Genomic DNA, 61,763 nt, shown 5'->3' with positions numbered 1-61,763 from the left:
CACTGAGAGAGGGAGGGGAGAAGCAGATCTTTGGTAGAACAGATAAAGGTAGCAAGTTTCAGGTGGGGCTTAAAAGCTGTGTAGAGCTTGGACCGTTTTAAAGACTATTTAAAACAATACAAGCTATTTTTATGATGTGCAACAGATGCAAGGGATATTGATGGCATTTCTGAAATCCTTCTGAAGAGATGGCCGAGAAATAATAATCATTTATTAAAAATAATAAATGATTAGTATTTTTTTAAATTCTATAATCACTGTAGCTATTGGGTAGGAAGGCGTTATTGTTGTGGAAACTCACTTCCAGTTGGAAGCGAGTTTTCGCTGGAACAAAGATTATAGGCTCTATTGTTTAGAGTTTTAATAATTTCATATTGTTGAAAGGGGTGATGGTGATGGGAGAGTTTGTGAATGCATCTGCCTGTGAGTTTTTTTCTATATATACATACAGCGAAGGAAACGTTACCATTAATAAGGCTTGTTACTAAGGTGCCTAGTAAGAGTAAACTATTGCTATTTTCCTTTTGCATCATAAACTGGATTCTTGGATGTAGACTAGGCCATGAGGCCAAATAGAGAACACCACGTATATATCTTAACCAGAGAGAAGGTTTGAGAGGGGTTGTCTATGGCTGGTTTTTCAAAATTTTCCATGTAAAAATTAGCAAGGGATGATAGGGTCAAATCAATATTAGGTTTATGGATTTTAGTTAAACCATATTCCAGGAGGTAAGCCCCACCAGAAATTTGCTACCCTTATTCATTATACCAAAGATCAGCTCCTTCCTCTTTCAGTGCCTGGAGCATATCAAGTACCCAAAATTTGAGTTATGTATTACCAATGTATAAGTTTATCTATAAGAATTCTCTTATGCTGCCTCCATAACGCTTTTTTCTCTGTCGCATACTTAATCTCTTTATTCATCCATTTCATGCCTACCTTATTTAACCTTCTGACCTTTGGAATACATTTAGACATTGGAAGTTTTTTAGAATTTGGAAGTCCCACTTGGTTAGACTATAATAAATTTAGTTTAATCCTTTATCCAAGTGTAAACAAACAAAGTTTGTGCCTGAAGTATCTTCAGGACTGAGGCAACTTGTGGTAAAGGTGGACCAAGCTCTCATCACTGCTTGTCTTAGTATCTCCCATAATTTAAAGCACATCTCCTTGCAGACATGTATAATGCTATGTATTAAGGAAAGGGCCACTATCCAGACCTTTTGACCTTTATTGAGGTCTCATCAGTGGGAGCCAGACCCAGAGGTGGTGATACTAAGGTGGAAGCAATGGAGAAGTCATATTTACTATACGAGTTGCCAAAAGGTGTTTCACCTTAATATTAAAATTACTCTGGATTTAGAGAAAGATGGAAGTTTTTTTTCCCACTTGGTTAGAGTATAATAAATTTAGTTTAATCCTTTATCCAAGTGTAAGCAAACAAAGTTTGCACCTGAAGTATCTTCAGGACAGGCAACTCATGGTAAGGAGTGATGAGAGCTTGGTTCACCTTTACCATGAGTTGCCTCAGTCCTGAAGATACTTCAGGTGCATTTATTATAGTCTAACCAAGTGGGAAAAAAACTTCTCTAAATCCAGAGTAATTTTAATAATAAGGTGAGACACCTTTTGGCAACTCGTATAGGTAAATGACTTCTCCATTGCCTCCACCTTAGTATCAGCACCTCTGGGTCTGGCTCCCACTGATGAAACCTCAATAAAGGTCAAAACCGGTTGGAAGCTTGGGTGATGAATGGCAATGCTGTAGCCCATGAAATTTTAACTGAGGCTCAGCTGTTGTTATCACCCAGGTCTTGGGGTGGGTGGGGGGTAATGAATGGCAATGCTGTAGCCTGTGAAGCTAATTGAGGCACAGCTGTTGCTGTTACCCCTCGAGATATGAGCGGCTCTGCTCGGTGGTGGGGTGAGCCTGCTGTAGAGCCAACCGGTTCTGAGAGTTCTATCTTAGTGGCAGGGTGAGTGTGTTACCGAGGGGAAACAATGCTGAGTTTTTGGAGTTTGACCTGTACTTGAACATTCAATAAAGGTCTAAACCAGAAAGGTAGCGGCCCTTCCCACTAAATGTCTGCAAGGAGATGTGTTTTGCATTATGGGAGATACTAAGACAAGGAGTGATGAGACGTTGGTCCAGCTTTACCACAAGTTGCCTCTGTTCTGAAGATACCTCGGGCACAAACTTTATTTGCTTACATTTGGATAAAGAATTAAACAAAATTTATTACATTTAGACATTGCTTCTACTAGATAGTTCTTGAATATCCAAGAATTATCTACAAGCTGCAGTGATCTCTTTTCTAGCTAACTCCTCATTCCATGCTACATCTGCAAGCTGTCTCCTGAGCTTTTCATAATCACCAGCCTTGTAGTTCCACATATACCCTTTTATCAGAGGTCCTCACACTGCTGGCAACCATCCACGTAATTACTTCATGAGCACTCTCACCAACTGGAAGGTGATTTGACACCTCATTTATAATAACTTCTGATGAAATGATCAAATCTAAGATCCTCAATCCTTCTGTGCCTCTGTTACATACTGCCTGAGGTAGTTGTCCCTCAACAATTCAAGTAACTCATTTTCCTTACTTTCAGTTGCTATCTCATCAGCCCAGTCTATAATTACTATAATTAAAATCACCCATAATGTGATGCTTTTGTTTGCTTGGCTAATTTGATTATACATTTCAGTCATTACCATCCACATTACCAGCTCTACAACAGCATCTAAGTATTTCATTCTCTTCACCTCTATTTCACACCATACTATCTCAAAACCAACCACTGCCACTACTATTCCCCCCCCCCCCCTTGCAGCTCTGCCTTGTATGGACAAAACTTTTTTTCTATCATCAATAGCACTCCATCTCCATCCTATTTTCACAAAAAACATCATACCTTTCATCTCTATTCCTATCAGAATGCCATCCTCATCCAACAATGTCTCACTTATTCCAACCATTTTTGTGCAAACAAAACCAATGCAACCATTTCATTTTGCTTTGTTTCTGATACTTCTAGCATTCATATACAAACACAACAGCTCATTCTTGGCTCTATAACAAGTTTAATTGATACCACTTATTAGTCATGACTTCTCCATACTTTCGAGCCATTTCTTTTTCACCTTATTCATCTCAGAACCTTCAAATCCAACTGTCTATATCCCAGGTCATCTTCCCTTTTTTTTTATCTACACACACATATTCTCTTGGAGCATCAGTCTTTCTCATGCTGTTTTCCCTTGTCTACCTTGAGTCTCCCTGTTTGTCTTGCACACTTACTTGTTCTCTGTCTCTACACACATGCTACCCACTTCTTCATTCATAATCAACACTTCAATCTCTCCTTCCTTACTCTACTGCTCTTTCACATTGTTTCTTACTTGCTCAGATTCATTCTCTGCACTCATTACTTTCCCTTGCAGGAGCAGCAGTTCTCCAAATGACTTGCACCAAAACCATTCAAATGATGCAGACATCATTCTTTTATATATATATATATAGTTCAACTCATCCTTCAAACTCATTCCACTCATTAGCAAACTACTTAACAATCTTCTCTCCACCTCATCTCATCACTGTCCTACCTGGGCTGGCATTTATTTACTAAAATTAATTATTTAAGCTGATGTTTTACCAGCATTATCAGAGGTACTTTAACAAGTCAGTGAAGATGGAAAACGAAATTTCCTTGGGAACAAGGATAGTCACATGGATAAAAGGCAACAGTGTCACTTTTTGTGGTAATATATATGTTATTAATGCTATGCAAGATCATGCCATCAGTTCTAGTACCTGGGTTCTTAGAACTTGTGCTGTTTCCACTCTCTGATTTAAACTGGGATTTGTGGAGTTGCCTAGCTTTCTTCCATCTGATAAAGTGGTCTTTTTTCAAGGCATGTTTGCTAGTGTCCTTTGCGGTTGTCCATTCCAGATGTTTTGTTGTTTCAGTCCATCCTGTCAGTCCAAAATATTGAGTTTTGCATTGGCACGAACCTGGTAAGGAGCGGATCGTGGTGATTCCTGATGTCTTAGGAAGGTAGAAACTTCATTTAAAAGTTTGTATATCATTTTAATCTATGATGTTTCAGGAGGAAGCTCAGTTTATCTGTTGCACCATTGATGTTGGATAAAGATATGGCATATGCATTGTTAGAGGTTTGTTATTCTTAAGTTTAGCAAGTCTCTAATTTTTTTTAAAATCCATTTTGTCAGAATCATGAAAATAGAGACTGTTGGTGCATGGGAAAAATTTGGGGAAAAAACTAGTGCACCATCTACTGGAACATTTGTAAAAAGGGACATGCACCACAACTTGCTAATCGATTGCTCTCCTCTAATTGGTTCTGCACAGTGGTTTAAAGTGTGTGCAGTTTATGTAAGATGATGTGTTATGTCTTGCTGAGTTTGGATGCCACATGTTTAGTCAGTTTTTAGGTGAGACAACTTATGACATCCACAATGAGGCTGTAATTGTGTGGAATTTAGGTAGCCCATACAGTCTTAATGTATGCGAATAAAAGTCTTTAATCTGGATGTAGTTTCAGTTGGCCAAGTAGTAATATTATCTAGCAGTTTTTTTCCTTGATACTGTAGGGTTATTCTTTACTATAAGCAAATAAGGTTGATGTATCCTTTCTTTACATTATGGAAAATTATAGACAACTACATGCAGAGCAAAACTTTAGTTTAATATAAACCAAAATGAACACTCGACGTTTTGACCTTCATATCAAGGTCATCATCTGGAGCATACACACATACAGAGGAAGAAGCTGCAATACAATCTACATGGTTTGCTCAAGTTACTGACCCAACCATTACAACAATTACTGGCCTGTCCTCTGGCGAAAGAAAAAAACCTTTACTACATCAAAGCTAGAGTCCTATTATTATTATCTATTAAGTTGATGTATCAGATATAACAATGCTTTCAATTTATTATAGTTGTCCATGTTTACAATAAGTATAGCACCGCTTTTGTCTGCATTCATGATTACCATGTTTTGATTTAGTTTAAAATTTTTCAGAACTGCTTTTTTCCCCACCTTAGAGATAACTGCTTCTTGGAGAGCTTGTATTTTAAAGTAAAGCAGCTGCTCCTAGATGTCTGCCTCAACTTGCAGTTTTTTGATAGTGAATTTAATGTTTGAAATTGCATGCATGGGACTTTTTTCCCTAGAGCAAAAGCAAAATTAAACCCTTTACTTAGAATTCATTGTTTAAAAGTCTATAATCCAACAAGTTATGGATCACTTTGTTTGCCTGAGATATTCCTTTTTGTAAGGTTTAACAACCTTGCAAAAAGGAATATCTCAAGAATATATCTTTGAACTTACTGATTAAACTTTGCTTCATTTTCAGCTGATAAACACTATATGAATACCCAAATATCATGCCTGAATCAGCTCAGAATGCTTAAAGTGAAAGTCATAACTTTGCACTGACCATAGGGCATTTTGTATTTGTCTCTTCAGCAGAAACAGGTTGGCTTTTATATTTTTATTGAGTGCTCAAGGGGAAGAGAAGTTCTATTCAGTCCTTACACAAGTAGGAATTAAGACTATTGTTCTAACAGTGTTTAAGAAGGTAAATTTATTAAGAAATTTAGCACATACCATGTTAAAGGCTTTCATTGCTTCCACTAACAGTTTTTTATATGTTGTATTTCCATGTTCAAATGCTTGTAGCTGTTATGACATGTTGAAGTTTCTAGAATAGAGAACTACACAGAACAGAAGCTGGAATGCAAATAAATAATTTACTGACTAAAAAGTAATTATTTACAAGCCAGCTAAGCATTCTGCTAGCTGAATGTTACCATTATCAGTCACCCAGGTAAAAAACTTTCTACACATATATATACTGTATATATATATATATATATATATATATATATATATATATATATATATATACACACACACACCAAGGAAGCAAGAAATTTGTTTTATTCTTTTATTATTCTGAGATTATACTATCTGAGACTTCCAGGGAGTCAAGGACTCATCGAGGGAGGCTATAAATCACCCAAACCAGCTGTCATACCTTCCCTTAAATTCATTCACACTAGATGCACTCACTATCCCAAATGGCAAATTATTCCACTCACTGGTCTATGAGAAGAAAGAAAAAACCTAGCTCTTACCCCTTTCTCGACTGTGTACAAACTTAACTTCCATGGATGCACCCCCACGTGTTCTTTTCCCCACCTTCCATATAACAAAAAATTTCATCACACAATATCCTATAACACTCATTTAAAAGTTTATAGATCTGTATCATATCACCCCTCTTTCTTCTGTTAACATACACATCTGTAATCCACACACATCTGTCCTCATAATTTAAATCCCATAATCTAGATATAAACTTTGTAACTCTTCTTTTGCACCCTTTCTACAGCTTTATTCCTTTGGTATCCAGGAGACCAAATCTGCACACAATAATGCAGGTGTGGTCTTATCAAAGTCTTATAAAGAGGCAAAATGATTTCCTTATCTTTAGATGTCAGGGTTCACTTCAACATTGCAATTATCCTCCGAGTTGTATTTGCAACTTTCGCTATGTGACCTTTGAACTTCAAATTCTTATTCACCAATACACCAAGATCCCCTGCCTTCTCAGTTTCTTGTAGCATAACCCTGCTAATATAATATGCCACTGGAAATCTCATCACTCCAAAGTGCATAACTTTACTCTTACTAACATTAAACTGACAGCCATTTTCGTTTGCTCAAATTTCTAGCCTATTGAAATCATTTTGTAAGTGCTGAATATCAGCAGTATCCCTGATTGCCCTGCCTATCTTTGCATCATCAGCAAACAATTGCACATCTGATGTTAGACTCTGTCAGCCATTCACATGACTGTCTTTGTTCTTCAGGTCATTATTTTGTTTCCTGCATTTACTGACTGTGTACTCCATAGCTCAGTTGGTATAGATTTTGGTCAGAAAGATCTGGGTTTGATTTTCTGTCCAAGACATGAGAAACCTTTATCTGGTCTCTTTGGACTAAAGGTGAGTTAACTGGTCTCATACGGAGGTAGAGGGTTTTTTTTTCACTTGGAACAAGCAAGATGGCCCCATGAATACAGAAGGATCTACAGTCATAAAATAAACCTCATTTGAAATAACAATTTATTAATTATTTATTAATTATAATGAAATACTAAGTTTAAATTGGTAACAATTCTTGTTACCAATTTAAACTTAGTATTTCATATGCTAAATAATACTGGTATGATAATCTTATTGTATGATGAGCAACAGACAGAACTATTTTTTTTGCATGTGTGCCTCAAAAACAGTATATAAGAAAACATTATTTTAACTCATGTTATCAGTATAGACACTTATATTTATTCATTGATTCTAGATACATCTTTTATATTTTCTTTATATCAGCAATGCATTTTTTTTAAAATAACGTCAGTTTTTTTTTTTTTTTGACCTGAGCTTGTTGGGCTTGATTAATTACTCTTGCAATTCTATAGTCTACAACGTTATAATTTCTGGTTGGATACAATTAAAATTGGATTTCTGAAGCTTCACAGTATAACATGCCCATTTAAATTAATGACTTTTAAAACTTAAAAAATTATATTCTGCTTTTCTTCTCACATAATTATTTGTCATTCATGAATTAAAATTTACACGAGCTGCCAGTAGTTAAAAAATTAAAAATAAAATAAATCATCAGATTTTCAAAAAAATAAAAAATAATACACATATATGAAAACTGTTATCACAAAAAAAAATACTTAAGATTTTCAAAACACTAACGTGGATGTAAGAAATACTTTCTGCTGTATATGTCACAGTTGGCTACTGAATGATATGATTACTGACTGATATTACATATACTGATTTTAAAATTTTAAAACAATATCAATTTAAAATTTTTTTTATCTAAGTTAAATTTGACATAGTTATAAGAAAACTGGTGTTGCTGACTTGTATATATCCTATTAAATGTTTTCATCTCTGTAAAAATGATAGCAAATTTACTTTAAGTCCTAATGATGGTGGTATTCCCCCCCCCTCCCAAAACCAATCAAAATTTCTCCCTCCCTGAAATATTACACATATATATCTAATATCAGGTTTGTATGCAACATTACACAAATCAATCTCAATTCAGTTATATCACTCTCTTATGGTCTAAGTTGAAAGCATAATGATAAAATATGATTTTTAAAAAAAAAATCATTGTGCTCATAAATTCAACCAAATAGCTGATAATTTGAGTACATACATACATATATATGTATGTACTCAAAAGAGAAAAATTAAGAAAATAATTTTATTTTAAAAATATTAATTGGTTTAATTTGGTGAATTGAATTATAATTATACTAGCAAAAAAGTTTAAAATGGATGGCTAAGTTTTACTTATCAGGAATTACAGTCCTCATATTTTATTGTCATCAAGAAATGATAGCAATAAAATCACATTAGCTACAACTATACTAGCTGTAGTTGTAACTACAACCTTTGGCAGTGATAACCTAAATAACTTATTTTCTTACAATGCTCAGCTACTTTTCTTTCATCCAGCTCTTTTGATATTACACTACTCAATCAGTAATTTATAATCTTTTATTTATAATTCATTCATTTAAGATAAAGAGATGAAAAGATTCTCTGCAATCATATGTTAAAATAATTTTCTTGACATTATTAACTGTACACATTCATGAGCACTATTTTAATTCCATAAACAAAATACATTTGAACATAACATAACTCTTCATTAAACTCCTTGAAAAAAAGTAGGGAAAGGGAAAACCAATTTCACAAAGCAGTTTATAAGTTCATAGGTCTGCGAGTTTACAAACGCACCAAATATGCAAGAGGATTATCACACAGCTGTACAATTTTTTTTTTAATCAAATATACTACTTATTAGGTAAAAACAAGAAAAAAAATATTTTTATCGTTTCAGGGAAAAGGAGTGGAAGGCTATGCATTGCTCTCTACCCTACAGTAACTAATCTAAAATAATGGACTTCTTTTTAAATGACAAAAGATGTATTCTTTTGTTCATGACGATATATTACAAAAATAAATGACTTCCAAATTAATGATTAATTAAATATCATTAACATGCAGACACTTTTAGACTTCCAGTGAAATCTAGATATTAATCTATAATTACACAATAATAATGAAATAAAGTAAATAGGAACTATACTGTTATATACATTTCTATACTGTACATAAGTTTTATACATATAATACATTTTATTACACAAAAAATTATTTAATACATGAGTATTAATGTTTCTGCACAAGACCAGCTTGCTAATATCTAATACCATTCATTACCTGTAAAAGAAAAAAGAATTCACAAATATGCAAGTGAAAAGGATTATTTATTTAAAAATTAAAATTAAATTAAAAAAAAAAAGATTGATAAAAAAAAAAGAGAGAAATTTTATATGAATTTAACTTTCAACCATAACCAAGTAATACAGTATCTGACATCAACACAAAATGCAAACTCATAACACATAACTGGAGAGTTAGTTCAGATGCTTATTTGCTTTATTTGTTCCTTTGACATTATATATACTCATGTTCATATAAAAAAAAACATGTTTTTTTGGTAATGAAATTTAAATGTCTCTTTAAAAAGGGATAATAACACGATAATTGTCACAAATAATGAAGAAGATAAAATAACATTTTTATTTTTGATTAATATTTAGCTCTTTTTAGTAGAAGATATGATATAATTAAGAAATGACAATAAACTTTAATTCTCCCCCCACCTCTCAAATGGAGTGGACAGTGATATTTTCACTGGGAAAACAAATACTTATCAAAATTTAAGTTCAGCTACATTCAAAGCTAAAAATTCGCTTTTTGCTGTTTAGTACTTCTTGGGTCCTGGTTTCAGCTCTCTTATCTTTATTACAGCTTGGCATTGACAAAATCAATTACCTGATGAATGCCACTGTCAATTCATAGTTCCATACCCTTATAATGGATTCTTGGAGCTCCCAAAGTGTTCATTGAGCCACTAATTAACCTGAAACAATAACTATAGCTTCTTTAAGTACTAAACTCAATTCATATGGTTCATTTTTTTTTTAGGGTTATAGCATTACTTACACCAGTGGTTCCGAAACGTTTTTGGTTCACAGCTCCCCTTAGTGTATCAGGATTTTCCCATGGCATCCAAAGTCAGATCATAGGCTTAGCTAACAGTTGCAGTGCACAATTGGTGCAGTTATTTCAGTGAAAATATTGGAATATTTTGCAGTGCCTCATGGCACTGCAGCGCACAGTTTGGGAACAACTGACCTACACTTTTTTCCCTATGACAAGGGACAGAATCATCCTGAAAGATGCACTTCATTGTTACAGTAAAGTGGTCTCTGATAGCAGACAGCAATTCTAAAATTTTCAAGTACACTTGTGCATTCATTGAACCCTTTGTGAAATGCAAGTGACCAACACCATGATATGATATGCAGATCATTTGACTAGCTGAAAATTTGACTGTTGACACCAGACAGTCAGGGTTAAATTTTTCCTGATTGTCTTTTCTTTGAACCATCAGTCTGCCATCAGCACCCTGCAGGTTAAACTTTTTCTCATTAGAAAAAAGTTACTCTTTTTCACTGATCAGGGGTCCATTTGGCATGCTCTTTGCACCAACTTAATCATGCCAATTTCATTTTTTTTTTTGGTTAAAAAGGGCTTCTTTTTTTAGGGCACCTGGTTATCAGTCTCATGAATGAGTCTTACGACAGTTACAGGGCTTGCTGCAACTTCCGTTTGTTCTTCCCAGTCCCATTGCAGCTCTCTAGATGATGCACAGCAATTTTTAAAGCAGAGCCACTTTAGAACTTGATCTTGACATGGCCTAGACCAGGGTTTCTCAAACTTTTTCTACAACGGGACACTTCACGAATCCTGAAATTTTCACAGAACACTTTGGTTATTTTGTAATGTATTAATTAATAGGTAATTTAGCTGATTTATTATTATTAATTAATAATTGATAATTAATTAAACAGTTTGGGAACAATAACTATAGCATCTAATTAATTCTAAAACTAATAATTAAACCATCATTAAATTAATTTGTGCTGATTTTCATTGATATATCCTATTCTGATTCGCCAAAAAGTTATATTATAAGTACAGACATACCCCGACTTACACGAATCCAGAGTTACGCGGTTTCTTATATGTACGTATTCCCGTTCCACTTCACCACTAGTCGTATGTTTCCTGCACCAACCTCATTTGGCAGTGTCGCACATGCTGTGAACAAGCACCAAAGTGTTTCGCACGTTTTCCATTCATACACGATTTTTATAGTCTACAAACCTTGCAACTGTTTAATGTTATGTTCTTGATACAAATTTTATCACATAAAAAATAATAATGTCGTCCAAAAGAAGCAAGTCCGATTCTGATATAGCTAGCAAGAAAAGAAAAACATCAACTTTGGAAACAAAACTCAACATTATTAAGGATTTTGAAGGCAGAATGAAAATTTGTGAGCTAGCAAAGAAGTTCGGTCTACACGAATCCACAGTAAGAACAATCATAAAAGGAAGGTTTATAGATTTTGGAGGACATAGATTCTAACGGGGAATGAATTGTAGCCACAAGGCAAGGAATAAAAAAATCATTGGCTTGCTATGAAGAAATTTTGTGTGACAAGAAAAAGACATTATGCTGTCAGACGAATCTATTAGATTTTATGAAACGATCGACATAAAAAAAAAAAAAAAAGTTATTTCTATGTACGAAAAACTACAATTATAATTATATTTCTATAAAAAAAAATAGGTGTTTTTGTAAACCTTTGGTCCCGTTTAACTAATATTTTGTATGTTTGTATGTATAAATTACATGCAAAATTATACCCCGAATTACACGAATTCGACTTACGCGCTTTTTGTAGGTCCCACTTACTGCGTAACTTCGGGGTATGACTGTACTTATGAGTGAATGCAGACTTTTTCTCCTGTGTGCTGGTAGTTTTCCCCTCCTTTTGTACATCCTGGAGATCTTTGTAGGCTTGAGGTGAATGACTCACTATCTGTTCCATCACAAACACCTTCAATAAGAGATTTCTTAATACCAAAAATAAACAAAGTGCCTTGTCTCCTATTCATATTAGAATTTAAATCTGTATTCCTATTACTTTTAAAAAAATCACGGCACTCTGGTTTCAAAACAAGCACTTACACACTGCAATATGAACTTGCGAAGAAAGTATTCAGTATTAATAGATTTGAGAACCGGATACAGACTAACTTGATCTGCAATTTCAGTGGAAAAATTTTCTTTATACTTCCTTGCTGATTGGTCACTGACATTTATAACACAGATGTTATTTCGTTCAGTTTTGAGAGCATGCTGTTCATTGTTGTAATCGGCTTGCAGGCAATTTTTATGATTGGTCATAAACGGCGGTATTCTCTTTCCCGATTGTTGAAAGATTTCGATGTGTGAAAATTAATGATAATTCATAAATAATTAAATGTTTAAAAATATGCCGCTTGGTCACTGACATTTGCTACACAGATGTCATTTCCTTCAGTTTTGAGAACAGAGGATATTGTTATAATCCGCTTGCAGGCAATTTTTATGACCCATCATAAACAGCGGTATTCCCTTTCCCAAATGTTGAAAGGTTGCGAAGTGTGAAAATTAACGATACACCAATGTTATTAAGCGTTCTGGGTCTGAGCTTTTTGACATATTCACGAATATTATTCTCCTGAGAATATTTCCACTATAAAATATTTATTCATGAAAAATGCTTAGAAAACTAAAATGACAAATTCCAGAATTTCTTGCGGAACACCTATTCACCTTCCGCGGAACACAGTTTGAGAAACCCTGGTCTAGACAGTGGCTTTCTACCTGTCTCCTTCTTCATTTCAGAGGATCCAGTTTTTACTTTAGACAGATGCCGTACCCATGTAGAACAACAATAAAATGGGAAAACATTTTAAATGAGAAAATTGCTTAATTATTTTTATATTATTATCATAATAAAATCAAAACATCTTTTAAGTGAAAGTTTAAGTTATTCCCGTATACGGGAATAAAAAGGCATTAGCTGATTTTTTTTTTTTTTTAATAAAAAAAATTCACAATACCCCTTCCTCAGAGAAAAAAAAATACATTTTCATCATTATAAAAAATGTTACTTTCTGTTAAAGAATTATCTAAAAAATAAAGAAAATAAATACCTTTATGCTGTGTATCAAGTAAAAGGAAGAATGATTATGGAAGAATAACTTATTGGTGCCAATGACAGAAGTAGAAGAAATAGTTACTAAGTGATCACTTTGCAAGGGTGTATCATCGTAGTGAAGATTTTGAATTTGTCAACGTAAAAATTGATGTGAGAACTGATGTAGATGAAATGGAGATGCTCAGCATCTTGAAATATATCAATATGAAAACAGCAATGGGATTGGAGATGGCATATTGGCCTGTGTGCTACAAAAATGTGAAAGAGAACTGGCAGTGCTTCTGACCAAGCTATTTAAGTCTTAGCTCTGAAAAGGTCCCAAGGGAGTGGAAAGAAGGTAAGATTACAAAATTTACTCTCATTTTATAACAGTGACAGCAGAATTAGATAAGGGATATGGCTACACCATGGTACTGGACTTTGCAAAGGCACTAGACAGAATACCAAATGGGAATGAATATGAAGCTGATGACAAAGGGTGGATGCTGACACACACACCAGAAAATAGTAGACGGTATGAAAGTGAAATGTAGAAGAATTAGGGTGAGTAGTAGCAGGCCTCAAGGGTCTGTACAACCACTGTTAATAAATAAATAATAAATCAATTTGTATATTAATAATATAGAGAATGATCCGAGAAGAGAGGATATTCAATTGTTTGCTGTTTCGATTGTTTACTTTTTCATTTTTTTCTGATTAAGGAGAAAGAGTGTGCAAGCACTTATTTCTCAAATGTGACATAAAGGAAATTGTAATGATAAAAATATTAAACATGTTGTATGCCATTCATATCTATTTAACCAAAACATTCACTTTCATTCAAATTTTATCAAAAAAAATTATAAAAACCATTAGTTTATCATCATCAACAAATTCCTGATATGTATCCTCAAGGGATGTACAGGACACGATAGTACTACATGAAAAATTTACATCATTACTAACTTCCTATCTATAATTTTCCTCTAAATCAATCTGTTAGCTGTCAAGACTCCAATATTATCTGATCTTATATTTCTGTCTTCTAAGGCACTTCTTACTGTATCAATCCACATATATCTTGGTCTTCCTCTGGGTCTTTTTCCTGCCAACCTGGCAGAGAACACTTGTTTTGCTAATCTTTCTTTGCCCATTCTGTTTAAGTGACCATACCACCTGAGATTAGCTCTGCTAATGCAGTCCTGGATGATGACAATGTCAAGTTCTTTCCTAATATCCTCGTTTTTAATATGATATTGCCACTGATGCCATCTGTTCATGCCTCTAATCTTTCTCAGGACTCTCATATCTGCAGTCTCTAGTCTTTGGTCAAGTGTTTTACTTCTGACCCAGCTCTCAGATCTATAAGTTAAAATTGGTCTGAACACTGTCTTGTATACAGTTAATTTAGTGTTTTCGTTAATTTCTCTCTTATTCCATATAACTTCCTACATACTAGCTTTGTTGATTCTGTAGTTTATTTCCATATTTAATTTACCATTTTCACTAACAGTCGTGCCTAAGTAGCTGAAATGTTTCATTTGTTCTAGAGGTTCTCCATTCACAATGGAGTTGATATTTTCAATGTTTCTGCCTATTTTCATTGCCTTTTTAATGCTGATCTTCATACCATATCTATTACAACAGTTATTCAATTTAGTCAAGGAATCTTGGAGACTTGTAGAAGTATACTATCTAAATACTGGAAATACTAGTGACCATGAAAGAATTTTAAGGAAAGTTTTAGGTGCACCACCCAAACATGTGAGCAGTATTCTAAACATGGCCAGATTTGGGATTTATATATATAGTTAAGAGTTGGTGGTGCAAAATAAGCTCTTGAATGAAAGAGAATGCCAAATTTCTTGGATGCTGAGGAGGCTATTGTTGTGATGTGTTTATGCTATGAAAGACTGGAGGTAAACGTTAGCCCAAGCAATGAGATCTGATCTTGTCTGGTGATTAGCGTATTACTAAGGATAAGTGGAGGTGAGCTGGAATCCTTTAGCATGAAAAAAGGCAAGACTGTGTTTTGGTGGCATTGAACATGACAAGGTTGTCCTCATCCCATTGAAGGATAGTATGTAAATCAATGTTTAGCATGATTTCTGGAATCCTTTAGCATGAGAAAAGGCAAGACTGTGTTTTGGTGGCATCGAACATGACAAGGTTGTCCTCATCCCATTGAAGGATAGTATGTAAATCAATGTTTAAGGCACTATTGTAAATGATCTTGTAGTCTGGGATGTCAGAGTACTGCATGGTTTATCAAATGAGTAGGAAGAGTGGAGAGTACTACTATCATCTGCAAAACTGTGGATAGAATTAGATGTTATCATAAGTAGGTCATTTATGTACAGGAGAAAAAGAGTAGGTGGTAGGTCAGTACCTTGAGGCATTCCAGCATTGGTGGTGAAGCTCGAAGAGAGCCATCTAACATAATTTACAGAGAATAACCAGAAAGACAGCTGGCTACCGAATTACAGAGGATGACATGGAGACTGAAGGATGGCAATTTGTTTAGTAGATCTCAATGCCACAAATAGTCGAAATGTTTGGAAATGTCAACAGTAATCACACTAGCACACTGCATACCCATTCATTGTTTTGACTAATTTCTCATTTACTGTTTCTCTTGTTCCATATAATTTCATTTAACTAGCTCCATGACCCATACTGAATTATTCTACTATCAATCTCCACATGGAGGAGATTCGGTGAAGATGATAATTCTGTCATATTTGACATATCAATTAATTGATATGTCAATCAGCTAATTTAACAGATATGACTTATCAGTTTTCTAAAACTTCATTACTTCTTTTTTTGGGATTGCTGCTACCATGAAATTCTTGCTTTTCTATACAAATGACTTCACCACATGCTTCTGTTACTGTTCACAAATGTCTTCGGATTTTGCCTTTTTCTCAAAAGTTTGGTTCTGTTTTCAAACCTCTTCACTTTTTTCCTCAATAACATTTCTATATATCAGCCTATAATTTACATCTTAAAATGGTTCAACTCTGATTTTTTTAAACAAATAAATTTGGTTATTTGTTGTGATATTTGTTTTTAATTGCTGCTGATTAGGTGGCCACTGGAAATACCAGTGACCATGAAAACAGAAACAAGTTCGGTGTGTTTGCAGTTGCACAGTAAAGGGATGTTGGGCAGCTGCTGCCCTTGTATTAATAGGTGCAACAAAAAAAAGTGAGGAATGATGGTTGTCGATTCCAGTGAATTGGCAACCATCATTCCTCCACTTTTTGTTGCTGTACTGGTATTAATAGGTGCAACAAAAAGTGGAAGAATGATGGTTGTCAATTCACTGGAATTGGCAATCATCATTCTTCCACTTCTTTGGCCTAGCATCCCTTTACTGTGATACTGCAAACACAATGAATCTGCTTCTATTTTTCCTCTTTTATTCTGCCAATCTCTGGAACAGCCTTCTTCATGAAGCACTGTTCAACAACTATAATCTGCAACTCTTCAAAAAAAACAGCAGCAATAAATTTCTGTCCTCATCTGCACCACACGCAAAACATTTATGTGCTTATAGGTCACTTGACTTCTTGTGTACAAGATTAATAAATAAAGAAAAAAAAAATAACATAGTATTAAAACCTGAAGGAGCATACATGGTTGGTTAGAAACATCGACCAATGAAAGCCACAGACATGAGAGCTTTTAAGAAAATCAGGAAGGGAACAGATGGTTTCAATGACAGAAATATATTAAAAATAAAAGATAAATAACATTGTAAGTATTGGTACAGTATGATATGGTCATTTAAAATGAAAGTGAGATGAAACACACAGAAATGAAATAAAATGTGTCAAATAAAATATTTTTCATGAGAATTCTATAACAGGAAATTAATAAAATATTATGATCTAAATGTTCTTTACGAAAAAAAAATGAACCAAAAAAATAACACTAGAATGGCACATATGAACATTCAACTGAAGAAGTTATAACTGGAGAGCTAGTTGTATCGAGATATATCAGAATACAATTTACCTGATTATCTCTCTACCGAACTATTTTCTGAATTCTGTGAAGTCATCTCTGCAGTATTTTTAGCCAGTACATCTGCTTCTAATAAGTGCTGTAGTTCTTCTAGTGTCAATGCATTTTTCTCTGGAAATAGTCTTCTCTGTAAACGGAACATTTTAATTTTATTAAATACATTAAATGTATTTAATGTGCATTAAATGATAAAATAAATGACAGAAATATGTAAAGGTTGGTCAATTGGTAGAGCCTCTGCTACTAATGGCTCATGCAAAAAGTTAAGCAAGTTTGAGTTCGGTTAGTACTTGGAAGGGAGTCAATCATTCGATGCTGTTGGCACACTCTCCCTCGATGAGTCTTTGGGCTCCCTGGAGTTGTCACATAATAATAATAACATAAAATAAACACCTATTGAAAGCATGGTGCCTAATTAATACTTTAGCAAACTATTTTTTTTTTTTATTGATCCCATACATGAGAGATCAAAGGATCTATAAGCACATCAATGTTGTGCCTGGAGTAATACACATACATGCATGCAGGCTCATCATACATATCATCCTAAAAATGCCCATCATCTCTATACATATGTGAAGTGATGGGCCTGTAAAAAAATTATAATGGAAAAAAAAAGTTCATATGAATATATTTCTAGGATGAATACAGATAATATTATACAAACTTATGAAAATAAACCACAGGATATTAAGGAGACAGTGTGTAGCATTCTTAGCATGAAGTTTTAAGGGGAACTTTCCAAAAACTATATAACTATGAAGACCACCAGAAAAAAGTTTAAAGTTTTTAAAGTTAAAGCTTCAGATCAGCATTTCTTAAATTTTACATAACTGGGAACTTTTTTTTTCCAGTATAATTTCTTTATACTGTATACTCCATATTAATCTATACTATTCGGTATAGATTAATATGGAGGAAAGCTGTTGAGAGGAGATTAGTAACAATGTAAACTTAATCATGCAATATTGTCAATGCATCCTGTACACATTATGAGGGTATATATTGGGAAATCAATGATAAATAAATTAGCACACAAGAGGACTTAACATTATTCAACAAAAAATTGTTCTACTTTCTCTATTTAGAGGGTCCTAATTTTCACACTTTTATCACTTTCATGATTCTGCCTGATGATTTATAGCAGGCAGAATCAGAAAAGTGTTACAAGTGTGAAAATAAGGAACCTCTAAAAATTAAAGATGCCAAGAAATTATATTCTTGGTTTCATCCTTTATCCAAGTGTAAGCAAACAAAGTTTGCATATGAAGTAAATTCACGACTGGGCTACTTGTATATAGAGGCTAATGACTTCACATCAATTGCCATAGTGTCCCATAATGCATTGCATTATGGGAAGGGCCACTACCCAGACTGGTTTATGTATTTCCACACTTACACATACCTTTATTGAGGTATGTGTAAGTGTGGGAATACATCTCCAAAAACTCATGCAATCCCTCAGATTACCAAACGAGTGACCCAAAGGATTATTTAACTCAGAGGTAGTTCCACTCAATGACAGACTCACCCCGCCATCAAGAGGAACCCTCAGCAGCAGTTCTGCCCAATGGGAACAACCACTTCAGCACAAAAGCACATCAGTGGGAGCCAGACCTTTATTGAGGTTTCATCAGAGAAAGCCAGAACCCAAAAGTGATACCAAGGCTGAAGTAATGCCAAAGTCATATTTCCATACGAGTAGTCAAAAGGTGTTACACCTGATTACTAATATACTCTGGATTAGAGATAGATGTTGAAAATTTTTTCACTTGGTTATACTATAAATTAAAGACACCAAGAAATTATATTCTTGGTTTCATCCTTTATCCAAGCGTAAGCAAGCAAAGAAAGAAATATGACTTCGGCATTACTTCAGCCTTGGTATCACTTTTGGGTCTGGCTCCCACTGATGAGACCACTAAAGGATGAAACCAGTCTGGGTGGTGGTCCTTCCCATAATGCATAGCATTATACTTGTCTGTAAGGATATGTGCTTTGCATTATGGGATGCTATAGCAATTGATGAAGTCATTAGCCTCTATATACAAGTATCCCAATCGTGAAGTTACTTCATGTACAAACTTTGTTTGCTTATTACACTTGAATAAAGGATGAAACTAAGAATATACTTTTTTGACATCTTTAATTTATAGTATAATCAAGTAGGAACCTCTAAATAGAAAAAAATGGAACAATTAAATATTTAGGAGTAATGATTAGAAGCCAACCAAATGAAGTGGTAGAAGTTCAGAACTGAATAAAGAAGAGTAATCAAGCCTTTTATTCTCTCTCTCTCTCATCTGTGTTCAGGTGAAAAGATATTCATTGGAAAACTAAGATACAAATATAAAAAAAAATCAGCTAATGCCTTTTTATTCCTGTATAGGGAGTAGGCAAGACCTGTTTTAGCCCTATCTAACCTACAAAAAGATACAAACATACAAATTGATACTTTATCCAACTGTTACCTATGGATGTGAAACCTAGTTATATGTGGCAAAGGTGGAAGAATTGAATTCGGTTTTTGAAAGGAAATCGTTAGAAAAATATTTACTCCAGTTAGTGATAATGGTCCGTGGAAGATACAACCATGAATAATATCAACCCAATAAAGAACCTCCAATACCTAGTGTAATGAGTTCAAAAAAAATTGTAATGGGCAGGACATGCTTTACAAATAGAAAATAAGATTATAAATGTTAAATTTTTGGCAAAAGACCAAAAGGAAAGATAGAATGGTATCCTTTAGTCAAGGCAGTAACACCATATTGTGAAGTCCAAACTGAGGAGTAAGGTGCTTTGAATAGGCAAGAGATGGAGGCAACAAAACAAGCCAGGAGGCCAAGGCTTGTTTTGGACTCTAGTCATATGAAGAAGAGTTTTTTTTAAAGTAGTATTCCTTTTGGACCACATTATGAATTAACTTGCTGTATTTTTTTTTTAAGTGATTATTTAAATCTCAATGTTTAAGTGACAGGATTCAAATTCATAAATATAACAAACTGAGAAACATTTCTGAAAACTTTACTCAGACTTTTTTATACATCACTGCTGATATTATAAATGACAACTCTAAGAAATAACATAGCATACTATGTGTAAACACACGTGTGCACGCGCACACATGCACACACACTCAACAGTATTCTGCTTACACCTGTGTGATCGAAAGCCAACAATTTGAATCTATAAATGAAAAGATAAACACATTTTCATACTTTTCATCAATAACAAAAGTTTTAATAGTAGTAATAGTAGTTGGCTTTTTCATCTTGAGATATCTGGTTTTTCATCCCACTGACCCAGTGGCATAGCTGGGGGGGAGGGGGATCCGCACCGGGTGGAACTTTGAACCTTTTTGAACTTTTGCAGTTAATTCTAAAATACAGTCTCGAGAACTCAGTTCCCAAATATTGTAAAAAAACTGTGAATTTTCCTCACAATTGCTGTAAGTGTTGCTAGTTATGAGAGGAGTTTTTCTAAATAAAACTGATTAAGAATTACCTATATTACTATGAAATAGATTTTGCCAATGTCATCAATGATTTTGCTAACAGAAGTAAGAAAAATAACATTTTAGATTATTTTTGAAGAAAAAGTTTTACTTCAAAAATAAACATAGTATTTTAATTTATTTCCTTATATGTCATTTTGACTTTTTGTAATATTTTTGGTGTGTATTGAGAGGGGCAGCAAACTCAGGGACTGCCCCGGGCAGCAAAAGCTCTAGCTACGCCACTGCACTGACCTCTACACTCCACACAAAGTGCATCTTAGTGAAGGATGCCTATATGCTAATCTAAACAATACAATTATAAACATCATAAAATTTTATCTAGCTAAGCTTACCTATGGTAAAATTAGAATTCCCATCATTTTATTCACAATTTTAAAACAGAATTGTGCAGGAATTACAACTGAAATACTGAAGATTATCATTATGAGTAAGGACTGGTAGGGAAAAAAAGTATTAAGTAAAATTTTTGTTGCACTTAAAAAAAAAAAAGTATACCTCAGTTTCAAAAAAAGTAACATTAAAGCTGCTTTTATTCTCTTTAATTTCTGATTGTTCAAAGCAATGGCAGAGAAAAGAATAATCTATCAGCTTGCTTCAATCATTTACTTTACTGTCTGAATTACATGGATTAATATAGCACAAAATACTTTTCAACTACTAAAATTTTCTTTCTGCCCTTAGCAGTCGTCTTGCTTTTTTCTTTTATATGTTGCATCCATGTACTTTTGCAAACGCCAAAGATAAAAGTGAACACAGATATTATCATTGAATAAATGACATGAATAAGAATGTCAAAAACTTACTTGCAACAAGCACTTACTTCAACATAAGAGGCTGATACTTCCTGATCTCCATTTTCTGCTTCTGGCAAGAAGGAACTTGGTTCTTGGGGAAGGTTGCCACTTCCATTTACCAAATAACTCATGTGACCTTCTCGAACCTGTTGTAAAGTTGATATTATGGAGTGTGGTGTTGGATCGCGTGCTTTTCCTTTTAATCGTGCAAGTTTAGATTCTTAAATAATAATAAAACAGCAATTAAAGTATGCAATAACATTAACAACAAAAACAAACAAATATATTTAAAAAATTAAAAATTACATTAAAATGGCAAACTAATTCATTTCAAACATCCATATCCTCTATAACTAGTCCTCTGACTTCGTACTTATTTAATAACATACATACCAGCCACTGAATTAGAAACTTTTAGCAGATGTACGTAAACATCACTTGCACAGTGTATATTCAAACTACTTCGTCATGTATGTCACCACGAGTTCTAGGCAACTATTTAAGAATGCTGCTGGTCAGTAATTGCAAACAGTGTTGATACCAATGGGAAAAACAAAGGATCTTTCGGAGTTCAACAAAGAGCTTATTGCAGGTGCCCGTTTGGCTGGAGCCATGATTTTGAAAACAGCAGAACTGACTGGTTTCTCGAAAGGTGAGATATCCCAGATGTTTAATTAGTGGAAAAATAATCCACATTGCTTGTCTAACACGTGTAACTGTGGTACTAAGAAAGTCTGTCAGGAAGGAAATCAGCATCGTCTGAGAAGGCTTGTGGACAAACAGAACTTTCAGTGTGCAGCAATTGACCCGAACATTTAACAATGGCTGTTCCCAACCCATATCTCACCGAACTATGTGCAGAGAACTGAAGAGGATCAGTATTGGCAGGCATGCCCATACGTAAAATAAGTTTTTAATTCAGTGGTCGGTATGTGTAGAAGAAGAAAATTCTAAATTCATAACGACAGAGTGGGACATGAATAAAAGTGTCAGTAAACTATATTTTCTGAGATAGCTAATTTGGAATGATAATATAAACATAACATAAATCTTACTGATATTTGCTACCTTACCATATTAAACAGGTTGATAAACATTTATAACGAATACCTACTTAATATATATCACAAGCAACACATGATCTGAAGGGTACTTGAATGGCCATTCCTTCAACATATTTTTCAGGGATAAGCAGTGCTCAAATTATAAATATGCCACTGACCATCCCTGGAAAAGAATTTCAGTTTTTTTAAAAACTATAATTGCATCTATTTTATTTTCTAGGCTGTCTAGAAGAACCGACCACAGTGATTTTAATGGTCTCAAGAAAATAATCAATATTACTATAACATTTTCTTTTAATTACAAAACAAGAGTGCAGAACTATCTAATAAGAATAACCTTAGCACTGTAGCAACATAATTAGAAAAAGCAGTAGTCTGCTGCCTACCACGTCACAGTTTTCAGCTGAACTATGCATATGACTGTTCACTAATTTATCATGTGGAAATCTCTCAAATGTCTATACAAAGTCTAAAAATATAACACAAGCTCCCCCCTCCCACACACATACCCCCATCGAACTAACATATTCATCCCTTTTCATAAAATGCAAATAGCATGCTGCCCTTTACAAGCCAATGCTGTCATAGACAATCCTATATTTATCAATCCGTCAGTTGTCCTATGTCTATCACCGTGCTATGGCTATCAATCCATCTATCAATCAGTTTAATGCAGCAAAAATGTAAGGTCTTGAGGTTTGGGACACACTGATGGGATGCTGCATACTCTATGGGAGGAGTTAAACTAGAGAAGTAGGAGAGACAAGAGATCTGGGTTTGATGATTGATAGAAACCTGAAATTTAGGGGACATATTGCAAAGGTAGTGAAGGAAACACAGAGGATTGCTGCAATAATGAGATGGATAAAATGGTTATCATTCCGTTGTATAAGACTCTGATCAGACCACACTTAGACTACTATTCTCAGATCTGGTCCCCAGGATTTGAAGGGGATAAATTAACTGTGGAAAGGGTACAAAGGCGAATAACAAAGATGGTGTCGGGACTGTACAATGTTAGTTATGAGGATCAGCTGAAGGAGTGTGGACTGCAGAGTTTGGTGGATAGGAGGAGGAGGGGTGATATGATTGAGACTTTTAAACTGTTGAGAGGTAGTTACAGGGTTGACACTGGGAAGTTCTTTCGCTTGGTTGAACAGCAGGAAGGAGTCATGACAAGGGGCCATCCCTGGAAGTTACAAAAGGAAACTGTGAGAAAGAGGGTGAGAAGTGGTTTCTTTGCATAGAGGGTGGTTGAGCCATGGAATGCATTGCCTGATGGAGTGGTGAGAGCGAGAACGGTCAATGCATTTAAGGAGTGTATGACAGACTTTGTGTTTCCAAGGAGGAACCTCCCTCGATGAGTCTTGATAGACCTGTGTTTCTTAGAAAGGACCTCCCACAATGAGTCTTTTGACTCCATGGAGGGCTGAATAATATTAATAATTCAATCTTTTATACTTTCCTAACAAATCTTTCGAATACTTTCAACCAAACTGCAAAATAAAGAGGGATCTACAGGTTCCGCTCTTCCATAAACTTTAAGATGTATCCCATGCTTCAAAACTTTTAGATGTATCCTTTAGATGTATCCCATGCTTCAAAACTAATGAAAAGGTCCCAACAAGAATCAAATACCATGCATTTCTGAGACAGTCTTTTGTAGTGACATCATAAATGTAAACAACTAGCAATATAAAATGCAAAATATCAAGAAATAAGCATAAATCAGTTGGGTAAATAGAAAAAGAAATACTGTAGGATCAGCGTACTTCACAGAAGGTATTTGAAATCAGGCATTTGAAATCTCATTATTGAGAGCCACACATGCTCAAAAGTCACTGGTTGATGTCTGATGCAGCTTCGTGTCCCTACAGTTCATTAACTTTACCCTAATGGGTAAAGTACATAAATGACCCCACAAATAAATATATACAGGATTTAAGTCACATGACCAAGATGGTTGTATAAGTGGTTTACATCAGCAATTCATCTTTCAGGAAAGATTTGATGAGGATACCCTTGGTCCTCACAACTGAAACTGCTGCCAAAATGCTAACCAGCATGATAATCATCTGATAAAAGTGTTTGAACCTGCTGGAAATGGCACAAGTAAATCAGAATTTCATGTAGGATCCTCAATACAACTACTTGGGAAACACCGTCTTTTAATGAAATCCTCCATGTGCTTGTGCACAGATTCCATGCCAATAGACAGCATGCTTTCCTTCATGCACTCAAGGTTTTTTCATTCCTTTTCCTTCATTTGTTACAGAAACTCTATGTTCAAACAGACAATAATGAAGATAAGTGAACATTCAAGAGCATGGAATCTGATGACAAGAGAAAATCTCTTGATAAATCTGTGCTCCATGTACATTTCTGTTGCCGCATCTGTAAGAAAAGTGAAAATCACTTAATTCAGTAAATGTGAACTTATCCTTCATTGCAAAATAATGTATGAGTTAGAAATGCTAAACAAACAGTAAATATCATTTGCTCAAGACAAACCTATTAGATGGAATGCAGCTTTTTTTTTGACAACTTGAATGCGATTCTGATTTTACAATCACAAGATTCATTGAGTCGTGACTATCTGTTTTGCATGATATCACCATTTCTGGTGCACACTCAACAGGCTCAGCTATGAGGATGTTTCCACTCATGTATAATTGGACTGTTTTTCTTAGTTCTGAGGTACAGAATACACCTTTGAAGTTTATAACAGGGTATTGAATCACCATGTATAATAAACACGCTTTAGCAGTGCTTTTGTGTGGTGGCACTAATTTGCCTTCTTTCCACTCTTCTGGGAAGATCGGCATTGCAAAACTCTATAAACAACTAGGTAAGTCACATAACTGACTCTTTTGCACATTCCTTAAAAATATAAATGAAAAGTCATTCAGTTTCTACCCCCCCCCCCTGCTCATACACACAAAAGGTCAGGTATGTTTCTAAATAAAATCTAAAAAAAAAAGTGTTTTCAAGAAAGCTTCCTCCATCTTATCTGTTAATTTCTATTATCTCTATATGTATTCATTTGAAGCAGTCTGGTATGAGATCAAGGCCAATAAGACAAAATATATGGTTGTTGGTTGCTGATTAGGTCAGGGAGTAATGTGTGCAGGTTGAGTGATTATTATGGGGGAGAACTAAAACTATGGAGATATAGATTGGAAGGAAGAAAGAACACACAGCACGAAAGAAATGGAATTTATTCATCTAGAAGGTTTATTACTTGAGACAGCATGTGATCAAGAAAGAATTGGGATGCAAAAGGTATTGGAGCTGATGAGAGGATCAGAAGATCATGTTGGGGGCTTAATGGATTGTATACAGCACTCAGAAAGGATTAAAAACAGAATTTAATTCTTCCTTTATTTCGTCTCAGTCAATGAGACATCTTCAGGGATTACAAAAAAAAACTAATGTAACATATATACAAATAACAAACAATACTAAGCCCAACCATGTGGGAGACACTAAAGTCCTATCTAGGTGGAGCGCCCTCTAAGAAAGGCTGTAGGTGGTCTGGAATGTAAAGTGGGACCTCTGGTGATAAGCGTTTCCCAAATCTTAGGAAGCTTAATAAAACCATATTTGTTAAGATTTGGTTGATTCCTGAGAGCTGCTGCTGATTCTAAGAATAGCCTTTCTTTTTGAACTTGCTGTGGTGGAAAATGGTGGGTTTTTTCCATGAGATCCTGTGGGTTGTATCCAAGACATGGTCAGCCAGGCCAGACTGACCACAGTCGTGCTTGCAGATGTATGACATATGTTCCTCCAGGTGGATAGTAGCTGATCTGCCTGTCTGTCCAAAGTATGCCAGTTTACAGGAACAGGGTATTTTATAGACTCCAGGCACTGAGAGAGCAGGGAGCTGATCTTTTGTAGAGCGGATGAGGGTAGCAAGTTTGCGTTGGGGCTTAAATGCTGTGTGTAAGTTGTATTTTTTTAAAATCTTGGCTATTTTTTCAGATGTGCCATGGATGTAGGGTATGGTGACAGCATTTCTAAATTCTTTTTGAAGAGAAGACCGAGGAATGGGGGAGGACCTGATTATTTTTCTAATGCTGTGATCACTGTAGTCATTGGAGAGGAAAGTGTTGTGTATGTGGTCAAGCTCAGTTGTAAGGACGGTTCCACTGGAACAAAGATTGTGGGCTCTCTTGGTAAGAGTTTTAATAATGCCATATTGTTGAGCAGGGTGGTGGTGGGAGCGTTTGTGGATGTATCTGCCTGTGTGGGTGAGTTTTCTATATACCGTGAAGGAAAGTGTACCATTGGGGAGGCGTGTAACTAAGGTGTCTAGGAATGGTAAGCGATTGTTCTTTTCCTTTTCTATCACGAACTGGATTCTTGGATGTAGGCTGTTGAGGTGACTGAGGAAGGCTTCTAATGTGTCTGGGCCATGAGGCCAAATAGAGAACACATCATCTACATATCTTAGCCAGATGGAAGGCTTGAGAGGGGCTGAGTTTATGGCTCATTTTTCAAAATCTTCCATATAAAAATTGGCAAGGGGGGTGAGAGGTGGGAACCCATGGTGGTTCCTTCTATCTGCTTAAAGATTTTGTTCTTCCAAGAAAAATAACCAGAATAGATGGCAAAGGAAAAGAGATCTAAGATGTCAGAAGGAAAAACGTTTTTTAAGAGTGTTAAGGTATCAATTAAGGGAATATTGGTGAACAATGAGGAGATGTCAAAGCTTACCAATATGTCTGTGTTATTTAAGGTTAAATTTTCTATGAGGGTTTAGAAATGGGTAGAGTTTTTTATATAGGATGTGGAAAGTCCAGTCAGGGGGGTCAGAGAGTTGGCCAGCTGTTTTGACAGTTTGTAGCAAGGTGAGTTAGTGACATCTACTGTAGGTCTTAGTGGAGAATTGGATTTGTAGATTTTTCATAAACCGGGGAACGGGAACAGAAAGGTTTGAGTTTTTTCGTGATTTTGGGGGACCAGGAAGCCACTTTTTAAAGTAAGTTTTTTAGTTTTTTAACTAAAAAACTTACTTAAAAAAGTAAGTTTTGTGGGGTCATGTTCTAGCGGGGTGTAGGTAGAGTAATCTCGGAGGATAACCTCCATTTTTCTATTGTATTCCGTGGCATTACCCTTATCAGCTCTGGTGATAACGATACTTTTTTCTTTTCGTAATTTCATGAGAGCAGTGCGTTGGGAGGATGATAAATTACTTTTAGGAGGCAAAGACTGGGCGAGGAGATAGCAAACAACATCAGACTTGACGTCACTAACATCCTAACAAACTAAAAAACTTACTTAAAAAAAGTGTCTCTCCCCCCCCCCCCCCCAATATCATGAAAAAACTCAAACCTTTCTGTTCCCATCTCCCCCAAATATACGGTTTACCAAAAATCCATAAATCCAATTCCCCACTAAGACCTATAGTAGATGCCACTAACTCACCTTGCTACAAACTGTCAAAACAGCTGGCCAACTCTCTGACCCCCCTCACTGGACTTTCCACATCCTATATAAAAAACTCTACCCATTTCAAAACCCTCATAGAAAATTTAACCTTAAATAACACAGACATATTGGTAAGCTTTGGCATCTCTTCATTGTTCACCAATATTCCCTTAATTGATACCTTAACACTCTTAAAAAAACGTTTTTCCTTCTGACATCTTAGATCTCTTTTCCTTTGCCATCTATTCTGGTTATTTTTCTTGGAAGAACAAAATCTTTAAGCAGATAGAAGGAACCACCATGGGTTCCCACCTCTCACCCCCCTTGCCAATTTTTATATGGAAGATTTTGAAAAACGAGCCATAAACTCAGCCCCTCTCAAGCCTTCCATCTGGCTAAGATATGTAGATGATGTGTTCTCTATTTGGCCTCATGGCCCAGACACATTAGAAGCCTTCCTCAGTCGCCTCAACAGCCTACATCCAAGAATCCAGTTCGTGATAGAAAAGGAAAAGAACAATCGCTTACCATTCTCTATATGGCCTCATGGCCCAGACACATTAGAAGCCTTCCTGTCTATGGTCAGTCAGGCCTGGCTGACCATGGCTTGGATACAACCCACATGATCTCATGGAAAATACCACCATGCTCCACCACAGCAAATTCAAAAGAGAAAGACTATTCTTAGAATCAACAGCAGTGCTCAGGAATCAACCAAATCTTAACAAATATGGTTGCATTAAGCTTCCTAAGATTTGGGAAACGCTTATTACCAGAGGTCCCACTTTACATTCCAGGTCACCTACAGCCTTTCTTAGAGGACGCTCCACCTAGATAGGACTTTAGTGTCTCCCACGTGGTTGGGCTTAGTATTGCTTGTTATTTGTATATATGTTACATTATTTTTTTTTATAATCCCTGAAGATGTCTCATTGACTGAGACGAAATATAGGAAGAATTAAATTCTGTTTTTAATCCTTCATGCAATCCATTAAGCCTCCAACATGATGTTCTCACAGCACTTAAGCCTCTACACAAGGATCAGAAGACTATGTAACTAAGGTGGTCACATTGCCTCCAATTTTGGAAAGTGACCATGCAGTCTTGAGATGAAAGATTGTAAAAAAATGAGGAATATTCTGTCAAGAAGGGGTATATGTGGAACTACAAAGCAGGTGATTATGACACGCTTAGGAGGAAACTCGAAGCTGTGTCATGGTATAAAACCATGCAAGGGAAGGATATTATAGCACATGGAGATAGTTAAGGGGCATCAAGAGGAAGCAATAATAAATTATATACCTAAGGTAAGGAGGGTTAATCAGGCAGGAGTTCGGTGGATGAGTAATATCATTAAACATAAACTGCACAAGAAGAAAATTACTGTAGAGGGTTATATAAGGAGAAAGGTGACCAGCAAACTCATGAACAAGTACAAGGCTCAAGCAGGAAAGGTGACCATCATGGTAAGAATGCAAAATCAGATTATGAGAAGAATCTAACCGAGCAGGCCAAAGGCAATCCCACAGAGGTCTTTTGTTATATGGCAAGTAAGAGAAAGAATGATCATAGAAGAATAACCTCAATGAGAGCTGATGGTCACAAGGTTATAGAAACAGATAAAATAGTTGAGTTACTGAGTAACCACTATGCAAGGGTATATCATACAAGCAAGGTTAATGTTGCGACATAAGTGACAGACTTATTTGGGAAGAGAGGTAGGTGAATTGAAGGTTCTTAGGAATTGCAGAATCTCAATGTAAATACGGCTGTGGAATAAGATGGGTTGTCAGCTTGTGTTTTGCGGGAACATGCAAGGGAACTGGAAATGCCTCTGACTACGCTCTTTAACTTAAGTGTCAGCTGTGGTAGAGTTCCAAGAGATTGAAAAGAGGACAAAATAATTCCCTTGCATGATGGAGGTTCTAAGACTGCAGTAGCAAATTATAGACCAATCAGTATTTCAGGAATGGTAGTAAAAGTATTGGAAAAATTGGTCAAAAAGAGAATTCAAGAATGGATGGATAAGAATATGGTACTGTATGAGGGACAACATGGCTTTGTTAAGGGTCAGTCAGTCAGTCATGCTTTAGTAATTTACTAACTTTTTATAATAGAGTGACAGCTGAGTTGGATAGAGGAAATTGCCACACAATGATTCTGCAAAGGCATTTGACCAAATACTACATGGAACTTTGTTATGCAAATTAGAGCAAACAGGGATGGATACAACACTGGTTATGTGAATAAGAGGGTGTCTGCTCGACAGATATCAGAAAGTAGTATATGGAGGAGCAGAATCCAGGCAAAAGCTGGTGACTAGTGGTGTGCCACAAGATTCAGTGATAGGACTACTATTGTTTAATTTGTACATAAATAATATAGGAAATAACCTGAAAGGAAATATTCAATTGTTTGTTAATGATGCAAAATTAGGTAGAGTAATAATGAATCAAAGTGACATGGATAACTTGCAGGATGATTTAAACAGACTGTCAGTATGGACAAAAGATAATGGGCATCAGTTTAATGTGGAGAAATGTAAAGTTATGCATTTTGGGATAAATAGATTACAAGCTGTGTACCACACTGATGGAACTGTTTTCCAGGAAATAGATGACACTAGGGATTTAGGGGTAATGGTATACAGAGATTTGAAACAGAGATTTTCTACTAATAAGTAAAGATAAGGAAGTTATTATTCTTCTTTATAAGGGCTAGATACATCTGCATCTGTACTCAGATCAGATCACCTGGGTTTCTTGGAGATGAGGAAGTGGGGTGAAGATTCAGAGGATGCAACTAAGATTAGTCAGTTGTTAGTGGTCTGTGGAATGTTCCCTATGAGGATAGATTGAGGGTGTGTGGACTGCAGAAGTTGGTGATAGGCGAAAAAGAGAGGATATGATAGAAACATTTAAGTAATTTAAACAGTTTTATAGGATTGATGCACGGGAAATGTTTTAGCACTTGGTTAGAGGAAACAGAATAAGAAGTCATCTCCGGAAGTTGAGTAAAAGTGTGGTTAGTTGGGGCATACGAGGACTGGTTTTTTTCACTTGCAGAGTTGTGAATGAATGGAATGAGTTGCCAGAGTCAGTTGTTAGTGCTTTATCTGTTAATGGGTTTAAGAAGAGGTATGATATATTGTGTGGATAGCTTGGGTCTCCTGCAATGAATCTTTGGACTCCATGGAAGTGCCCGTACAATAATAATAATAATAATCTTACCTAAAACATTTTAGTTATTCAACACCTTATACATTTTAGTTCTCTCATTTCTAGTCTCTGCAGCACTTGCTTCCCACTCAAGTAATAGAAGACATCACTCACATCATGAAATAATTAAAATATTTTCTCAATAAATAATTTCACTTCATCCTCAGCAATGCCACTATCCACTAGCATCACTCTTCTGTAATTACTTTTCTTGCTCATTACATATCATCTGATGTAAAAATGTGAAATCTCTTGTGTTATTTACTGGACTTATCCAACAGATTAATTCCTTCTAATCAGGCTTCAAAATATATCTATTAAGTCAGCTTAAAAATGACTTATTTGCATAGAATGTAGTATTCCACTGAATACTCTTTATATATTTGTTTATTAACCTAAATGAAACATTCTCTGAACGATAAAAGTTTCATTGATTGTCCCTGAAAAATGTTAGGCCAATAATGACCATTTATATACTGTAATAATACAAGGGTCTTTTTAAAAATTCATGCAACTAGATTTCCCTCTTTATAACATGAATGTTTAACGTGACCATAAAAGCAAGAAAGGCATTTTAATTATACAATGTCATAAAGGTAGGTACTCTCTCCAACTGAATATGTTCAATAATAAATCATAAGAAAAATACAATTTTCTTCTGATGAGAAAACATTTTAGTGGTCTTGTTGAAAATCCACTCAGTACTCAATCTAGTAACAGATGCATGCTGCAGCATGCAGTGGCATTATTTAGAATTTAATTCTCATTAAAGTCTTAAGAAAGATTCCACTTAGCCCTGGTCTATGTTAAATACCTACTGGTATCAATCATCTGAGTGCCTAGAGCTACCCAGCAATACAATATACACAGAATAAACTTATATAATGGAATTCATCCTATCAGAAGACCTATATTACATATGCATACTCTATTAATAATGGCAAAAGGAATATACTTCAAAAGGGGTTTATTCTTTTCTGAGGGCTATTTGTCGAATCCAAATTCACTTATTACTATTATTATTATTATTATTATGTAACATCTCCAGGGAGTCTAAAGCCTCATTGAGGGAGGGCATCCACTCCACAACTCTTCATCAACTGCAACCACACCAATGCCATCAACTGCTTACCACCACTAGTATTTCCACAGACAATCACAAATGTCCATGCCAGATTTGAACACGTAACCTTTTGGCTGGAGAGCAGATATGCTAACCACTTGGCCAACCAGGCCACAAAAAAAAAAGACTTAAGAAATGTTTCTCTAGACTTCGACCCAAATCTTACTTTGTATGGTCAAGTGGTTATATCTGCTATGCAGCAATTTCAATAAGTGTATGAACAAATATCCTAAATTATCAACTGTCTAGATTTCAAAAGAATATTATTGAAATTTCTTCTTATTTTTTTTTTTTTTTTTTTAATTCTCATAACTTTGTCTTCTTAAAAATAAAATCTTTTGGTACAATAATTATTCTAATGGAATGACAAAATTCTGGTATCCAAGTTATAATTCATCGAAAACAATGTCAGATGGCAAATGTCTTCTTGGCTTGGTACATTTTCTTTGCTGAATTTAGCTCTGGTTAAAGAATCAGATGAAATTAGGAAAACAATGCATGCACATAATTTTTATTTAAGAAACTATCATGCTAATCCATGTGTTTTATATATATGTTGTGGTTTCATCATAGATTTCTCTGGCATAGATAACTTTAAATAATAAAAATTAAAAAAAAAAAAATTGTTTTCAAAAATGTCTTAAATTCTTAATACAAGTATTTCAGGGGAAAAAAAAGAGATAGATAAGTAGAGTTTAAAAATAAAATATTTGCTGGAGAATTTTGAAGATCACTGCAGTTCTACTAGATATAACTGCTACATGCTATAAGGTATTAAGGACTAAATACTAAATCACTTCAGAATTCAATTAAAAACTACTCAATATTCCAGTGATAGAATTGTCAAATTTCTAGAATTTTAATCAGTGTAAATTAGCAATTAATATTATTCTTTTATTTCTAAATACTAACAGATAAGATACCAAACACTGGTTCTTAAAAAGAAATATAACCCTTCCATCTAGTTATTGTAATATGAATAATGTTATGCCCAAAGAACAGTAAATTAAGTATAATAAATAAGTTCCTGGATACACACACACTCTTCTTTTCCAACAGAATATGTTTCTGAATATCTTGCAATTAACAACATTGATATAACTCATCAGAACTGCTAGAACTGAACTCATATCAGAACTGTTATGCTGTTTGAGTACAAGATATGGAAGCCAAATCAAGTGTACATTATTACTACTCTTCTATTAACAATTTTCTGTATATAATAAATGTTATTATGACACAAGTTCCATTAAAATTTGTCTAAAATCCAAATATACCACCATCATCTTTCTTCATCCAATGTAGCTGTCATAGATTGCTCAAATATCTTTACCTAAAAAAAAAAAAAAAAAAAATTTCCGAGACTTCTTCAGCTGTCACTTTAATAGCATCTCCATCTAGCAAATTTACTCTTTCATACTGCCGTTTCTTCTATTGGCAATGACAAATGGACCCTAGGATTTTTCCCTTATTTCTACGAACTGATATTCATGGAATGTATTAGAGCTGCTAATTTCTATTCGTGATATTCATTATCCTTTCACGCAGTCAACAATTAAAGTACGCAATATGCGGGATATATTTTATGCGGCTTATTGCTTAATGTTAACTATGATTTGATTAGTTGAAGTATACCTGTTATTGACATAGCAATGCCATTTCCCCTTATGATAGATTAGTTATGACGGATAGATTATATTAATTTCCAATTATGTCAGAAACTTGCACCCATTGATTATGATTAATACTTATATTTATTTATGATTTCAATCTTATTTAAATAATCTTTCAAGACTACCAAATGAATAATGGAAAATACTCATTCCAATGAAGCAAAATACATAAAAATAATTTGTTCCGTTGGTATGTGTCACACAGCCTATGTTATATATATATACGCGCACATCTGATAGCTAATTACAAAAATAGCAATCATACCTAAATTTGATAAATATGCTTCAGAATCCGGTAGACGTTCAGAAACAAGGAAACTATCTTCAAATCTGTGTGAAGTTGTGGAAGAAGTTTCGCTAGATGATTCCTGTCCGTGAACATGCCATGGATCAACTTCCATTGATATTTGCTGTTTCACACAAACAAAATAATATTTTTTTTAATTTTGATCTTTTCGGAGGAAGAAATTAGAGTATTTTTGATTCAATAATTATATTTCAAGCCAGCTAAATAAGCCCTGCGTTATTTTCAAGAGTGAAACCTTAGCCACAAATGCGGATTTATAATCCCACATCGATGTAGAAATACCGGTTTGTGATTAGTACTACGTACTCCTCCAACGTGCGCGCTCGTCTAACTGTATGAGCAGTGCCGGTATAAATGATAAAAAAGCATCAAACAGCCGTATCGGATTGCGTTGGTTAACGTGTTTACGTTTATATATATATATTTATTATTAGTCTTGAGTTTTGATTGATCAGGGTAGCTAGAGTAAAAGCGATGATGTCTGACGTGCGGGATTTTGATATCAGAAAAAAAAAAAAAATCCGCTAACGCCTTTTTATTCCCGTATACGGGGATTAGGCGAGGCCATTTAGCCCTATTTGACTAGTAAATTTACTAGTAGTAAATAGTTTTACTACTATAATCAGTCGGTTTAATTTTCAAACAGTCCAAAGAATCAGCTAAGTAAGTAAGTCAACAAATTTCAAAACAAAGGCGATACGCTACGCCTACTGCCATTAGTATCGCCATTGTTTTCATTGCTTCATTTACTTCATTAGAAACTGTCTACTTATTATTGTGGAAAGGGAAAGTCATGTCCTACTCTACAGAATAAGGCTTGGGTCTAACCATGGATGCACCGTACGAAGAACTTAATTTTAAACAGCTTCTGGCAATATTTAAACACGTAGGCAATCTGCTTCACACAAAATGTCCAGGAAAAGTTGCAGTTCATGAAATAAAAGAAGTTGATACAGATGACTCTCAACTTTTAGAAGTTCTTCAAGACAGCGCTAGCGAAATAGCAACAACTGCTGAGGATAATCCCATTACTGACCACACCGATTATCAGGAGGTTCGCGCTCACAAAAAACGCAAAACTCCAGCCTCTTCCATTTCATACGGATGAAATGGAAGAAGATGACTTTGTCCCAGACTCTAGTACCACCTCAAGGGAAAAGATATCCCGGATTATTCTGCGTGAAAAGAATAAATGGATGTCGCTAAGGACTACGATGTACAACTTACAGATCTCATACAGCCAAGCAAAGAATGCCACAGACGGTATTAAAATCCAACCCACAGTGATGGATTATCGACGGTTAACCTCTGAATTAAATACGAGAGGTATCCCGAACCACACTTTTTCACTAGGATCAGATAAAAAACCTCAAGGTAGTGATTAGAGGTGTATCTGAAGATGTTTCCAAAGAAGAAATCACTGCAGATCTACACCAGCAAGATTTACCACCCGTAAAGGTCAGCAGAATGACTAGGAGAGACAGGACTCCAATGCCACTAGTATTAGTAGAGATCAGTTAAATTTACAAGCACATATATGATCTGACGTCCATCTGTAGACTGAAAATCACTATAGAACCATTAAGGAAAAGGGCTTCAACTGGGCAATGCCACAGATGTCAGAAGTTTGGTCACTCCCAGAAAATGTGCAAGGCTGAATTTAAATGCTTAAAATGCCCAACAAATACATGCTCTAATCCACCCCATGTGCCAACTATAGGCAGTCCTCACACTGCCAACTACAGAGGATGCACACACAATCCAAGAAACAGTAAACCAGAAGAAGAAACATACTCTTCCTCTCTTAGCACACCTACATCAATACTACTTCACAGCCTCCTAAAGATCAACATAAAGGGTCAGAAGCCCATCTGCTGAAGTCAGAGGCCCCAAAAAGAACAACTCAGAAACAACAATCTGAGACATATGCGGATGTAACTCGCCCTAAACAGACATCCCTGGAACAGCCAACATCACATCCAAATCTGACAGCTATCATTACCTCTTCCTTGGAAAATATGCTTGGATTTTAGCAGATCCAACCCCCTCACCATGCTATACAAATAGATTTCTGGTTTTATTTTATTTCAAATAGAAATAAAATAAAACCAAATTCTTTACAGATCATAGCACATGGAATGCGAACGGATTAAGAGGTGGAATCTTGGAGCTCTGGGAGTTTGCCCAAAGGCTTCAGTCAGATATACTCTTGATAAATGAAACCAATCTCCGACTATCAGATAATCCCAAAATAATTGGATACCAGATGTACAAAATTGATAGATTATCCTGAAGAGGAGGCGGCAGTGCTATTTACATTAAAAATTACAGCAATCATCACAGGCCTGTGTAGCTCAGTGGAAGTGGCACTTGCATCCTCTGCGCTTGGCCGCTCGAAGTTAGACCTAGGTTCTAGTCTAGTCGCTGACTGAAGGAACTTTTTCTAAGCCTATCTTCGACCAGTTCCCGAGTTAGTCGATCTCTGGCATGGGCAAGCGGGTTTTTCGTCCCGTAAACACAAGAAAATCGACCGTAGTACCCACATTAGTTCAGACAGTGACATATCTTGTTAGGGTTAGGTCCAAGAGATGGCAGCACTTGTTTGCCAGCCTCTTCATCGATGCTGCTATAATTAGTGATAGACATGGGCCTGCTATCTCTGATTGGCTACCGGTGGAGATTGAACTGCCCACTCAGTCTCCAAAAGCTAGATAGGGTATAAAGGCATCGCCTACTCCCTATAAGGGAATAAAAGGCGTTAGCTGATTTATTTATTTATCCCTCTATAAATATTCCTTCCACCATTAATCTTGAGATTACAGGCATAGAAATTCCCACGTGCATGGTGGGCAAACTAAAGATTTTCGCATCATATAATGCTCCGCAAAAAACGTTATTGTTTCAGATCTGAACGCCGTACTGACCAACAGAGAGCCTGTTATCATGGCTGGCGACTTAAACGCCAAGCATCCTATCTGGAATAGCCATTGTACAAATAAAAATGGTCACATCCTCGCAATGGGTCACTACCCATCACAATGTTGTGATGGGTCACTACCCATCACAACACATACAGTCGGGCTGATGTACTAGACATAACTATCCTGCAGAATATAAGACTCTACAGTATAGTGACTCTAAATGATCTTATTTATTTATTTATCCCTCTATAAATATTCCTTCCACCATTAATCTTGAGATTACAGGCATAGAAATTCCCACGTGCACGGTGGGCAAACTAAAGATTTTCGCATCATATAATGCTCCGCAAAAAACGTTATTGTTTCAGATCTGAACGCTGTACTGACCAACAGAGAGCTTGTTATCATGGCTGGCGACTTAAACGCCAAGCATCCTATCTGGAATAGCCATTGTACAAATAAAAATGGTCACATCCTCGCTACCTACTCTGGATCCAACAATGTGATTGTGGCAGGCCCCACAGGGCCTACCCATCACAACACATACAGTCGGGCTGATGTACTAGACATAACTATCCTGCAGAATATAAGACTCTACAGTATAGTGACTCTAAATGATCTTTCCTCTGACCACAGTCCCATTCTATTAAAACTGGGAAACCAGGAAAACCTGTCTCCTCCCCAACCCACTCATATATACCTTGGGATAAGCTATCCAAAGTATTCCCAAAATATATTGGTCCTGTACCATTGATTAAATCCACAGAGGAAATTGAAACAGCTATAAAGAATCTAACTAAACAAATCACCACTGCTGTTGCAGCAGTAACAATTTCCAGAACTACCCCCACATCTAATCACTTGCCAGAAGACATTATGAACTTGATCAGAGAAAAGAACAGAGCAAGAAAAAATATCACAACACCAAGCACCTCAAGATAAAAGAATCTTGAACAGATTCAACTCTGCAGTTAGAGATGCCCTCACAGCGCACAGAAATCAAATTTGGGAAGGAAAATTGAATTCTATCTCTCCTGACAATCACTCCATATGGAATCTTATCAAAAACATCAAGAATAAAAACAAACCTCTTCTTCCTCCCCAAACAGATACTGGCCTTATCCATACCGACGCAGACAAAGCCGAGGCAATAATAACATCTTTAGAAAAGCAACGCAAACCCTCATATGACCATCTCGACTTCAATCACATATACAAGGTTCATCGACATGTCAGATCATCGCTCAAACTTTCTGTCACATGCCTAGTCAAATTGTACCCATATCACCTGTAGAATTATAAGACGTAATCAAGAAGCTTAAAAACAAAAAGGCTTGATGGACTTGATGGAATCACAAACAGGGTGATAAAACTACCCCCACACAGCTATTGTGCATCTAACTAACATTATAAACTCCATCTTACACTACAAATATTTTCCTTCCCACTGGAAACTAGTAGATGTAATCCCAATCCATAAACCTGGAAAAGACCCACGATCACTTCAAAACTACAGAACCAATTAGCTTCAACTCCAATCTAGGCAAAGTTGACGAGAAAGTCATTCTCACTAGACTCCAAGAACTAGTGCACAAATTAAACATTCTTCCTGAGGAGCAATTTGGATCCCGACAATTTCACAGTACTACACAACAAGTATACAGATTGGTGGAATATGTTACCATGGGATTTAACTGGCGTCAATGCACTGGGGCTGTTTTCCTTGACATAGCCAGTGCATTCAACAAAGTCTGGTTGATCTTCATGTTATGCTATCCTCTGTTATCATTTTTTTTCATGTTATCATCTATATAAAATGATAACATCTGGAATACCATTGGAAGTGGTTTACCTGATCAGATCATACCTCTATGATAGGCACATGCAAGTTAAGTTAAATGGCACACTCTCCATACAAAAACGCATCTTGTATATGTGATTGAAGTCACATGATACATTTATATGTGTGATATTCCGCACAACCCACTGTCATCTATCAAAGATTTGTATGCGGATGATACAGCGATATTAGCCAGATCTTTAAAACCGCACCTGGCAATCAAAAGACTGCAGGAAAATCTACTGATAATTGAACAATATTTCACCAAATGGCGACACAAAATAAATCCTCAAATATCTTGGTATATTGTTGGACAGAAAATTCACTTTCAGCGCCCATATCGGCTCAATGTTTAAAGACATCAAAAATCAATGCACAGCTCTATTCTCTTATAAGCAGAAACAGCAAATTGAGCACCGGAATCCAACTACTTATATAAAAATTGATGATTCGTCCTATTCTCATCTATGCTTCTCCTGCTGAGAGTTATACTGCTAATACTAATATCCTCAAACTACAACGAGTGCAGAATAAATGTCTCAGAATAATCCTGAACGCACCATGGTTCATACGCACTGTGCAACTTCACCGGGACACAGAAGTCCCCTATATTTATACCTTCATGCAGACTATAACAAATAAGTTCTTTTCAATAGCATTTCTGCATCATAATAATCTAATTCAACTAGCTGCAAATTACGAGGAAACAGATTACACCAAATACAAAAGACCAAAAGCTATTTTAAACTGTAACCTGAATGATTAATCTTCAGGCCCACTCAGGGCGAGCAACAGACTCATTAATATTTTTCCTCTCACAGTTTTCCTCATCAGACAGCGGGGAATATGAAAAGAATCTGTTTCACCCTTTAAGCCAACAAAGTTGAAAGTTGAAAGTTTAACAGTCGTATCGAAGGGCATTCTACAGTTTAAAATTTGATTTCCCTATATATTTTATTCATTCATTTTCTTGTGCACAAAAGGCAAATGCTAATTTTCCCTACACTCCACAGAAAGGGTAATACTTCCTAGTGGAATATTGTTACGAACACTGCGGCATGCGAAAAAGGCAGTCAGTACTCAGCATTTCTATGTACAATGGTTTCTGCACGTGAAGATAAATATTTGATATTTCCTACAGTGGCGAATTTCAACTGTAGTTGTGACGTAATTCAGAAAGCATTATTGGGTTTTGTAACATGTCTTATTTTATTAATATAATTTACTTTAGTTTTCGCTAATAACAATTATTAATTACAAATGTTACTTTGTATTGCAATAAAATATATTTTTTGATTTAAAGTTTGCAAATTATTTTTTAATGATTATCCCACTCAAAACAGGGGCTGGAAGGAGTATAGCACATATTAGCCGTGGTTGGGCTAATGATCATTTAATCAGCACTCCACAGTTCAAATATGTAAGATTCAAGCCACTCCAATAAGCAGGGATAGTGGCTTCTCACTGGACAATGAAAAACTATCTACTACATCAAGATATTTGCAAACATTGCACGGTAAACAATTATTATTATTTTTTCGGGCTACTCCAGGGAGTCCTTAGACTTATCGAGGGAGGCCCTAAACATCATGTCCACACAACTTTCGACATTCTCACAGTATCTATCATACATTGCCTTGAACTTGCTCACTGTCATAGTACCCACAACAGACTCTGGCAGCTTATTCCACTCATTTACCACTCTAAAAGTAAAGAACCCAGCTCTAACACCCCTACTAACCACATTCTTGCCCAGCTTCCATAGGCGTCCCCTAGTTCTCCCATTACCAGTCCTGATCTCAAAAATATCCTCTGAATTAATCCTATAGAATCCTTTTAGAAATTTGAATGTCTCAATCATATCTCCCCTTTTCCGCCTATCAACTAGTTTCTGCAACCCACAAATCTTCAACCTGTTCTCATATGGTTCATTACATAGACCTGCTATCATCTTAGTCACTCACCTCTGGATCCTCTCCACCTCCTCCCCATCAAGAATGAACCGAGGTGACCAAATCTGGGCACAGTAGTCGAGATGAGGTCTTATCAGGGCTCGGTACAGAAGTACAATAACTTGCTTGTCTCTGTTGTCAAGGTGTTTTTCAACAACCAAGTGAGTTGATGAGCTGATTTAGCTACTTTTGCCATGTGCCCCCAAAACTTCATCTCCCTATCCACCAACACTCCCAAGTCCCTGGCCTCATCAATCTCTTGGATTACACAATTGCGTAGCCATGTAGAACCAGTGTTTACATCCCTAGCTCTGGGCCACCAGAAATAGATGTTAAGTTCGATTCTAGTCGCCTACTCCAGGAACTTTTTCTAAGCCTTTCTTGGGTTGGTTTTCGAGGTAGTCGATCTGTGGCACAAAAAGTAGGATTTCCCTTCCCCTAAAAAATCAAGATTTTAACTCTGTCGACTAAATCGACTGTGAAACTCATACTATTACAGACAATAATACAAGAGTTATGATTTAGGATCACGACATGGCGGTAGTTTACCCTACTCTCTCTCTCTCTCTCTCTCTCTGCTTCCCGAAAAGATTTGATTTATCGTGCTCACTATTAGTATATTTATTGACACATGGGCTCACGCACACGCGTGAGTGTGTGTCATCATACTGTCATAAAATTTTCTGCTCAGGCATTCAAGGTTACATCATCCTGCAAAGCAGACAACCTCTTGAGAAGAACACATTCAAGTTACACACATATTATACTGGCCTCATAGCCTCAATTGCTTCGTCATAAATCCTAAACAAACAACATCACAATGCAGCAATGGTTTAGACTGTGAGAAGTGGAAACGGGAGAGATAGAGATCAACTAGGTCTGAATTTTACATAATGAATTATCCAATATGTATTTATAATATTTTACTCTGATTTTAATTGTTTATTTATCATGAAATGAATGTGTGATAGGTACTAGATGATTTACACCACTCAACACCACCCATGCCCATGTCTCTTGAAAATCTGAAATGGCATAAACCAATCATGTATTCAGTCTGGTTTGCAATACAGCATTTCTACCAGAAACCCATCTTTCGAAAGCTAAAGCTAATTTGGCCAAAGCTAAAGCAATTTCGTAGGAAGCTTCCATCATTGCCAAACTTTCATAACTTCTTTTAACAAACATATATCGTCTTCTTTTGATTTCTTCCTTTTTTAAATCACATATTTTCTTGGTAACTCAGACCAAGCAGTTCAGTTATCTTTTTATTTCAGTCTGATGTTGTGTTTTATAGTGTCAATTGAAATATTATATATATATATATATATATTAAGACACTACTATGTATTTTATTTCGTGAGAAAGTGCTTTCGCAAACAATGCACAACGAGTTTCCTGATGGATTCACTAAAAACAAGAACTAATTTTTCCACTGTTCATTGAATTCACGCTTACTATCACCCTCCGTTTTTCTTTTGTACTGTGATTGGTAAAGCAATGTAAAACAAGGCTTAATTTTCGAAAAAGTGCAAAACTGCAAATGTTCACAAAAGACTTACAAAGCACAACTACGTTAGCGCACAAGTATCAATTGTAAACTGAATGATAAAAACCTGTGACGTAGCATTGTTGCTAACTCTTGGCGCTTCAGGATCAAACAAGTGAATGTGTAAAAGATGTGGATGAAACAATAAAATCGCTAAAAATAATGACTATGTTTTAACTTTTTTCTACAAATCGGTTTTTAGTTAATACTTTTTGCATATTTATTATTATCACTGGAGTCCAATACACCACTTCTAATCGTTCAATGTGGTCTCGTGAACATACACGGCTACAGTCATAAATACTGACTTCAAGGAAGGCAATGGGAAACCACTTCGCTTCATAATTATCTTCCTAGTAATCAGCTGCAACGCTTTCAAAGAGAGGAAGCTACAGGATTAGGATTAGGATGTCGCACAAGAGTCACGGCATATCACGACATGATACACTATCGTACTGAAAGAAAAGGTCTGATCTCGAAAAATGTCAAAATATAAGAAGAACCGCATTACCCAAAACCTGGAAATCTCAGAGATCCAGACCATTGCATCACTGCCATGATGTACTCAAGTATAAGACCTTCACCAGTTGTCTACTACACCTATACTGGTTCATACGATCAGAAACTTGTATATCGTAATTCGTCACTCCATATAAAAAACTTTCAATTCTCTATGGGACAGTCATAATATTTTTCACATCAGTATAGTATTATGCTGCTCAAATGCTCTGGTTGAGGTTTGATTTATGTAAATTCATGCTTTCAAAAAAAAAAAAACCTGTTCTCTGCTGATCCCAGGTACTTTTTCTAAACCTTTCTTTGATCGGTTCTCGAGTTAGTCGATCTCTACCAAAAATAGGGTTTCCTTTCCCTCATGAAAACTTGGGTTTATAACCTCGCATCACAAAAATCTACAATAGAATTTAAATTGTTATTATATTGTTATTACACTGAGTGATATATCGCCTAAATCAATGAATTTGTGTCTCCCTGGAGGTCTCTCATAATAATAATAATAATAATATAATAATAATAATAATAATAATAGTAATAATAATAATAATAATAATAATAATAATAATAATAATAATAATAATAATAATAATAATAATAATAATACAATTGTATTATGTACAATTATTAGGGTTTCTGGTCATAAGATGGCAAGAATTGTCTGCTGTACTCTCTCTCTCTCTCTTATGAAAATTTTTGATTGATAGCATAGCCTGAGGCCTGTGTAGCTCAGTGGAAGTAGCGCTTACGTCCTCTGCGCTTGGTCTCTCGAAATTAGACTTATATTCAAGTCTACTCGCCGACTGGAAGATCTTTTTCTAAGCCTATTTTCGACTGGTTCCAGAGTTAGTTGATCTCTGGCAGGAGCAAGCGAGCTTTTTTTTATCCCGGAAACAGAGTTTTTCCTTTCCGTAAATTCAAAAAAATCGACCATTTTTTTGGTCGATTTTTGCCCAGTGATGATTGAACTGATGATTGAAATTTGAAAAAAAAAAAAAATAATAAAGGCATTTATGTTTTTTTTAGCATAGCCTGAGCTCACTATCAGAGAAGACTGGAAGGATGGAGAAACCTTGTTTTCTCCTTCTTACGTTTTGAAGACACACAAACAGCCATCAAAATGTTAGTCAGGACAAAAGGAACACCACCTACTCTCTTTGGGAACAACTGGCATTACAGGATTTATTTACATGTTTTTCATTTCCCTTTTCAGAAACAATTCTGTAAATAAAGACTACTGGCTAGCTTTTACAAGCCTAGCCACCGGAAGGTACTATCAGGGACGCAAAGATACAGAAATAACACAAGGCACTAAGTAGTGTAAAGAAATTTATTAGGCATAACTGAACAGTTCAATAGTTGTTGGACACATAATATGGTTTCACATCAGGTGCTCAAAGTTACGACCATTAGCAGTGATGCATGTTTGACACCGACGACGCATTGATTGCCGTACATTTTTGAAAATACCTGGAGTTTCCCGGATATTAGCAGCGGCGATGGCGATTCTTGTCAGAAGCAACAGGCGTTTCATACACCATGGCTTTAAGGGTCCCCGACAGAAAGAAATCAATGCTCGATATATCAGGTGAGCGTGGGGACCAGGCAAATGGTCCATCACGCCCAATCCATCGAGCTCCCAAAGGACCTGTCCAAATACTAACGCACAGAAATGCCAAAATGGACTGGAACCACATCTGCCGACGCACAGTCATTGGAACATTGTTCACTAAATCCGGCAGAACGTGTCTTCCAGAAAAGTCTGATACTTCTGGGAGTCCAGTCAGGTGTGGTATCAGGTATGAGCCGACTAAACAGTCAGCGACGATACCTGCCATACATTAATGGCGAAGCGTTGATGTGAAAGGTTATGATCGCACAGCGTGTGGGTTCTCATGGCCTCACACATGAACATTGTGGTGATCGAAGATCCCTTCGCGGGTAAATGAAGCTTCATCCTTAAACAGAATACAAGTTGGAATATCCTGGTCTACAGCACTTTTCTGCAGAAACCACTGCGCGAATTCCACACCTCGAGGATAATCTTCGGCCATCAGTAACTGGACCTGTTGTAGATGAAATGGAAGTAAGTACTCAGTGCAAAACGCACAATACACTGGATCGAGATACACCTATAACATAGGCAACGGTACATGTGCTTGTCTCTGGATTATTGTCCATCGCATGCAAAACCTCCTCTTCCATGGCGGGGATTTCGAGTCGATCGTGGCCGCCCACTATCATGCCTGCGATCTCTGAATGATCCATAGTCACACAAATTCTGATGCAAATGCGCAAATATTTGGTGATGCGGTACAAGTCTGTTTGGGTACCTTCGGAACACATTCATACAGCAGCTCGTCCATTATCGTCAGCTAACCCATAAACGTGGTGCATGTCTGTCATCTCAGCGTTCATAAAACGAAAAATATTCTTCGTACGACGTCGAAAGCTTGAAGGAGGAAGCCCCAGTTGCTCACCTAGAGCACTGGCGAACAGCATCACCTATCACTTTCGGGTGGCGTTTCCGGTCATGCTTTCCTATGCGAATATTGTTGATTTTGATGTTCTCTATATCCCTCAAAGTTTGTACATGGAATTTTGAACCACCCTGTATATAAATGTTGATTCTTCTGCTACTGCTGCTGCTGGCTGTTCTTTACATCAGCCAAATTGGATCGATGATTTATATATATACAGGATGATCAAAATTAAAGTACTGTATGGTATTCCTGTTTAAGGTCTTGTGGAGCGTCATCCAATGGTCCAATTGCTGCAAAATTTTGCAGGAATACATTGTGCGTCATGCGGATGCGATATCTAAGAAGAAAAAAGTAGTTCCAAATGCCACAAGTTGCGTTGTAAGCACCAAATGCATGAAATTTGCTTGTCACGCTACTTGGCATGTGCCAGAAGGCTTAAAAATATGGACAAGGGATTTTTCACTTCATTCTGGTTGCTAATTTCCTTCCCACTGATGGCACTGACCTTGTCCAACATGCTTTGCTAGTAAAGTTGTACTACCTATACAGCAATGATGTTGCTGCACTCCGCGAATTTCGTCACCTGAACAAAGGCCGACGACGTTTACTAACTCCATGTGCTCTGCGACGAATGATTAGTCGTTTTGAAGAAATCGGATCGTTGGAAGTTAGACCTGGCATAGGTCACTAACCAATCAGTTCGCAAGAAGTGAATGAAATTGCTACTGCCGTTATGGAGCAGGCCATGAATAACTGCGTTACTTCCTGCAGTATGGGTGCAGTATCGAGACATGGATGTGCCTTACACAACTGCCGCAAAATTTTACGGAAGATTCTCTTTCTACCCATGCAAGATAACCCTGACCCAGGAGTTGGGCTCGCAGGATTTTGAAATTCGACTGACATTCGTTTTAACATTCTTTGCTCGAGTGGAGTTGGACGTTTCGTGTCAGTGGATGATTTTTGGGAGATTGGGCTCACTTTTACCTGAACGGAGCTGTGAATACCCACAATTGCCAGGTATCGGTTATGCAGAACCGCATGCAATCCAACAAATTCCTTTGCATTCAGCCAAAATTACTGTCTGGTGCGGGTTTACAGCTTGGTTTATCGTTAAACAACTCGATTGGTAAATTACTGCCTTATGGTTGATCATCGTACAAGCGTGTAAATATTTCGATTTCAATTGCATTGGTCGTAATTGCTACCAAAGGAATTAAGGCTATGAGGCATGGTGCTACTGTCTGTTAAGTTTGCGAATTCTCCAGGTTTTTCTATTTTGTGGAGATCATGAGCAGCGTTTACGTCAGAAAAATACTTTACCACATCCGAATGACATTTGATGTCTTACGTTCATTTTAGGATTCCACTGCATTTCTTCATTTATTGCGTCTCTGTATCGTTGTCAAAAGGAAGATACACCATTTGCCTGTTGGTTGGAAAGACCAAGGTGGAAAGAAAGATTCTTCCCACCTTGGTCTTTCCAACCAACAGGCAAATGGTGTATCTTCCTTTTGACAACGATACAGAGACGCAATAAATGAAGAAATGCAGTGGAATCCTAAAAGTCAGGAGTCGTGCAAAAGAACAGCAGTGTCTTTTGTGTGGAAAGACACCAATTCTAAATCTGCAAAGGACGCAGAAATACATCCTCCATATTTTCAAGTAAGCTTTCTTTTATTTTTATGTCATTATTATTATATTTTATGAGGAAAATTCATTTCCTACCATATAATAGTTCCAGCCAACCAGCTGAATACGCACAAATGACCAATGCACTCCTTTCATGACTTTGGTTGACTCTCATCATTCTACAACAGTCCAATCTAATATTCAGAAAAAGAAATGTCATGATTTGGCTTATCAGCTTCTGTCTAATCTCATATTTCTTGTTCATGTTTGTTTCAAGTGTTTACAAATTGTATTCTGCTTACACTTCCTTAGGTTGTCATGGATCTGATTTTACATAACTAGGCAGTTTAGCACCTTATATGATTGTTCTATAGAAGAATGAGATTGTATAGACTAGAAATCTGAAATGCAGGTAATTCCTTCACATCAAGGTTTCCCAAATTGTATTCCCCGGAAAGTGAATAAGTGTTCCATGATGTCAGTGACCAAGCCGTGTATTTTTAAATTATGGAAGTAATTCAGGAAAGAGAATACCGCTGTTTATGATCGGTCATAAACATTGCCTGCAAGCCGATTACGACAATGGGAGGCTTATCCTCTGTTCTCAAAACTGAACGAAATAACATCTGTGGTGCAAATGTTAGTGACCAATCAGCAAATTGAAATTGAAGATCAATGTAATCTATATTCGGCTTTCAAATCTAGTAATACTGTATACTTTTTTTCGTAAGTTCGTATTGTAGGGTGAAAATGCTTGTTTTGAAACTGTAGTGCCGTGATTTTTTAAAAGTCATAGGCTTACAGATTTAAATTTTAATATGAATAAGAGACAAGGGACTTTGTTTAATTTTGGCGTTAAGAAATCTCTTATTGAAGGTGTTTATAACGCAACAGAAAGTGATCCATCTACCTCTAGTCTACAAAGCGATCTCCGGGATGTACAAAAGGAGGGGAAAACCACCAACACATAGGAGAAAAAGTCTGCATTCACTCGTAAATATTTATAATAATACTAGGGGTGCTCTTCCCCCCTGGCGCCCCCCGTGTTCCGGGCAGGTAAGCCGGAGACAAAAAATGTGACATAAAAACCTTTCAAATTTTGGCCTATAAACTTTTGTGATCAGAATGGGATATGTCAATGAAAATCAGCACAAATTAATTTAATGATGTTGGCCTACTGCATAACTGATTTAAATGTAATTTTATATTTGTCAACATCTCCTAATTATACACCGTATCCATAACTGTACTAATACTCTTTATGATTATGCCATAATTAATTATTAATACATTACAAAATAACCAAGTTGTTCAGTGAAAATTTCAGGATTTGTGAAGTGTTCCGTTCGTAGGAAAAATCTGGGAAACGCTGTTTTACATAATACCAAAATCTTATAATGCATCGTTCTACATTCGAACTTTTGTACAACATTTAAAACCCGAGTCTCGTAAAAAGGATGAATTTTGCCGTTGGGATCCTTCGAAAGCACTCATGCGGTGTACGGGTGTCATAAAATATAATAAACGATTTAGAGGAGTTGCCTCCAGTTGGGAAGGAGTTGAAAATCGCAGCTCACGATAAAGAAATATTGCACGTATTTCGGTTAGCAAGTAATTCACTTTTGGGGTATATCTTTCATGACTGAATATAGTTCTGTGTCTTGTTACTGGGTCACTGGAAGCGACATTACTTCAAGCAATTCCTGGAAATTTATTATTTAACATATCATTATCACACACGGAAAATCCGCGAAAATGAGGGCAATGTCCGTGGTTAGGATTTGTTTATAATTTAGGCCACTTAGCCTTATTCTCGTTCTCTATCTATTCCTTAAAAATGATAATAATATTAAAATAAACAAAAAAAAAAAGAACGTTGAATAATATTGGACGTTTATAAGTTGTAAAGCTAAAGATGAAACTCTGGTTTTGCCAAGATCAATTGAACGATTACATACATAAAAGATTTTTTGAGTTTTTTTTTTTTTTTGTCTTACTTTTATAGCAGTGTCTAATTGTTGTTATACAATAATTAAATAAAGCACATAATTACAAAATTGAAAAAGAAATAGCAAAATATTATACAGTTTGTAATAAAGATTTATATATATATCTACTAAAATAGTGATAGTGAAATAGTAAAATAGTGATAGATAATAAAATACTAGAACAAGTAAACACTTTCAGATACTTGGGATGTGATCTATCATACGAAGAAGAAAAAGACATAGACACTAAAATATCAAACTTTGTCAAAGTAAATGGCATAATAAACAGTATATTTAAGCCATCCCTGGTACAAAAACACACTAGAATCAGACTATATAATGTCTTGTCAAAACCAACTCTACTATACGGAAGCGAAACATGGACCATGAAAAGGAAAGATGAAAAACGAATTCAAACAGCAGAAATGAAGTTCCTCAGAAAAACAGCTGGATATACCAAGTGGGACCACAAAGCAAATGAAGAAATCGTACAATCCCTAAAAATCAAACCAATTAATTACTACATAAGACAGTATAAACAAAAATGGCTAGAACATTTAAATCGAATGGACAACAGCAGACTACCAAAAATATTATACAGATACAAAATAAGTGGAAAAAGATGAATCGGAAGACTAAGAAAGAGATGGCATGAGACCGGAACAGGCCATGGCCTATATTCCATGTTAGGAAGGAGAAAAAGAAGAAGATATATATCTACTCTCTCTATATAAAAAGATAAGCCGAAAGTTGATAAGCCGTTTTTTGTCTCCAGCTTGCTGGCTTACCAGCTCGGAACTCGGGGGGGGGGGCGTAAGCGCCAGAGGAGCAGAGCCCCCCCTAGTATATATATATATATATATATATATATATATATATACCAAGAAATTTTATACTTGGTTTTAATCCTTTTCCCAAGTAAGCAAAACAAAGTTTTGCGCATCCAAGGTAAAAACTTTTCTACATCTTTCTCTCATCTAGAGATTTTTATTTCAAGTGATATGAAGTCATTAGCGTCCATATACAAGTAGCTGAGACGTGGATATATTTCACGCGCAAAACTTTGTTTGGCTTACTTGAGAAAAAGGATTAAAACCAAGTATAAAATTTCTTGGTATTTTTAATGTATATTACACCCAAGGTAAAAAAAAAAAAAAAAACTTTCTATATATATATATATATATATATATACTAGTGGGGAACAGTGTCATAAAAACGTTTCAAATTTCGTCTTAGCTTCTACTCGGTTGTTATGGTACATTTTAAAAAATAGATATTTAATGACTTTAAACCGAGATAAAATATTAAGTTTTAATGAAAATGATACAACTAGTTTCAGCTTTTTACAGCCTTCTTCAGGTATCCACTAAAGATGAAACACAATAATAAAAATTGAAGTTGCAAAAAACTGAGAATTACAGGCAAAAATGCAATACATAATTGACATAAAAACGTTGTATTTTTTTTTTTAAGTTGTTCTATCCAACGCGCCATTGTTTATAGAGTGCGTGCTTGTCAGTTCTCGTGAGCGCCAGTATTGAACAACTGCAGCATGGCTATCAGGGATGTTGTAATTTAAATTGCTGTTCAAATGTTCAGGATTAAGTAGGATTTCTTTGAATTCCATAATTTTCCTTTCAAACTCATCACTGCAGCAAAAAATGTCTTCGGATTTATCCCAGCAAACTGAACGACTTTGGAGATCATCATCTCAAGACCACTTTGCTATCGCTTAAACCACTCGTAAACTTGAGTACGGGATAAGAATTCATCACCGTATTCAATGCTTCTTCAATGATTTTCGGTAAAACTTTTACCAAGTTTTACACAAAAGTTTTCATTCTTTCATTTTTTTTTTTTTTTTTTTTGTCGTTCTCGGTTTGCGTATTTTCTTATTTATTACAAGAAAGAAAACATTAATAAAATATAAATAAATATTAGGATTCAGATTATGCTGCATACTAATAATATAGTGAAATAGTTATCGTGAAAGTTAAAGAAAAGAAAATATGAACTAAACAGATGTATTAACTAACTTAGAAGTAAAAAGATAATTAATAATACAACCAGGGACGACTCGTGCATAAGCACTGCGGAACTGCAACACCCCCCAATTTTTCTCGATATACAAATATATTTATGAATTTAGTTATATTTGCTTGTAATATTTAATTTTATCATCAACAATCCTATACAATTCTCTTATTTTGTATAAAAAATAATAAAAATCCATCTTATAGCACTTAGGAGGGCGAAGGACGCTAGCAGCACTGTGTTTACCACAGTGTCATGTTGCTACGCGTGTAAGCATATGCACGTCACAATGAGATGCGAGCTATTAGCGTAAGGCGGCACTGTCTGTCGCGCAGTTCCACTGTTGTTTATATGCACTTTGCGCCAGTAATAGAGTGTTCGTAGTGCTTATCGTGTTTACTCCGTGTCTTTAAATATTTGGAGATTACAATTAAAGACATAACATTTGTCATAGTAATTTTTAAATAATTTTGAATTATACCAAACTGTATAATTTTATCGATAATAAACAATATTTTTTCATGTTTAATTTTTTTTTAATTTTTTTACCATAATTTTGATATTTTATCCAAACACGTTTGCACTGTACTTATAGTGTGTATGTATATTTCGAAAGTTGCAGCACCCACCACGATTTCAAGCCACGAGCCGCCACTGATGGAGATTCTAAGCATATGAAGATAAGGCAATTCTGAGAAAAATTAAAACACAGCGTTAAACATTTATTTAAAAAATAGTTGCAAAGTATTTTAATACGATCTTGAAACCTACTCTTAATTTGGAAAACTTTTTTTTTTTTATTGTACCCGCTTTTTTTTTTTTTTAATAGCGGGTGTGACTAATTTATTGGTGGGTCTACAAGACCTTATGGTCAAACTCCAATGAAGCTAGAGATATTTTCAGGGATCTTTCAATTTTTGAATTGAAGTTTCGTTTTTGTTTTTTTTTCCCCTCCAAAACCAACAAACCTAGAGGTATTGATAAGTGACACAGACATAATACGAAGATTCACTTAAAACAGGAGTTTTGATAAGATTTCAAAATGAAATTTTTACTGATTGCTGTCGTTAACATAATTATATACACACTAAACAGCACGAGTGATCCTGAAGAGCGATATTATTCACATACAACTAAAAAGTCAATGTTTGTATGTTTTCTGTTATACTAATTTGCACAGTTGTAGCCATCAGCGCAAAATTGTTTTTCATAATCTCCTATATGACTAGAGAAAAATTATATGAACTACATTTACGCACAAAAAGTTTAATCTAAGAAGTTTTTCGCCTGATTAACGTAATGGTAAACTTCAGGCTTAGCATTACGTTTTTGTTTTTTGTTTTTTAATTTGAATCATTCACGCGAAAGATTGTAATCCTATAGCACATTAGTATAACGTGAATGAAATAGAACTCAGACAATTTGAGAACACTGTCCCAGAAACCAAACATGAAAATTTTCAAGTCACGTCAATTTCAATGATCTAAAGATATCCACAACCTTCCCTGTCACAGCCTGGAAGTTGATAAGGAAATACTATCCACCTGGCCATCCAGAACGACATGAATTCCCTTTCATAAGTTCGTTATTGTAGGCTTGGCAGACATCCTGTATATACTGGACGGTCCCCTATTTTACGTCGAATTTTGCCGTCCTTTATTGTACTTGTAGGGACAACCTAATGTCCCGTATTTTAATGAAATGATAAAATTATAAATGTTATGTTAAGCAATTATAATTTTCAATATTTTTTTTCGAATAATCCAACTTAAATTCATTTGTAAGCCATAAAAACTGACAATTCGAGGAAATTAATTGTGTTTACAGTTTATGACGGCGACGATCCCTTTCATTAGTCGTTTTTTTATTTAGCATAATAATTAAAAAATAATACTCACCTTTTTCGAATGTGCGATATTTGGTTAATATATAAAATATATAATTAAAGATAAATTAATTTTATTAATTATACAAAGGTAAATTAAATTTTATTTCTTTCCTTAAGCCCAAAGTATCGTCATTGTTTTGGTCACCCATGGTCCGTATTTGGTTTTCCAAAATCTGGTAACCCTAGTTATTGTGTATTTTTATTTATTTATTTATTTTTTTTTCTGGTAAGAAAATGAACTAAATCTTCAAGAAACGTCAGTCTTTATAAATGAATAAATTCGCATATATTTTTAATTCCCAAAAGGGAGTAATCAGCCCTCTCATTAAGCAGTCAGCTGGATCTTCCCTATTGCAGAAAAATTAGTGCTAGTCCCATAAACGAAAACGACACAAGAATCCGACAGTAATATGAAGTTGATCCTGCAGTTTGGAAGATGGCAACTACTGCCATCTCACGGCCTTAATCCTAGTTAGTATTATGTAAATATAGTAAGTTTTGCAACTAATTTTCCTGAATTGAGGGTTTAAAAATGATAGTTTCTTTTGGTACTGACAGTGGTGGCAGGTGAAAATTTTAAGTGGCGGTGCTTCATATAAAAATAAAAAAATAAAATAATAAAAAAAACATAAAATAAAAATTTATTTTTGTCGTTTGCACACCACAGCCCTTGACCGCACGAAGGAAGACATCTTGGTTTCGAATCTAGTCGGCGACTAGAAAAAAGTTTTCTAAACCTTTTTTTGACCAGTTCCCAAGTCAGTCATTCTCTAGCATGGGCAAGAGGTTTTTTTCTCCCGGAAACTCGGGTTTTTCGTCCAGTAAACTCAAGAAAATCGACGATAGAACCCAGATTATTTCAGACATTAAATACCAGTGTTAAAGTTAGGGACCACGAGATTGCAGCACTTGTTGAGCCGTCTCTCTTCACTGTTTGCCGCTTAATTAGTGATAGCCTTGGGCCAGCTATCTCTGACTATGTACCAATGGAGATTGAACTGCCCACTCAGTCTCCAAAAGTTAGATAGGACTAAAACGGCCTTGCCTACTCCCTACACGGGAATAAAAAGGCGTTAGCTGAGTTTTTTTAAAAAAAATTTTTCCTAATCAGTAACCAATTTATTAATAAATAAATTTACATATTAAAAATTGCTTTATTAAAAATATTTCACCCTCACCACCAAAAAACACCAATAATAAAAGTTTTGTATCTCACAGAAATAAAGTGCGTATGCATGCAATTTATCTGTAAGCGGCACTGCCCAAACGAGCAGTGTCGGAATCACTTGTAATGTGCAATGACAAGCGTAAACGAATATCGGCGAATCTAGCTGCAGTTGGCTCGATTTATTTATTTATTCATATGGAGTTTCCTCCCTTTTCTCCCCATCCCTATTGGGGCGAGTTGAATCCCCTCATGAATAAATAAATAAATGAAAAAAAAAGTATGAAAAACCCCAGGTAAACTTGGGAGAAACCCTGCTGTCCACGGCCAAGACCGGCTAACTTGGCTATGACTGAGAAAGATCCTTAAGCTCCTCACGTCGGCGACGGGAATCAAACCCAGGACACTCCTTCCCCAGGTATATGGTTGCGAAGTGCAAAGCCAGTAGGCTAACCGCGTGGACATTGGCTTCTCACACTGTGTTAGATCGCAATGCATTTGTTTTGTGTAACGATAAATGAAAAAATATAATTCTTTTCATATTTTTGACAGTGACACTCGTCATAATTCAGCCTTGTATCAATAATAAATAAATAATTATATGTTATTTTAACAAAACAAAATAAGATTTACAAAAAATAGTTCACCCTCACCACGAACACGCATCAATAATGAAAGTTTCGTATCTCACAGAAATAACGCGCCCAAGCATACGATACACTGCCCAAACGAGCAGTGTCAGAATCACTTGTAACGTGCAATGAGAAGCGCCAAAGAATATCAGTGAATCTAGCTGCCATTGGCCGAATGCGATAGTTCCGACACTGTGTTAGATCGCAGTGCATTTGTTTCGTAATCTAAAGTGTTAATCGAACAATTCCAATTATTCATGATATATTATTGTTTGAAATATTATTATTTCAATAATAATAATAATAATAATAATAATAATAATAATAATAATAATAATAATAATAATAATAATAACAACAACTAGGAGGTCTGCTATAGAATGAGAACTGCGGAATCCATATTGGGGATCAATAATTAAAAATGGGTCACCAGGTGGTGAAAAAATTGGTTGTTAATAACTTTCTCCATCGTATTAGAGAGTATTCACGTGGGGACAATGTAATTATAGTTTAATGGCTGACTTTTATCTCATTTTTTTCTTTAGGAACAAACTGGATAAAAGCTTGTGTCGATGTTATTTTACAGATTCCGGCCTGGTTGGTCGAGTGGTTAACGTATTCGCTCTTCAGCCAAAAGGCTGCGGGTTCGAGTCTCGCTGTGGGCGTGGATGTTTGTGATTGTTTGCGAAAATACTAGTGGTGATGGTGGGCGGTAGATGGTTGGTGTAGTTGCGGTTACAATGAGCTGTAGAGTAGGTGCCCTCCCTCGATGAGTCTTTGAACTCCCTGGAGGTGTCATAATAATAATTCCAGATGAGTAGAACAGGTTATATTTTGGCACTGGACAGTAAGACACTGTCCATAAAAGATGGTGCTTCTTTCCAAAAATATTCTTTTGCCTATAAGATTCCTGATTTTGTGACAAGGTTTACACATGTCAGACTGGAAGAAGTCACAAATTCTGGAACTTGAACATCGTCCACAAACGCAAAGATAAGTCAGGTTTTGCGGTCTGACTTCAATCAATATCATGAAATGGATTATTCGTCTACTTGGATCGTTACTGTCTTATCTCGAAGATCACCTCCTGTCTTTTCAAGGAATTTAGTGAAACGTATACAAGTTTAAATGGCAGCCTAACCACCAAGGTCTCGTAGATTGTATAACTTTGCTTTCTTTCTTTGTGTGTGTGTGTGTGTGTGTGTGTGTGTGTGTGTGTGTGTGTGTGTGTGTGTGTGTGTGTGTGTTAAAATAACTGTTTCTATGAGACTAAACAGTTTTTTTACGTTTGGTTGCTATCCTGATGATGCTCCAAGGCAATTTGACTGTAAACATATAGACGTTTTTCTTTAAATCCTATTAAAGATAATTTCAAAGAGTATTACGATATCTTACTCCCTCATGAGCTGTTGTTTGCACTTGGAGCACGAGAAAATTAAACTCAGACCTGCGATTAAATGACACTTGATCAGGAGTTTATATGGGAGTCTTTCTTGGTGGGAATCCCACCCAAAAAGTTGTATTATCCACAAAGTAAAAATAATCACTGAAAGGAGAGAATATTGAAGTATTACAACACATCGAAATTATCAAAAATTGAACTTATATTTATCTATTCTCATAAAAATGTATCCTTTAATACGTTTAAAATTTTTCAGATGTATTGTAAAACACCAAATGCATTCTTGTTTGTCACCTATAACTACGCGTACATAAACTAGTTTTTGAACAAATAGCAGGTACACAGTTTTATAACACTACCATCTGCTTGCAATCACGAATTCGTGTTGCTAATGCAGCCTGTAAATCCCATGTCAAACGGACACAGCATGGTTTTATTTCCAGAAAGAGATATTCAGTATTTGATTGCATCAGTTCGCTCACGCCATCTACTGATCAAAAACGAAACAAGAAAAAATTACATAAATTAATATTAAAAGTGTATATATATTTAAAAAAAAAACAGCTATACAAGTAGATGAAATACAGAAAATAATAAAAACTATACACAGTTTTCAAACACATATGCACATAATAACTCTAGGGTTGTAATAACACAAGAGGAAAACTCGTCCTTGAGAATTAACATTCCTTTCTTGTATACGCTTTAGCTTGCATTTCACATTCTCCGATCCTACGCAGTTTTATTTTGGTCACATATCTATTTATCAATGGACTATTTTTAAATTCTGCCTTCAGCCAAGCAGAGAATACTTACGCATACTACCACAACACATTACGCCACCTTTATCAAAACTCATTACTAATTATCTTCATTCCAAACTCCACAAACAAAAACATTGCTTGCCATATCTGATTTCGTCATACATTTCCTGGTTAGTCCCTCGTTACGTGCCAATCGTGGTAAGGTACTCACTTTTCACTGATCATATTCCCAGTTGCTTATCAAAGGATTAAATTGCTTTTGTATTTTTTCATTCCAATGTTGGAAATGTCTCTACTGACTGATAAAGTCTTACAATGAGGAAGTAAACTTTTTAAGGCCAATTCGCATAAATAAATAGATATTAGTTGAGCTCATTGCTATTGATGATTTTTAAAGCACTGGGACAAGAGTAAGGCAGACAGCTGCAGGCCTCTATGATCCTGAACTGTAAATCTCCTCTTCTTGTCTAAAATAGTATGAGCTCTGTGATCAATTTTTCCTGTGTTGCGGGGATAAAATTCGAGTTTCCTGGAGAAAAATAATCTCACGTGCCTCACCAGAGATCGATTAATCTAGCTGAAAAACATACCTAGAGAATGATTCTCTAATCGGAGACTAGAATCGAACCTATATTAGTCTTTCTTTTGATGGTCTAGCATTATGGTACCAGAAATTGCCACAAGCACCCAAAAATATTTACAGTGTCGTCGACTTTTCTCCTTTCTATTAAAACATGCTAAAATCCATCTTTTTCCCGATGACGGCTGTCAAAATCATAGTCTTTGGAATTTCTTATATATATATATATATATATATATATATATAACTTTCTTAATATCATCTCCACAAACGGAAGGTTGCAAAACTTATAGTACAGTAGGACAGTGTGGGATAAAAAGTGATGGAGGAAGTAAAAAAAAAAACACCTATTGATGTGCTTCTTGAATAGGTGGACATTGTAGTCTTTTGGGAAAATAATGCCAGAAGACGTTTCAAAGAATATAAGTGAATCAAATAGAAATGTCATTAAAGAAGAGAAAGGAGGAGAAGTTGATGGCTAACTTATGGTCAATGGATGCTGAAGAGTAACTCTACGTGTTCTTAGAATCTCGGAAAAAGTCAAAAAGTGATGATAACAACTCAACAAGGCATTGTCGAAATACGTGTAGAATAGCCATAAACATAGGAAAGAGTGATTGAAGTAACTATACGAGAGAGAGATCAAGTAACCTGATTACAAATCAAATTAATTTGTAAGTTAAAATAGATGAATTTTTGATTTTACGTTTTTCAAATAACCTTCATTCTGTTTCCGTTTTTTTCTGTTATTTTAATCATTACCAACAGTAATGACGACTCCAGTACATTTCGAAGCCAAAAGATAAATCAATAACTGGATTGTATTCACCATTTCTTTTAATGTCTTGACAAATTTTATTATTTTCAGAATATGATAAGTCGCAACATTTCTAATTTGAAATATTCTTCCCCTCCCCGAAATCAAATGTTTTTATTCCTTTTTGATTGATAATGCTAAACACACTCACTATACACAATATCTTATATTTTACACTCTTTTTCTCAATATCTTATGTACACAATCTTGCCATAAATATCGTGACACCTTTTGCAATCCCACGCTGCCCACATAATTGCAGGAGCCCAGTTTTCCGCTAATAGCGCTGCGCGCAGTCAACATTCCCGTGTTATCAGTAGAGAGTGGTCTAGCTGTACGGGTAAACACGCAGCGGGAAGATTGTTAGAATCTTGTATTATTTTCAACACGCTAAAAGCACTCGGGATCAGTAGTATGTTGGTGTATCAAACTATGAATCGTTATAACGATACAGAAGATATATCTGACCGTCAAACAGATCGACCACGCTGCGTTAGGATGCAACAGCTTGTGAGGACTGAGAAGGCATGCCTCCGTCGTAATCCAGTGAGAACTACAGAAAGTGATGTCGCGAGAAATGAACGTTTCGCAGAGAACGAGGTCACGTGTACTAACTGATGACTTAAGAGTCGATGAGTCTATCGTCGTTCTACTGGACACTTCCTAACACCACAAGAGCAGAGGGTGATAAAATTAAAGGTACTTCACCTGCGGTACGCGAACAGACATAGAGGTATCCTCTTCACAGATAAATAACAAGATTTCTGAATGAATAAGGGGAACATGTCGAACATTAGGTGCTGCTATAGGCACGTTGTACATTGGTTTGTATGTGTTGAAAGCTGTAAATTATTTATTGATAGATTTACGTGCTGTTGAAGTTGTAACGTATTCATGGCACACACACACACACACACATACACACACACACACATGAAATCGTACGGGTTCTATGGTCGAATTTTTTGAATTAGCGAATAAAAAATTCATGTGTCTTATACATATATAGTGAGAGAGAGAGAGAGAGAGAGAGTAAATTTAAAAAAATGAAAGAAAAATTGAGTCTTTCTCAAGTGAACATTTCCTTAAGTCAAACAGTCGTTTCCTAGTCGTACATGTACGTGCAAACATTTCTCCAACTAGTGCAAAACGTCTTACTAAACTTGGCAAGCACCATAATCAATGCGTACATGCAGAGTGCACTCACCATGAAAGAAATTCAATGCGATGAAGCTTTTTCAGTCCAACTTCTGTCACGATATGTGATGACAACACAATGAAGTTTTCTTCAACTACTGTCCAACCCCTTATTTACCTTTCAGCATCTTTTCCTCTTCCTTCAGTGCTTTTCTTCCCTCTCTTCTTTTAGTTCCCATTCATTGGAGGAACTTTAGAGACAAAAATGGTCGCCTTTGTGTGTATAAAGAAACGCTTTTTAAATAAAAGTTACGGCGAGTTTTTTTTCCCATTTATTATTATTATTTTTTAAAAATTTCACTGCATGTAACTGTAGCACCTTGACGTTCTTTAAGCCTACTTTCCACTTATTTTACACTTGGTTACACACTAGAAGAATAGCCAATTAACTGGCGTGAAGTTCGCGGATAATTCGCAGCAGTTTGACATCACTTCTATTTTCAGGAGTGAGTAATGTTGTACGGAAGAAAGATGTACGGACGGAAGAAAAGAAAGACATCATTAGGAAATGCAGCAAAACTTGTTATTATATCTTAATGTAAATAGGAACAATGATAAGTAAGATTATGAAACCCATATTTAATTCGACTCTAATGCAATGCATCTTATCTCAATTTCATTTAATAATACTAGACTGTAGCTAAATAAATACTGACCTTTATTCGATTGTTATTTTATTGGTCATGCGAACACGAATACACGCAATTAAACGCAAAATACACTCGCCTTGTTGCCTGTGCTTCTGCCATAATTCCAAACAACCACAACTTCCAGCCATTGCAACGAAAGAGATCCTTCATCTTATTAAGGTGGGTGCCATGGCTGGTTGTTCCTCACACTACGGTATCCGTTGACGTCTTTCCAATCTGATTAGGCATTAGTTATTTATTATTGCATGCTTTTGTAGGCGATGCCATGTGCATGAAAATAAAAACAATCCCCCCCCCCCACAACCATTCACCCATTAACCAGAAATTGTAACGTAACTATTATAATGATTCAGTTTCACCTTATGTCAATACGAATGTGCTAATTATATCCCAACTAAATTTGTTAATAATGCTATCCATCAAATCATGGATTACATTGAAAATAAATAAATAAATAAATAAATAAAAGTGTTACATATATGCTGACTTAAAAAAAAAGAAAGATTGACAAGAAAGAAAAATCGGTCACATAATCGAAATATTTTCGCCCACACTTAGAAAACTCTTAAAGAATATTTCATTGATATTTTGACTAATACGTGGAATAATTTGAAACGCGCAAGTTTCTAAACCCGATTGATTTATGAATATTCATCTAGATTGCAATGTTGCTCAAGTTCATGTGCAAAGTATAAACTACACGACATATTAATCAAAAGAAAGAAGAGTTTGTTTTTAAACACCAAAGAATGTCATTATTATCTTTTCTGTAGAATATCAAATCCTGCACAACACACTCTCTCAGTGAATCACATCTAAGACCCTCAGATAACCCTAAAATAAGGGCTTACCTCTAATACAGAAATAACAGATTGGTCTACAGAGGTAGCGGCACTGCCATCTTCATTAAAAATTACATCAAGCACAACTCTGCGAACAACCCTCCAACCACTAATCTTCAGATTACGGGCGTGGAGGTGTTCACCAGCTTGGCTGCAGACTGAAAATCTACTCTTCTTATAACCCACCCCTAAAAACTCTATTACACTCTGACCTAAATGCCATCTTATGCATCAGAGAACCCACCATTATAGCAGGGGATCTGAACTCTAAGCACCCTGCATGGAATTGCAGATCCACCAACAAGAACGGTTGCATTCTTTCCAACTTCATAGGATCACACAATGCTGTTGTGGCAGGCCCCACCGAACCAACTCGTCTTAGTACGTTTGGAACTGTGGATATTTTGGATATAGCTATCCTGCGAGATATTAATCTTCAATACAGCCTAAGATCATTAAATGAGTTGTCATCTGATCACAACCCAATACTACTTCAGATGGGAGGACAAGAATACCTG

The 61,763-nt window shown here is 35.7% G+C and overlaps 1 protein-coding gene across 1 annotated transcript; it reads right to left on the bottom strand.

Annotated features, from left to right (window-relative positions):
- Positions 1 to 7,361: 7,361 nt before the first annotated feature.
- LOC150097678 (coiled-coil domain-containing protein 32) lies at positions 7,362 to 34,709 on the bottom strand. Its single transcript, XM_090407266.1, has 4 exons — positions 34,355 to 34,709; positions 21,608 to 21,801; positions 17,259 to 17,394; positions 7,362 to 9,352 (listed from the first exon to the last, which is right to left on the bottom strand). The coding sequence occupies exons 1-3, from the start codon at positions 34,488 to 34,490 to the stop codon at positions 17,263 to 17,265; spliced, it is 462 nt and encodes a 153-aa protein (XP_090263392.1). The 5' UTR covers positions 34,491 to 34,709; the 3' UTR covers positions 7,362 to 9,352; positions 17,259 to 17,262.
- Positions 34,710 to 61,763: the final 27,054 nt, after the last annotated feature.

This window comes from Typopeltis vanoorti, chromosome 17 (assembly GCF_054136105.1).
Source record: "Typopeltis vanoorti isolate ZY-2024b chromosome 17, IOZ_Tvanoo_1.0, whole genome shotgun sequence".
NCBI lineage: Eukaryota > Metazoa > Arthropoda > Arachnida > Uropygi > Thelyphonidae > Typopeltis > Typopeltis vanoorti.
Note: the sequence above shows the minus strand (reverse complement) of the source record. Positions and strands in the feature narration are given on the sequence as shown.

Bases quoted from the DNA above. Each gene is read 5' to 3' on its own strand.
- LOC150097678 (XM_090407266.1), bottom strand. From the start codon at position 34,490: ATGGAAGTTGATCCATGGCATGTTCACGGACAGGAATCATCTAGCGAA. The intron at 21,802-34,354 runs GTATGATTGCTA...TTATTATTTAAG, and splicing joins AGCATATTTATCAAATTTAG to AATCTAAACTTGCACGATTA. The intron at 17,395-21,607 runs GTAAGTGCTTGT...TTCCGTTTACAG, and splicing joins TATCAGCCTCTTATGTTGAA to AGAAGACTATTTCCAGAGAA.